At 41.6% G+C, this 72,089-nt stretch overlaps 3 protein-coding genes across 3 annotated transcripts; 2 read left to right on the top strand and 1 right to left on the bottom strand.

The window, feature by feature from the left end:
* Positions 1–12,712: 12,712 nt before the first annotated feature.
* tbx22 (T-box transcription factor 22) lies at positions 12,713–18,514 on the top strand. The gene is made up of 7 exons (XM_061237085.1): positions 12,713–12,813; positions 14,400–14,501; positions 15,543–15,717; positions 15,960–16,124; positions 17,248–17,312; positions 17,741–17,826; positions 17,925–18,514. Exons 1-7 carry the CDS (start codon positions 12,791–12,793, stop codon positions 18,512–18,514), a joined length of 1,206 nt encoding a protein of 401 aa, XP_061093069.1. The 5' UTR covers positions 12,713–12,790.
* Positions 18,515–32,366: 13,852 nt separating this feature from the next.
* Positions 32,367–39,392, bottom strand: LOC133124844 (charged multivesicular body protein 1b). Its single transcript, XM_061236377.1, has 8 exons — positions 39,157–39,392; positions 37,486–37,583; positions 37,237–37,383; positions 36,008–36,076; positions 35,461–35,568; positions 35,020–35,063; positions 34,432–34,504; positions 32,367–34,019 (listed from the first exon to the last, which is right to left on the bottom strand). The coding sequence occupies exons 1-8, from the start codon at positions 39,170–39,172 to the stop codon at positions 33,975–33,977; spliced, it is 600 nt and encodes a 199-aa protein (XP_061092361.1). The 5' UTR covers positions 39,173–39,392; the 3' UTR covers positions 32,367–33,974.
* A 12,947-nt stretch (positions 39,393–52,339) lies between these two features.
* On the top strand, positions 52,340–58,530 carry LOC133123438 (terminal nucleotidyltransferase 5C-like). Its single transcript, XM_061233903.1, has 2 exons — positions 52,340–52,961; positions 55,023–58,530. The coding sequence occupies exons 1-2, from the start codon at positions 52,340–52,342 to the stop codon at positions 55,586–55,588; spliced, it is 1,188 nt and encodes a 395-aa protein (XP_061089887.1). The 3' UTR covers positions 55,589–58,530.
* The last annotated feature ends 13,559 nt before the right edge of the window (positions 58,531–72,089 follow it).

The following is a 72,089-nucleotide window of genomic DNA, read 5'->3' as shown; positions in this document are numbered from 1 at the left end:
GGTACCTCAGCACTAAAGCACTAAAGCCAGGCCACATCAGGCAACCCCATTTAGCAGACAGCCAAGCCTAATAATACCTGAACCCAGGATTACCCCCTTTAACCCAGGAAGTGGTGCGCTACATATTCACTTCACATTCCTTAACCAGGCAAAGTCAAATCCATCTTCAGAAATGTCAGTAAGATACCAGGCCTCGAGAGTCCAGGGAACCCCATCCAACATTTTCATAAATCACACTCCTCCAAATCTTCTCCGATCTCATAATGTCCGCAGTCATAGATCATACTCAACTAATCAGATGATCCAATAATCCACCTCACCCCCCATTGAATCAGACCAAACCAAAATCCCTAAAACCACTTTCATGGTGCCTATGACCTGAGACCACCTTCATGGTGCCTCATCAATCAAACCTGTGTCATTATCAGGACTATTTGTCGGTTGTTGACCCATAAACTCTACCTAAGCACTCTCTATGCTGACACAGTGTGTAACAAACTAACAGTGGTTAATGTAATAAAACATTTATTGTAATAAAAACGTTTAATGAACTTAATCCACTTTAATGTAATAACTGTCGGTTAATGTAATAAAAATCTTCAGCAGTTAACGTAATTACTTTTGCTGGTTAATGTAATAACTTATGCCATTAACTGGTGTTTATCACGTTAACAGGGACTACAACTTTTTTGCTGAATAATGTAGTACTTCTGTTATGTTTTTGCTGTTTTGGAATTCAAATGTGTGAAATACATCAGATTATACAACAGTAATCTGTTACAGCAGAATAATTAATATGTAATGTCTTGAAATTCATAAAAGTCATACAACAGTATGATTCACGTGTTTGTAAAAAGTATGATATTTATTATTTATGAGATGCAAGATACTGCATGTTCACTTATATGCATACTTTGCATGTCACCTGTGGGTCAACTGACATGCCTCAAATACGCATAAATGATGATGAATTGCCATTACCATTATTTTAATACAACAAACATAACAAACCAAACAATTTGTTACTCATGCTCCACTGCTGCTCTAAAAAATGCAATGCAATCCAAGGACCAAGTAGACTTGCCAGATGGCCAGTTTTTGTCCATAATGTGAAATAATTTGAAATAATTTGTACTGGTCCAGTTTGTGGTCCTGGCCAGATAATATAATGTCTGGTCTGCATAATTCATCCTTATCACCCCTCAATGTGGAGGAGGAGAGACTCTACTCTGAGGTCCTCTCAGATGGCTGAGCTCCTCACCCTATCAAGGAGAGGAAGCCCCGCCACCCTGTGGAGAAAGCCAATTTTGGCCGCTTGTATTGCTATCTCACCCTTTCGGTCACTACCTATAGCTTGTGACCATAGGTGAGAGTAGGAATGAAGATAAAATGGAAGAATGTAAAATGGAGAGCACTGCCTTCTGACTCTGCTGTTTCTTCAACACCCGCATTACTGTGGGCTCTGCACCTACAAGGCTGTCAATCTTCTGATCCCTTTTACCCTCAGTCGTGAATAAGACCCTGAGATACTTGAACTTGAAAGGACAGTTACTTCCCCTTCACTTAAAGGGGACAAGCTAACATGAGGACAATGGGCACAGACTTGGAGGTGCTGATCCCAACCTCATCTCAATGCAAACCATTCTTATCCTTTAGTCACAGTATGATTACGCCAAAAGGACAACATCATCTGCTAACAGCAGAGATGCCTCCCATATATCCCTCAACTGGACATACTCTAGACCATGGTGCCTTGAAATCCTGTCCATGGCTACCAGAAACAGGATGGAAGAGAAGTTGCACAATTTGTGGAGTCCTACGCCTATATTGAACAAGCTTGACTTAATGCCAAGAATGAAAACACAGCTCTTACTCAGAGTGTACAGGGACTGAATGGCTTGCAATAGTTGCAATAGAAACCTTGGTACCCAAGACTCCCACAGGACCTCCCACAAGATACCCAGAGGAACACATTCATATGCCTTCTCTAAATCCACAAAGCACATGTAAACAAGATTAGCAAATTCCCATGCCCCCGCAAATATCTGTGGAGGGTGAAAAGTTGGTCTGCTGTTTCATGGCCCAAACTCCTGAATCTGAGGTTTGACTATCAGTTGGATCCTCCTTTCCAGCATTATGGCATAGACTTTCCTAGGGAGGCTAAGGAGTGTGATTCCCCAGTAATACCCAAAAGTCCTTCTCAAAGGCCTCTCCAAATTCCTCCATTGCCATTGCCTTTTTTGCCTGCCGGCACATGTCTGCTGCATCAGGAGTCCTCCACACCAGCCAGACCAGGAAAGTCTTGAGCTTGATGACCATCTCAGCAGCACTCCATCAATCAAGCCTTTATGGGAGAGTGGCAAGATGGCCACTCTTGAGTAAAAGGCATATAGACATATAGATGGCAGTTGACAGACCTTTCCCATCCAATCTGGTGGTGGGCCCACAAGATGATCCCACGATTTAAGATAACTTGGCGCATTCACCATTTTTTGTTCAGTAGGAACCACACTTTTGAGTGGTCTAATAATCTCGTATGAATCATGTAAACAACGCACTCATTTTCTATGGAGAGGCTTGCAGTGCATGTCATTACAGCTCACCTGGGTCACAGAACTCAGATCAAAGTTTCAAACTATCCATTGTAGATAAAATATGAATCAAGATTCATCAACTGCATTGCTCATTTCTCACATGTTTTCAGAAACATATTTTATTGGACTGCTTAGGAGGAAATGGAGAAAGTTTATCCACGGTTCACTATATTCTTATGTTTTGCCAAAACCAAAGAACTGCAGTCTACCCAATCAGGGCGGAACCCACTTACAGTACCGAATGGACATCTTTGATGCCATTTTTATTAATTCATTTTCTGAACATATTTAGCCTTATATGGCATTTTAGCGGGGCCAATTATGCTAATTCACATTTCTCATGCATGTGCACTTATTTAAGAAGTGGTGGGGATTCATTGTGTTTACAAATCATTTGGACTTGTACTCTGCATTTGTTGAATCTGATATAGCACACTTGTACGAGCCCTTCGTACAAAAAATATATATATTTACGATAAGAATATGAAAATGTTCTTGATGCATGATGCCCAATATGTGGCCACAATGTAAGGATGTGGACAACCTCTTTTTCATCAGTGAAATACAACTGCTTCCCAGAAAGCTCCATCATTCCCAACTGAACAACTTAAAAAATATATATTTCCCAGGAACTGTCATCCAAAATATAAAGAACCAGCAAAAAGTGTACATGGAAGGGAATTGTAGAGATAGAACAAGCAACCACAGTGTGAATATCTGTCCTCTCTGTGGCTTTTTGATGGTTTGCACGGAAAGTCTGATTTTCATTATCATTTTCATCTTGTTTTTGTTTCTCCGACCACAGTCATGCACCACCCACTCTCTTTTTCCAGAAAAAAAGGAGTTTGAAAAAAGAAGGGGCGGTAGTAGCATTTCGAAAGAGAAGGTGACAAAAACGAGGGAGCATTGTGATAAATATATTAATCTATGCACAAATAAAATAAGAGGGAACACACAATTTGGAATGTGATGGATGGAGGGAGGGAGGGTGGGAGAAAGGGAAAGAGAGATTGCTTTTCCCCCAACACACATCCTTGGACTTGCAATCCCAGTTCCTGAAGCATTGCCATTGTCCCACTCTTGATCCATCCAGGGGACTTGAGTGAGACTGGTTTTAGGCCTGGAGGTTGGGCCATGATGATGTTTTCTCTTTTAGGTGACATATTTGTGCCACACTGATACAACCAGGCACACGTTTAGCGCCCCTGACCAATAGACATTATATTCCCACTCAGTGCCTTTGCTAGAGCTGCACTCATCTTCTACCCTCCTTTCCTGCCTTGCCCTTCACATACTTCCTGTTGGGTTGGAGACGAGGAAAGAACTAAAGAAGAAAAAATCCTTCTATCAGCACACTACTGTAATAATTTGCATTGATTTGCAAGCTTTCCTTTATGATGTTGAAGGTGAGTGAATGTTACATTTACATGGCTTTTTTTGGTAAAGAATCGGCAGACCTTTTCAGTTTTTTAGACTGAAGTTGTTTGCACTGAAAGATGTTGGAAGATGATGCTGAAGCCCAGAGAGCCTTTTCTAGACCAGAGACTGCCAGTAATTGGTTTACAGCGGGTGTTCGACTGCGATTCTACTGCTAGCAGTAGCCTGGAGCTGTTTGTCTCCATCACAGATGTAGCAAGTAAGTCATTTATTTATTTAATGTTTAAATATTTATTGGACATTAGCTGCTGCCGCTCACCACAATATCTTGTAGCCCTTTGATGACGATAAACAAAACAGCCATTAAGAAACTTTATCATTGCAGTGTACTGATTAATTGTCACAATTAAGGAATTCCAAGCATGCTGTAAGAGTAATGTTATTATTGTATACAAGATTGTAAACTTCACAAAATCTATGTGAACGAAGTTCTTATTTTTTATTTAGACAGTTTATTGTGTGTATTTCTACAGGACTTTCAATTTAATGGGGAACGGCATTCACTTCTCTTAAATAAAGTGATGTATAGAGATTAGCGTCTGAGGTGGTCGGTACACCAGTCATTAGGTACTGGAATGCTAGGTCTTGTTGTGTCTCATCTTTGTGAGAACAATTTGCAATGGTTAGGGATTCCTTTGATGGTTATTTACATAGATCTATCATTTGTTGTTGAATATATTAGATCTGTTTCTGTTATATTTTGTGTTGCTGCCCTAAGAGAAGCTAAATCGAAATGTATTTATCCCTTTGTGTAAATTACAATATCTTTCATATATTCCCTCTAAAGCCTCTCCCCATCTAGGGTCATTTTAATTCCTTGATCTTTTAACTTTGTCCAAGAGAGAATCCATCCTCCCAAGACCAACATCAGGCATCAAGTATGCTAATTGAGACAACATGTTTAAAACATTTTCTTGTTTTTCATTGTTCTATTAACCCTATATAGTGTATTAAGATTGCTGTTAAGTATATGCAGAAACATTGATTTTAATATCTTCCCTTTGTAACTATAGAGATTGGAGGAGAGTACTGGTGAGTGCCTACGTGTGTGAGTCTGTGTGTGTACGGAGCCCCGGCCAGGCAAATGGCCACCAGCCGGCACTGGAAACTGGAATAATCTGCGGTCAGTTGATGCTAACTGGCAAGGGTGCACACAAATGAAAGTTATTGCCATACTGCAATACTGGGGGCATTGTACATGTGCAAAATAATGGTTTCTTAATGCATAGCATAGTATGCTGACACTGCAGATTGAGTCCAGGATATAGTCATAATTGTCGATACATCCAAACAGCTATACCTTTCTTCTCAGAGGCCAAAGGGCCAAGTCCACAGTTACATAGTTGGGATGGCAGTTGAATAGGTCTGCCCTAGATAATCACAAATCAGAATGCAGCCGGACAACATGTCTACAACCTTTGCTAGCATTCTCATGCCACAGTCTCCTTGCCTTATTTAATTTGCTACCTGTTAGCAAATGAGACTACAGCCCAGCATTTGGAATTCCCTTCTATTTTCAGACAAGTTAACACCAAAGGGGCAATAAATCATCTCTGAAGTAGCATTAAAGGCAGATCCAAAAATGCCTGTGGGTTTAAATGCATATATAATTATTTTAAAAGAGGCCACTGGCAAGCCATATGAGCTCATTCACCTCTTAAATTAAATTTTGATTTCATTTTTTCTGTATTTATGTTTTAAAAGTTCAGCTAAAAACAATTTCAAGTCATTTTCTGACTTTTTCTGTATGATTCTATATTCTATTCTATTCTATATATTCCCCATAACACCATACTTTAGGTGCCTGCTGTTAAACAAGACCATAGTCTTGCACTTGGATTCTAGAGATTATACAGAAATTATGCATGGACACAGGCCTGATAACAGGTTCAATACTTAATCAAACTGGTTACACTTACCAGCCCTGAAGTTCCAGCTGAATGGCATGGTCTAATAACTCCAGGACAGAGATGGGATTGACTACACATTAGCACATTTCTTACAGCCTTCAGTTAACCCTTGTGTAGTCTTAACATTCTGGATATTCCCCTTGTCCTAAGGGTAAAAAATTACCCACCTTCACTAAACCCCTCAAATAAAGCAGCTTAATTGAATTTCTATTTTTCAAATCTATTTTGCATGAAGAAACAAACTGTCACTCATCACAAACTTTATCATCAAATTTCAAGTCGAAAAAATATCATTTAGGGGGTTTTCTCTGCTGTTAATAGTGGCGGGCAATTTTTTACCCTAAAGACAACACAAGGGTTAAAAGGGAACAATCCTTTTTAAATTATTTCTCTGCACACTTCTTTCCCACGATGTCGCCTTAAGGAGGCACCATTTAGCATTCAATGTCAAGGTCTTACTTGCACTTAACATATAATCAGTTGCATTCCGTCTATCATATCCGTGGTACGGAGATAATAAGTTACTAAGAGTGGCATGAATCTTGGCATGCTATAATGGCATGCTACAATTTCACTGGGCCAAATCACTGAGTTGAATTGCTGAATCTGCAACTCCCAAACTCCTTTTTTCTCTGTGCCCCCTCGTGGCAGCCATAGGTACACCACATGTTACTTCTCTTCCAGCTCCTCCCCCCCCATGCTCTCTCTTTCTCTTTCTCTCTCTCTCATTCACCCACTCACTCTCTTTCATTTTTTTTCTCTTTTGCTCTCTTGCCCTTTTACTTTCTCTCGCTCTCCCTCTCAGTGGCACCACACACACACACACACACACACACACACACTGACACGGATAAACGCAGATTCACATACATGCACACCCAATAGCTTTTAAAAAAATAATAATAAAAAAAAAAAGAAAAACAAGCGAGAGTCACGATATGTCCAGCTCAAGGCACAGGTCTGCCGCTGCTTTATTGGAATCAGATGGGCTGCTTGGGGCTGATGCCAAGTGCAATGTCAACTGCAATGTCAGCCTCAAAGTCGGCTTTCAGAGGAGGGGCGCATTAATGTCACCACTCCTACCACCCGGATGAAACTTCTCACACGACTGCACATTTTGACAAAGTGAATAAACAGTGAGAGAGACCTGCAAGCACAATCACATCAAATTTAAATGATGTAAAGCCTTCTCAGGTGTCCCTGGCAAACCCTGCCTGCATTTTCAACAAAATGTTGCAAAAAGGGAAGGAGGCCTGGCTTGCCCCAGTGAGCTTGCAAGGCGACAGGCATCCCGTTCCACACGCAAGGTGCCTGGGAAACTCTGCACTCTGTTCTATGTCAGTTTGAAGCAATAAAACAAACTATTGGTGGGAGACGTCATTTCTAATCAGCGAGGAGGCAAAGGCATACACCCCGCTCCCCACCACCATCTTGGGTAGGCTGCTGTGTGCAATTAGCCTCCTCCGAGCGGGCTTGTAGCTGGAGAGCAGCAGAACTGGCTGGTGTTTACAGTGGGAAGGCCCGTGCAGAAACTTTGATTTCAGGCAACACTGTCAAGCAACCATTGCAGCAGACACTAAGGCAAAACACGAAAAACATCTCTGGTTACAGCATCAGAGGAAGAAGTCAGGTTTGTATACCTGCTGCAGATAATGGCAGGTTGTATGAGATAAATACTGTGTGGGCTTAAATGATTATTTAAAATTGCTAATTAAATCATTAGCAAGGCACCAAGGTAATATATTTGACACCCCCCCCCCCCCCCCCCCCCCAAAAAAAAAAAAGAAAAGGTAAATACATAAATAAATATCCAATGTTTACACCCAGGACTGGTCTAATACAGATAGAGGTCTCTGTGAAACCCTCAGATATCAGTCACAGATTCTGATGTTATTCATATAAAAGAGAGATGGATTTTTGGCTAATGCAAACAGTAACATCAGAAACAAGGTGACCAAGCGGAGTGAGTGGTATGTGACTTAACATGGACTTATAGTATATGCCTAACATGAACCTAGCTAAAAATAAAAAAAACAACTGAAGCTAGGTTTTCAACAGCTGGTTGACCCTTTCTGACCAGCTTTGTGCAATATAGTTTGACCAGCTAAAGCTATGTTTTGTAGAGATGGAACAAGCAACCACAGTAGCTGGTCCTTTCATAGCTGGATTTTACAGCGGGGGATAATTATAACAAAAAAATCATCATCATTGGAATAACAATAATCATATGGAAAGTGGGTACACACCTGGGATTAGCAGCTAGACTGCAGTTGTCTAGAATGTATATATATATATATATATATATATATATATTTTTTTTTTTTTTTGCTATCAGTGAATGATGTGTAGCGCTATTGTTCTGTGGGCCTACATACAATTTATTGTGCAGCCTTCTATGGGATTTTTGGTGATTTCAGGTAAGGCAATATCACATTGGTTCAACGATATTCTGCAGGCTGTTAAGACTTCCAGCAAACACACAACAAGGACACACACATGCATGCACACGCTCACACACACACACACACACACACACACACATACACACACACACACACACATACATACACACACACAACCACCGGACAAATGTAGACACAATGGTTGAATCAATTATAAATATACAGTGTCAAAAATATCACAAAAATAAAAATTATATGGCAGTCCTGTGGTGGATTCATAAATTACCTCTTACAATAGAAATGACTAACCTTCCACAATAAACGTGTTAATTAAGTGGTGGGCCCAGAACCCACATCAAAAGAGGGATTTTTACAATACGTTAACGGGCATTCATACAGAGCTATTGGAATTTAGTAAAAGTCAACATAAATTTAAATAGGAATGAACCGCTTAATCCCCGGATATGTGCAAATGCAGACAAATTGGCTTCCACCATAAGGTTATGGAAGCGTTTGGCCGAATTTCGGAAATGATCGGAGTTGTTACCAATTACATCTGATCAAGGCAGACTTCCTTAATGGTAACCGAACCTGGCGCTCAGTTCGATTGGAGTTTCCCATTTCAGCAGGACACAGAGTGCGACTAGGATTATAAGAGGAAACACGTGTTCTCACCATCAAGGAATCAAACAACCCCAGATTTGTTTTCATTTTTAAAGAATAAAATAAGGTATAGGCATTTCCTGACATTTTACAACTTTAATCTAATTAACTTCTACGGATATACTGTCAGTTCAACAATCGGGTCAATTCAATAATCAGACTAATGAATATAAAAATAAACACTACCATGCTGCTAAATAGTATAAATTCTCAACACTACAATTAAAACGACAACTGCGTCATTCATTTCATGTTCTACTTTGTGCAAAAATAAAATAAATAAAAAGTTAATAAAAGTTTGCAGTTTAGCCTAATGCTATTTGTGCGTTGCAGCGATGAGTATGTCCTCAAATTTTTGGCTAGTAAGATACATACAATGTTTATCTAAAATACAATTAGGCTACATTTCTCTCGCTCCACAAATAGTTTTAAGCACACATCTGCATTTTGCAACAAATGACAGTACATGGTAAAATGGCCAGTATTAATTCAACTCTTAACAATTACATGAGTCCAATGAGTCCAAGCACTCTTTAAGAGTTGATTTAACACTTATCATTTACTGCATTGTGGTCTGGTTTTCGGCAAAATTTTAAGTATTTATTTTTGTATTTTTTGTATTTGTCGAGGCGAAATTCTTGCAGGGATATTAATAAGGCATTTTTTTTATATTATCAGTTGAAGAAGATGGATATTCACCAAATACTGATTCTAGGTAGGCCTATGTGTGTTATATTATGCCATGGGCTCGATTACATACAGACAAATTCTATTCCATTATATGTTTGACCGAACGTTTAATGGATCTTTCATATATTGCATTTGTTTATGGACTGCGTAAATGCTAGCGGAAAACAACATAATTGTTGAAAGGTGCAGTTACAAAAAAAAAGTGCAACGAATGAATAAAAAAAGGCTTCTAAACAAGTGCTGATGAAAAGGAACACATGATTTGAGTTCGTCATAGGTCTACATTTCCCTGTGCTTTGTCAGTCCGCTGCGCAAAAAGTTCCATCACCAATGAATCGAACCGTCCCATGTATAAACACAGCTGTAATTTGTTTTTCCTTCTATATAATTATTTTTTGTGATTTTTAAAAACAATTTTAATAAGCCTTGCTAAACTTTATTTGCGTAAAACGGATCTATTTCATGTTGGACAGTAATTTAATAATCCAGACCTGTCATTACGGGCAGTTACACAATGCTCCGAACTTCACATGATACGGCATTATGAAAAGCAGACAGGAACTCCGCAGCACTCCGCCGAAACCTAGGGGAAAAAGAGAAGACGTGATTTAAAATGTCAAATTTGTGCTACGATAAGCCCTATAAATGTGTGTATGCATGTATATATACATTAGAGGAAATACATATATATATATGCATATATAGGAAATGTTAGCATGTTAGCTTTAACCGAGATGGAATGGGTTTCATGGAGATGTTTTAAATACGTGTTCCATATGGTCTCAGTTAGCTGGGCTAAAATATTTGTCCCCGGATTTTCCCCGCCTTTGAATGAATTCCTAAATGTCCAAGATTAAAATAAGATAAAGGCTATATGATTTCTGCACAGCATATCAACTAATAAAACAATCTTTGATAAGTGCCGTTCCAACCAAAATATTGCCAAAATATTGGACAGTCATATTGATTAAGTCAATATTTCCAGAAACTGCATTATTTTCAACCCGCAGAATTATTCTCTATCTCTCTCTCTCTCTCTCTCTCTCTCTCTCTCTCTCTCTCTCTCTCTCTCTCTCTCTCTCTCTCTCTCTCTCTCTCTCTCGCTGCTTGCTTGTGAAATATCTTTCAGAGGGCTTTAATAAAAAGCTAAAGTCGAGAAAAGAGACACTTGCATCTGGATTCAATGACTACTGCAGAAATATTGTGCTAATGTGGGGACAAATTAAATTCTGACATCCAAGGGACCATCAGTGCACGTGAAAAGAACAAATTGTTGCTTCTTAGCTTTGCAATGATAGTGACAGAGCCGACGAATTACAACAACGGCCAATTAGAACGACACAACGGGGTACTTCGCCAGTGGTCGACTCCGTCCCTAATGACCCATATACCAGAGTATATGCAGTAGTCCTTACTACCCGAGAATGTTAAAAGCGGTTTAAGCTCGGAAGTGGCCCGTGATTCGAGGACAAATTGATGGAATTTTTTTTGCTTTATTCAAAAATTATTCAAAGTCTCTCATTTAGCAAAATTAGGAAGGGACGGGGGTCTATTTTGTAGGCCTATGATAAGATAAATGTGCAGATAAATAGAGACTAAAAGAAACCAATATGCCTAATATTAATAACATTCTTTTTGTCCAAAAATGTCCAAAATATTGTAGCATGGAGTTTGAAATGAATGTCTCTTAGTGAGTAAAAAGCACCCGAAGCATCAAACATGTTCAGGACGCATTGTACAATGCCATATGTCATTGAACTGACGTTTATTCATGTCAGTAAAAAAAAACACGGAAGCTGTCGTCAGTTTTATTTGTGTGAGTCCTCAGGTTGCTTAACCCCTCTCGTGCCCTCCAATTGGCGCCTAGCAGTTTGACACCGAGGGCAGGTCTTTTACCCGAAGCGCAAAACATAAGGGAGGGAGAAAGTCTACCACTACGAACCAGCAATTGGGATACATTAGGGGAAATGAATCTGGGATTTAAATGTCTGCGCGCGCCAGCGAGGCATGTCAAGTAAACGATTCCACTGAATTCAACAGAAACGGGACTCCAGTGGAGCGTGTGGGCGGTGGTGCGTGCTCCTAACTTTATAGATGAGAGTGAGAAGTCCCGCGGTGAAGTTAAGCTGAGGACAGTGGATTTTTGACTCGTTACAGTATGCAAGGTTTGAGCTCTCGAGCCCATGCTTTCTCGGTGGAAGCATTAGTGGGTAAGGCAATCTGCAAGAGGCTAAAAGTGGAACACAAAGAGGAAAATCTCAACGACTCTGAGAATCGCAAACAGCAGGATGAATCGGCGTGTACAGTCATCAGTGAAGAAGAGGACTCTGGTTAGTGCACATTGTCGCTTGTCTAGTCCTGCCTGTTGCCTGGTTTTACGCATCAATTTAAGATGATTGTTTGAAGAAAGATTAGACACATCCAGTAGCAACTGTACACAAGCGTATGGCATGCACTTTCCGCCAATATTGTTCAGCGCAGATTTGTATTTAAACTACCTACATTAGCCTGTAGATACTGGAATAATGTGACTGAAAGTACATTCTTTCAGTTTGGCTAAAGCCTATATTATTTACGCAATGGATACATTTCTCGCGTGAAATGCTATTATTCATGAAGTTAACCGATCATTAGAATATTCAGCAAATCTAAACAAAACCAGCATCTTGTCCTATCAGTCCCACCAAAATGAAAAGCCTATATATAGGCCTATATAATCTTGTCTGGTAGAGGCTTTTATGGTGTCGCTACATGTTTCACATTACGATTAGCATTATAAATTGCGATAAACCTATACCGAAATAATTGAAACTATACTCCCTATTGATTCATAATGTAGGCTACTGTGCTAGGTCGCTAATTAGCGACGTTTAAAGCATTGCGTATTTCAATGTTTCAAACGGCATATGGCTTTGAATGATGTCTAATTTACTTTCATAATGTACAATGTGATAATAAAGATAAGCAGACGGAGAAGAAAAGAAAAGGCGGCTTCATACTGAGGAATTCCAAAGAAGGCGAGAGTGAGACTGAGGTGAGAGTGGAGCTTCAAGGGTCAGACCTATGGAACAGATTTCACGAGATCGGCACAGAGATGATAATAACAAAGGCTGGGAGGTAATACTAAACTGTTCAATTTATAAATTATATGTGAATGATATAAAACTGTACATGTCGTTTTATGATCGTACTTCATTCCAAGACTTACCTGCTGCTAATGTAGACAGTAAAAGTACAGATTGGACTCATATGCACTATTGAGTTGAATTAACACTGGGCATTTTACTGAGTGGTGTACATTGCATGCGTAAATAGAGCAACCCAGTTTCAGTTAGAATATTTAACAACACAGTTTGTTAAATATTCCCCTTTGGTGGACTGATAGCCTATATGTCCAGCTTGATGCCCTTGTTTATTGACCAAATTACAGTATAACATTTAAGACACGTTTTTATATATGATCTCAGACTATGCTTTCAGTAATGTAGGTTAATTTATAACTTATAGGTTATATGTCAACTTTTAATTTAATTGGCTTATTTACAACCGCTTAGTTTAAATAATTTCAAACGCTGCGATTTTCAGACGAAATGAAAATTATTTCAGAGAAACTGAAAATAAATAGATGGCACGCGGCAGAACCCCATGGGTTGAAACAATGTTTCTCAGGTGTGACAGCACAAGGAATTCCCCCTCCTGAAATTTATGGCTCCTTGGTTCCAGCAAGTGGTCGTGAAACCCCATCAAAATAAAATACTCAGTGTTAAATCAACTCTTACAGATTAGGCTACACATGGCCCCCCAATTGGACTCATATACTGTATACTCTGAATAGTTGAATTAACACTCGACTTTTTACAGTGTTTAATGGTGGTGTAAATGTTCCCCATAATGGATAATGTGATTTTATTCAATTCCAGCTAGAAAAACGACAAAGTTTAAATCCACATTCTCCATATCTCCAATTTTTTTTTTTTGCTCCCCTGTACAGGGATGCGAGTCTCTGGTTTTAATCCCAATAATCATATTACTAGTATTCCGAAATATGTGTAAAGTAAGTGTAAAGTATTACAATACAAGGGACAATCAATAAATATATATGCATTTGAAAATATTTTCACTGCAACATGATTTTCTCCTAAAAGACAGTTCCACTATGTGAAAAAGCGTAAAAGTGTTTTTGTTTTTTGGGGGTTTTTTTCGTCCTCGGAGGTGTTTGCGCTGCAGACCCAGCTGAGTGATCCAATCGAATTCTGCTAATCATTCTCGGGTGGATAGCAAGATTCTTAGCTATGCACCTTAGCTATCTTCATATGACTAAGAAATTAAGCCCAACATTCTTCAGAGCTGTTTGTTGGACGTGAATTTAGTCACACACAAAGTATTTTGCAGGAATTAAAATCGTTCATGAAAATTGTTTTCGGTGTGTGATTTTACGACAATGTTTCTTTTAATGAAATGTAACGCTTAACTGGCAAACCAACAGACATGACAAAGCCACTGAAAGGAGAATTCGCTGTGATTAAAAAAAAAAGAAAAGAAAGAAAACGTAAAAGTTTCCCGCCTTCCCGAGACTTCAATTCCCCAAGAATAAGTGCAATTCAATGTAATTTAATACAGAAACCTTCCTCGCGTAAAGGAAACATTACGCGATTTATTCAATAAAATACGAATTAAAATATTGGAATGTATTCCCTTGACAGGAGAATGTTCCCCTCAGTACGTGTGAAAGTCAGGAACCTGGATCCATTCAAACAGTACTACATCGCAATGGATATTATGCCCGTGGACTCAAAAAGATACAGGTAAGGCCATAAGGCGAACCACACGATTTAATAACTTAGATAACTTTAAGTTACTGCAGGCTGAATGTGAACAGCTCGGAATAAGAACTATTTTGTATTGTTTATTTATCAGGGACAATACTAGTAGACAGTGTCACAGGTTAAAACATGAAGCAGATGCACTGCATACAGGGTTCTAGCCAAAGCTCATCTGCAACCCCTGTCCCCGAGTTTACACAGCAATACTAAATAAGTATATCACATCTCCAATAGAGATCAGTTCACGAGGCCTATACGGCCTATTTCACGAGTAGGCTAGTACCCTGCTGTATTTCTGCAGAGATTCGGAAGGACTTTTCCGCAATGGCAATGGCTTTGTATAGACATCTGATTTAAATCGCTTAAAACGGTTTAAATCAGATTTCGAAACTAAATATGACTTTAAACAAGTCCCTGTCTTGGGGTACAGCGATAACACGGCTGTGCGCGCCTGAACTCAGACACTTGATATGCGATGCGACTTTCAGGGGAACTATAAAAGTCTGCCCGTGCTCACATTCTTTCACATCAGTAAAATATGGACACAGTGAGGGCGGGATTTTGTTTTTGTCTATACATATAGACAAGGATCAGAATACACGACAATAGTAAAATGTAACATTCTGTGAAACGCTGAAATCTTGCAAAATACACGGACAGAACTTGGATTTCACAATGGTTTCTGCAAATATGTGAAAACAAAATAAAATAAAATAAAAGTTACCTCAGAAAGAATTAGACGTGTGTGTTTGCGCGTGTGCATAGCCTAATATTATTATCATTATTATTAATATTAATAATAATAAGATGACTATTAATTGTATTCTTATTACAGTTGTTATTATTATTATTATTATTATTATTATTATTATTATTATTATTATTATTATTTTCCAGGAATAACTAACTTGCAAACGTCATTACATATGAGCTTAAGTTTAGAATCGACTGAATAGACAACACATTGATATTTACAATGTTTCTGGTGTCTGAAGTCTGAGGTGTGCACTATTCGACTTGCAGGTACGTGTACCACAGCTCGCAGTGGATGGTAGCGGGCAACACCGACCATTCATGCATTGCGCCCAGGCTCTACGTACACCCCGACTCGCCCTGTTCTGGGGAGACGTGGATGCGTCAGGTCATTAGCTTCGACCGTGTCAAACTCACTAACAACGAAATGGATGACAAAGGACACGTGAGTTATAGCATTAATACTTTCATTTAAGTATTGATAACGTTTTTAACGATGCTTTTTTTTAGAAGTAGGTCCAAAACTTCCTGAAAAAATATTTGACATTTAAAATACCAAATGTGTTAGATGAGATGGCGTGCTGTCCATGTTGTAGAACATTTATTGACTTTTCTGATTTCTAAGTAAGGACGTGCTGGTAATCGGCACAATATAATCTCAACAACGGCTTACCTCTCTCAATTTAGATAATACTACAATCAATGCACAAGTACAAGCCGCGAGTTCACGTGATCTTGCACGACCAGCGACTGGACCTCTCACAGATCCCATCGCTCCCCGCCGAAGGTGTGCACAGCTTCTCGTTCTCAGAGACCCAGTTCACCACTGTCACGGCTTACCAGAACCAGCAGGTAGGACAACTGTTACTGTGCTTGAAATTAAGTTGAAATAAATGGTCAACGAATTATGGACATTTCAACAGACACACGATAAAGGATTTCTTACTTCCTGTAGACCTCCACATTATTAGGATATACACTCAGGGAGCACTTTATTAGGTATTTATTAGACTTCTTTTTTTTTAAATTATTGGTCTTCTGCTGCTGTAGCCTATCCACTTAGAGGTTTGACATGTTGTGTATTCAGAGATGCTCTTCTGCATACCACTGTTGTAATGCATGGTTATTTACGTTACTGTCATTTTCCGATTGACCAGTCTGGCCCTTCTCCCCTGACCTCTCATTAACGTGTTTTTGGCCACAGAACTGCCGCTCACTGCATGTTTTTTATTTATTGCACCATTCTCTGCAAACTCAAGAAACTGTTGTGAGTGAAAATCCTAGCAATTTCTGAGATAGTCAAACCACCCTGTCTGACACCAAAAATTATTCCACGGTCAAAGTCACTTAGGTCACATTTCTTCCCTATTCTGCCATTTGGTCTGAAAAACAGATTACATATTTGCATTAACAAGCTGGTGTACAGGTTTACCTAATAAAGTGATCACTGAGTATAGTTTTTAACACCATATTCTAGAGTAAGAACTATACAGTGTTGCTGCCTGGGTTATGCTTATAAGTCATCAAATCACACCATCACAGGATTGGTAAACCTGAACACGTATGGCCCGGTTTTGGGTGCTGATAAGCAGGGAGGGGTTCAAGAGGTTGAAAAAACTGGATTCATAGCCTAGAGCCCCAACTTCCAGACTGCCAACTCTTTCTACGAATGCCCACTTTTATTACAAGTGATCATTATATTATTGGAGATTAAGTAACTGTTTTTAACTGGGCCAGCTTGTCGGGGCTTGGCCATAAAAAGTACTGTAAAATCATGTGTAACAAGTCCCAGGCCATTGGTGTGGTGTGTTGTGCTGTGTTTGACATGGTCAGTGGCCCTGTGCGATGTTGTAAATTACACAGCCGGATGGAGAGGCAGCACACTGCTCTACATAAAGTTGTTTTTTAAAATTCAATGTCTTAAAGTGTTACTGCAAATTAAAGTTCTTAGTCACATCCTTTTTGTCAACCTAAGATCACGAAATTGAAGATTGACAGGAATCCATTTGCTAAAGGCTTCAGGGACCCTGGGAGGAACAGGTGAAGGATAGCGCACGCACATGCACTAGTGCGTACATGCACACACACACACACACACACACACAGACGCAGGAGCGCGTACACACACTAACACACACTCACATATATTATACTGTATTTTTTTTATTAACAACATGCACAGGAAATTCATAAATGAAATAATAAATGAACCGTGCATGCTGGTTAGCATCACAATGCAGCCATACACTACATCTTTAAAAAATACAAATAAAAGAATAATACATTTGGTTTATTTTACCCATCCATACCAGAAGCAGTTGTGAACTGCAGTTTAAATGAATGGCACAGAATTTATATAATTACTTGGGTCAGCATTCCTGCTTATAACAATCCCACAGACAGCAATAAGCCATTCCCACTTACTGGATGTATCACGCTCAACCCTCTTCTCCCTCTTTTTTTTGAAGGGGGGTTTTGGATGGGATTCTGGAATCGTACCCGTGGCGAAGCCCTCTCAGCCTCGACTTCAAACCCTTTTCTCTGGAGCCACAAGGTTGGTTGCTTCGAGCGTATTCCCCCCCAACAGACAGGCACACATCATAGGTACAACACACATCTCTCACTGTCCTGTTCTGTCTCTCTTTATTCCAGGTGGACACTCGAGGTCTCTGTCCAGCTGCAGTGGCATTTCCCCCCTGAAAGACCTTCTGTCGACGTCTTGCTCGCCTACGTCCTTCCCCTTCACTATACCCTACGCAGACGCCGGGGCCTTACACAACATGAGCTTCCCGCTCTGCTACAAGATCCCCCCCTCGGCCGCTGCGCTCGGAGGCCGACCCTACAGCCTGCCAGCGCCAGACCGGCTACTCCGCCAGACAGGCTACTCCGGGATGCGACCAATGGTGGACTTCCCCCTTCTGTGTCCCCTGCATGGGAAGAAAGGGCCCAACTGCAGGGGCCCGTGCCTCCAGGGGGCCCCAACCAGCTCCCCCAGCAAGTTCTCACTGCCAGGTCTCCATGGGACCGGAGGCTCCAGAATTCACCAGTCCACAATGCATCACGAAACTCTGCCACCCCCCCTGCCGTCCGCCTACAGTGTCTGTGGCTACAGCATTCCCGTAGGTCACCGCTTCTCTGGCGTCGCACGCCACCTAAAGCTGGCTGACGCCGTGAGGCTGACGGCCAGCGAAAGCCTGCTGTCCCCGACACCCTGGCACCCTGCCATCAACCACTGCCTCTGACCCCCCCGCCCCCATCACCCCTGTCAAAACCCCATATACAAACACACCAGAGAAGAAGAAATCGGCAGGAAATACCATTATGCGGCGAAACACCGCAATTAATACAAACTGAAGGTTAACCTGTTGAACCCTGGCTGGAGTGGAACAGCTGGCAGAAAGAGGAATGTGGGGGAGGGGCACTGGGGGTGAGGAGGGCAGGGAGACGTGCAAATGAACAGATAAAAACCTTGGATTTTTAAGGGAGCAGGTAAGTTCTAGAGAACTAGGTACTTATTAAATATTTACCTTTTAATACACTTTCATTTTTTAATACACTTTTTGTATTTACTGATAGGTAGTATGATAACATATAGGCAAGGAAAGTCCTCAACGACCAACTTTTTATTTATGTACGATATTGTATTTTGTATAAAATGTAAATAAGACAAGACAATGCTCCAATTTCTGTATATTTTAAATATACTGTACATAAAAAGACAAAAAAACTAAATAATAAATGTTGTTTTAGCCTGTAACTTTATTAGAATTTGTGCTTCAATGATTGAGGATGCAACAAAAATTATGTTAAAACTGTTTTACTATCATTTTGTTTCAGAATGGAGCTTTCATATGAATACACATACAGCAGGCCTACATACATGCTCATATTTTATTATATGAAATTTGGATATATAGCCGGATGATTATATGTAGCTTGAACCAGTCTGGCCATTCTCCACTGTTTATTGCCCATAGAACTGCCGCTCACTGGATGCTTTTTGTTTGTGTTTGTTTACCACTTTCTGTAAACTCTAGAGATCAGCAATTTCTGAGATACTCAAATCACCCCATCTTGCACCAACAATCATTCTACAGTCACAGTCACTGGGTGGACATATATATTGAAATCGTATTGACCATTCCCCCCCACCCTACATTTTCAACTTCCCATTGTTATAAGAAAATGTTATAGTCGATTGCCTCCTTCAGAATTGACAAAACTGGCGTTGCTTTTGCAAAACATCAATATATTCCTTTTGCTCCAATATTCAATGTTGTACTGTTCGTTGTGTTTGTAATAATATATTTATTTTTATTATAATCTCAGATAGAAATTTACTCGAGCCGTTTTTGATCGAATTTTAATTTCTTTTCAAACATCACTAATTTACACCAGTAATAAAACATGTATAAAACTAAATAAACCATACACTACTTGAAGGAATAAATGTGTGGATCGTAGGAACAAAGGCGGCACCGACTATGATATAGGTTTTATGAGCGAGTCATAACAAAACAGTGTTAAACTGATAGAGTAGGCTTAATTTGGATGTTTGGATTTGTTAGCAATTGTTAGCCAATTGTTGTCAACGTCACATACCTCATCAATGGAGCATACAGCCGCCTGCAATGTCAGCGTCACTAAGTTTCTAAAATTAGTTACACATGCAAGCTAATCGTGCAAGTGTCAATTCATTCTGGCGCTTTCAACACTTTTTTTCCTTAGGGGGAACATGGAGAAATCAATGGCACAACTGTGCTGGTCTCCTGTGGCTAACTACGTTTCTTCAGTCGCGTCAATTATGTAATTTGTTCAGTGCAGTTAGGCTGCAGGGGAAGGACATATCAAACCGACATCGGTTCAAACATTTTAGTCTGAGCGCTTAAATAGCTGGAAAGTTGTTTTTATGTGGGTATGGTTTTGGACAAACTGAACGACAGAGAGTTGACAGTTGGTAATGGAATTTCTTTAAGGGATAAAGAAAGAAAACCAAACGACTGCAACACAGCGAGGAATGGACAATGCAAGTGGAACAAGATTTTACGCATATACAGGCCTGATCCCAGCTCCAGCTTTTCCTGTTTTTTTCCATCCATGTTCGAAAACGTTTATTGGCAGCACGTGGTTCATAACGGGATTTATGAAAGCCTTATATTCCCGCGTCACTGTAAAACCGCAAAATGCGCTAGGATCGGATACGTATCCGAAAGGCCTAGTCTACGTCCAAATCATGAATACTCACACGACTCTCTCTCCAAATTGTGTAGGCCTAAACAGGCCGTGGCATGTAAGTATATAACATGCGTGTAAAGCTTTAGTTTCCTTGTGCTTCAACTACATCGCCAAAAATTTCCGACATAATGTCGCGCCTCCTCTATGTTTTGATGTGATAATTGGAGCCCTTCCTCTGAAAGAACTGTGGTAATTTCTCCCTACTCCTAACGTCAGGGGATGGGGATTATCTAAAGCGGAGGGTGGGGGTGGCCGATCCCGATTGAAGGTGAGAACCGAATAGCAATTTAGCTGCCAGGAACGCATGACATGCCAACGAGGTAACGTCTGTGCGCTTTGAAAATAGCAGGAAGGAGGATAATGATTCTAGCCTGGCGAAGCCGTGGAAGGTTCTCGTTTCAGATAGTTCAGGTGCATCGTTACTAACACAGCCCACCGCGCATTAGAGGACTCTAATCAGTAAAGCCAATGTTGACTGCCGCTCGTCTGCAGGTAACTGACCCTGACATTCCCAGGCACCAAATCCCGCATTTGTCAAAAGCTTGTAAATTCAATCTCAATATAATTGGTTGTGTTTTGATAACCATGTGTCAACAATAGGCACCCGTCTAATCAATTAAATCCTGTCCCTCAGTCTAACCGCCCCATTCTACACATGACTCCCAATTTATATTGCGCCAAACCAGACCCACCTGTCGTCGTGGGCGCAAGTCCTGCAGACAGCCTCCAAATGTCGTTCCACTATACTTCCTGCCATTTACGAAGACGTTTTTGAGTAACAATCTGTGGTGATTATTCGGTCTGGGTTTCATTATGGCTTTCCGCCTTGTAGAGCACGAGAGGGAATGGTCATTAATTTGCGAGGATTTTATGGGGATGTACCGAAAGCAAGTTGGAATTTCTTGCTAGAGTTTGCCACATATGTTATTGTTAATAGGCTACTCGTAAACATGATATTGGCTTTGAGGATGGCAACATTTCGTTTTATCCATTCGGGAAAACAAAAAACAAAAGGTGAATTCAACAGCATATCATTTCAATCAGCTTTCCGTTATTTGAAACATTCTCGCCAGCGCAGCTCGTTATAACCAAACAGAAGAAAGTAAATATAAAAGATGAAAATCATGATTCTGTGCAACTGCAACGTTTTCTATTTCTCAGTGTAGGCTATGTGAAGTGATTCCAGGCTACCAGTCCCCCGACTAAAATAACACACAGAGAACAAATAAAAGGAGCTTGTCATTGGCAAGCTTGAAGGAAAAATAATGCAATGTAATTTCACATATTTGACAGGACAAAATTACTGAGGTCACATTAAACACACACACACACACACACACACACACACACACACACACACACACACACACACACACACACACATGAGCGCACACACACGTGCACATGCACACATACACACACATCTGGTTTTACTAATGTGAAGCTGTCTCCTCTCTCTTTGGAGGCTATGTATGATAAAATTGGACTGAAACCTGGACATAAAGATTCCCACACAAAATACACAAAAACAGAGCCATCTGACTGAAGCACCCAGAAAGGGTATACATTAATATAAACAACTTTATGTTTAGTCAGCTCATCTGGGCAAAAAGCAATACATGCCATCATGCAGAAAAGTGGAAGACCAAAATTCAATCTAACCACGGGGCATTTTCTTCTTATTTTTTAATCCTCTTTGTCTGGGCCTTATAAGGCTGCAATGCACTGATGGATAGCACTATTTTAGGCTATATTTTCGTACATTTCAGCCACGAATAAATAAAAGTGTAATGGGAGAAACAGGCTTTAAGATCAATACGAAAGGCAAACAATATATTAACACTTTTTTAACATTTACTTCTCATATTTAACTGATTGTGATGAATCCTTTCCGCTTCGAGCGAGAAAATACTTTACCGAGGTGAAATGTACAAGTACAAACTCTACACCTGCAATGGTGGTGACACAGAAGAACCAAGAGAAATCAGAGCTTTTGATCAGATTTTAGCCTTGCAGAGAAGCCAAGAACAAGAGATGGTTAGACCTGGGTGGGTCTCATTGCCTCAGAGTGATTGACTGCCCAAACATGGAAGAACGTGAAATCCAATCACTGAATCAATGAAAGACTTGGCAGAGAGCCACCAAAAACTACCCTTTACAGAGATTCACTATCCATCTGACAGAAGGCAGTGACAGTACAATTGTATTTTGGCTAGCAACATGTATGCACAACATTTGCAAAGAGACAAAGTCATGCTGACATGTTACTTTTTGTCGTGCAATTAGTGTCGTGGAAGATTGTTGTCTGTGCCGTGTAATCCATGGCCTTGGAGTCCACTACACCTCAACCACATTGCAGTGCAGCTGCCCCCGGGCACTACCAGTGTTTGGGTTCGATTAGTCTGCTCAGGAAAGGTTTACGTTGGACTGTATTTTCTCTGCAAACTCAATAAAAGAGGATTATTTATCGGGTCAGCTTATGGGATGTGACTGAACGGTGTTGTAAAGCAGAAAGTGGAACCAGCTGCTGGTGAAATTGAATTACGCCCAGCGGATAATGTGAAAAGCAGGGGTAGTTTAACAGCTTATTAAAGAGGGCTCTCCTCTATCCCTCTTTCCCTCTCTCTTCCTGAAAAAAAAAGAATAAGACCCATTCAGGCCAGGCCAAACACATTCTCCAAATGTACAAGCTGTGCAGGGGTCCTCAGCAGCAATGCAAACGTCTTACCTGCTATATGGTCAGAGTTCTTACCTGCTATATGGTCAGAGTTCTTACCTGCTATATGGTCAGAGTTCTTACCTGCTATATGGTCAGAGTTCTTACCTGCTATATGGTCAAAGTTCTTACCTGCTATATGGTTAGAGTTCTTACCTGCTATATGGTCAGAGTTCTTACTGGTCCACACCCATCTCCTTCTACTTCATATGAGCAGTTTGAGTAGGTATGAGAAAACTTTGAGAATGTAATAAGGAATAGTTTTCAACTATACGCAGAGTGAAATAAAATTGTAATAATAATATCCATTTATATCCATTTAATTATAACCACCAAAAACACAGACACAGAATATGTCATAAGAGGCATAGTCACAAGTGCATCTGCTAGGTTTGCATTCGACAGTATGCTTTAAATGAAGGCAGTATGTATCACAATTTAAGTCAATAATAGTAATCGAATAATATTACTAATAATAATAATACTAGAGTTAAACCAAAAAAAAAAAAAAAAATACCATACCATACCAGTTGTAAATCTGTGATGCAATACTTTTAACAAATGAAAATGAAGAAATTCAAATAAAACACATGAATGAATGCCAGATCTGTGTGGGCGAATTTACTGCAACTCTGTGAACAAATGTGCACCTCGCGGGGTCAAGTGGGTGTCTGTCAGGCATGTGTCGGCCGGCTGCCCCGGTTTAAAGGGGGGCGTCGGGGTCAGGCGACCCTGGAAGAAACGGCTTAAACATGTGGCCTCCCAGCCAGACTCGCGGCAGGCTTTCGGCCCGGGCCGTGTCTGCACGGGCCGTGTTTTTCCGTCTTCAGTGGAGCCTCTTCTGGGGCCTCCTGCTCTGATGTCATCCATCACATCACTTCCCCCCAAGGGGCACGGCAAGCGTTAATGAACCAAACAGCGCTCACACCTCCACACAGCTAACCCAAACACGCGGCGCTTGAACCTGAGCGGTCGTAAGACAAACGGCGGTCCTGCAAGACCTTCCAGCTGTCTAGAAACATTACCCAGTGCTCAGCTACACAGTTAGACTGAATTGCTGACTGACCTCCTAGCACTTTCCGTCATACCCAGCCATCACCGTTCAACAAAAGGATAAAAATCCTTGCTTCATGACTGTAAACTAAAAAAGTAGTCCCTTCCCTCTCAGGCCTACTGACTCCGCACACCCATGTAAACTCAGCCGCCCCAGGTTCAGCCTCAGTGCCGAAGCAGGCCCTTGCTGGTGTGAAAGGGAAGTGAACTGTAGAGAGAGCTGTCAGCAAGTCTCAGGGACTCAACCAGGACCAACAAATGCTTTCCACATTCTGACCCTGGCTGTCTGTCACCATTGGGGAGAGTTCTGCCCCCCTACCCCCCACACCTCCAGCTCCTGTGCGGGGCTCTGATCACTTCTCCAGGCCAGCAGCCTCTGCGGTTTGGGGGGGGGGGGGGGGGGTTGGTGTCGACCCCACACCCAGCGGAGGGACAAATCTGTTGAGCACTAGGAGGGGGGTTCCCTGTTGACAGAAGTTGACGGTAGCGCGGAGAGCATTACTCTCATCACTCCTGTCCATAAGGACATCCCAGTTCCCCAAACATTCAGCCCTCCCTGCTCTGGACCCATAGTGAGGATGGAAAAGTGGGTCAGCCCTGTACGCTCAGAGCAACAGTGAAACCCTTGCTTTCTTAGAAACAGAAAACCAGAAAACTAGCTAACCTGCCCCAGAGGTGAGCTCTACACTGCGTGTGTGCATGTACGCGCGTGTGCGTGCTGAACGTTTGATTCTTTAACCTACATCGGCCTGGCCGTCGGCTGTCGCGCGGGTCAAAGGGTTTGAAGGGAGAGGCGAACAGCCCTGCGTGTTCCGCCGGTCCTGTTGAGGACGAGCCAGACGGGAGGACCTGCCTTTCCTTTTGAAGTGCCGCGCCGCTCTAAAATAATCACCCGCGTCCTGACAGGTCCGGAGCGGCGGGATTGATGCCCGGCGCATCTGCCCGCTTCCTGTGTGTGACAGGTTATTTATTCTGGGCAGAGAGGGGAGCGTTCTCTGGCCGGTGGAGGATGGGTATCGGGTGGCGAGGGAGGGCGTGTGATTTAGTGCTGCCCTGTGCCCGCTCTCCCCACGGGGCCCTGGTGCTGGGCCTTTTAAGTGCTGCCCAGGGTCAGGGCAGCGGGCTGGCCGCAGATGCTGCTGTCAGTCTGGGCTGTGCGGTTCTGAGCTGCAGGATGTGCAGGCCCGGCCCTCGCCCCCACCCCACCCTTCCCCTGTCCTGGTAATTGATTTCAGGGAGAGTCCCGCACTCCCAGGCACGCTCACACCCCACCCCCAGGGCTACTGCGGATCCCCCACACTGCCCACTGTGTGCTGTCAACGGTAATTCAATTAGAGACGCAGGAGTGTGACTAACTACTCAGCAGCAAGCGCTTTCCCATCTGCCTGTAGCACTGCTCCTCGCATTCCATACACACACACACATACACGCATGTGCACACACACACAGGGACAGGGACACGCACTCATCTCATGCACACAAACACACAGGTCTATGCAAATGCACATATGCCATGACGCACACACACACACACACCCACACACACACACAGGGACAGTTACGTGCACTCATCTTACTTCACGTCACTCATAAAAAACACAAGCATAGACACACGGTGTGCTGTCATTTAGCAGCACGGTCTAACGAGAGAACCATCAAACGTCCTTACAAGACCGTGAAAGGCACCCATTACGGGAAGCCTGGGGACGAGGCCCTCCTTCTCCTCACTCAACTGGCCTCCACGGGACCTTTCCCACTCCTCTGTCCCAGCCTCCCCTCCCCTCCGCCCGCCAGCCGCCTGTCCGGCCCGCCGCTCTCCCGCCCGTCACCTGACCCCTTCTCCAGGGTCAGCATCATGTAATCCTGTCACCAGCCGCGCAGGGGATGATGTCTCATTAACCTCCCGCAACCCCGCGCCTCTGCTCCAATAAAACGCCACCGTGGGGAGGGAGCCGGGGTGGCGCACATAAAAGGATGCTATGACACCACCCGCCCTTTCTCTGTCACTGATCTCCGCTCTTCCTGGGATCATGTCATATCGGTTCCTGACAGTAAAACGCTCATTCAGGCCCACGACTGACAGCTCCGCCAGGAGACAGAAATGAAGTGATGGATTATTGGTGTGGGGGGTGACGGTTTTTCTGTGATAGGGTTGTAATGAGATAGTGTGAGGGTGAAGGGGCGGTAGTGAGTTAAACTGAACTGGGGGGGGGGGTTGTTTGGACTGCGGGGGAACGGGAATGACGGTGCCAGGTGGGACGGGTGAAAAAAAGGCAATAAAAACAAATTAAAGGCGGCGTTAACACATCCGTGAGGAAGCGGCGTGGCGAGGGGCCGACGGGCAGATGCCCCCTGTGTAATGGAAGCTGGGGGAAGCCCCGTGGCCGAGCGATTGGCCACGCTCCGCTCTGACATACCGAGCAGAACCAATGGAAGGAGCTTCCGGTGTCAGCAGGGCCTCTCGCACAGCCGCCGGCTGCAGGGAAAATTGAATATTTCAAACGAGGTGGACGGGCGGGGTGGGGGCGAGGGGAACGGAGGCCAGCCGACCTCACCTCGCCCCAGCCGGTACAGAGCCGGGCCCGGCGGAGCGCATGGGCCGGGTTCGGTTTCGCACCCTGGGACGGCGGACAGGGGGCAGGGGAAGTGCCACGTTAGCCCCCGTGTCCCGTATCGGCCTCCCGCTGCGCTCACTTAGCCTAAATCACTTGTTTCCCATTTCTCCTACAAGCCCGAGAGGAGCAGCTCAGAGGGGCAAAGGCGAAAAGGGGGAAGAGGTGGAGTGAACTTCAGGGCTGTGTGTCTGGGTGGGGTGGTAATTGAATGGAATACACACTCACTGCATACACTCCAACCCTGTTCCTGGAGATGTACCGTCTCCAACTCCTACCCATTTACGTCCATGGTGATTAATGTAGGAATTACAGCCCTTTTTAAACATAGACCCATTTTATGGGACCAAAAGTAATTGGACAGTTGGCTTCTCGGCTGTTTCTGATTAGTCAGGTGTATGCAATCATGTATTCCGTAACTAGTCTTGATTCTAGGCTTTTGTTATTGCCGTTTGTCAACATGAGGATCAGAGTGCCAACGAAAGTGAAGGAAGCCATTATGAGGCTCAGAAATAATTAAAAACAGTCAGAGACATAGGCCAAACAATTGGTTTACCGAAACAAACAGTTTTGAACATCACTGAGAAGAAAGAGGATTGCTGTATGTTTGAGATCACTGCCTTGCTGTGAGATGAAGCACTCTACTCAGTCCCATGAGTTTGGAGGCATTAAATTGAACTTGAGCAGATAAGATGCTTCTGTAGACTTCAGAATTCATTATTCTGCTGCTATCAGCAGTTACATTATCAAGAAAGGCAAGTGAGCCAGTGAGCCTTTTAGCCTTCACGCTTTGCTTTTGCCATCACACTAATACACTGACATTCATTTTACTGTCCTCGGCCCACAATACGTTTTTCCAGAACTCAGTAAGGTATTTTAGGTATGTTTTTGCAGCTAACTAGTGGATTGCATCTTGTAGTGTAGCCACTGTAGTTCTGTTCATGAAGTATTTTGCAGACAGTAGTCACTGACACATCGACGCCTGCCTCCTGAAGAATATTTCTGATCTGTCGGACAGGCATTTGGGATTTTCTACATCGTGATGAGAATTATTCGGTCATCAACTGTAGAGGTCTGCCTTGGCCTGCCAGCCTCTTTGCAATTACTGAGGGTGTGACGTCTTTCTTCCTTCTTAATGATGTTCCAAACAGTTTATTTTGGTAAGCCTATTGTTTGGCCTATGTCTCTGACTCTTTTTTAAATTATTTTTCAGCCTTCAGCTGTCCTCATGTTGACAAATGCCAATAACAGCAAAAGGCAGAATCAAGACTAGATACTGAAAGCTTTCTTATACCTGCACTAAGGACACGATTAAATACACCGGAGTAATCAGAAACAGAACAGCTGAGAAGCAAACTGTCCAATTACTTTTGGTCCCCAATTCCAACACCGCCCAATATATGCACCATTTCAAGAGAACAGACTCAAAACATTTATTTGTATCACGCTTTTCATACACTGGGCAACTCAATGTGTCTCACAGTAGGCAAAGAAATAAAAGCATAATAACAGAAATACAGTACAAAACAATCTATGGAATAAAAGAAAAGGTAAAAGCGTCATGGGTGGAGTATATAAAAAGAACAAGAAAATTCAATTGATAAGAAAATAAAAAGCATAACACAAGATCCACTTACTCCCACTGATACTACTGTCAGGGGTATGGGGAGTGATAGGAAACTTGAGTTGAGCAACCACATAAGTAAAAGAACTGCAAAAACTGTGTAAATGGGGACAGGTAAAATCATTCACATCCACAATTACAACACAATCAGTATAATCCAAACTAAGAGCCACAGCAAAAAATGCACTACGGCTCTGGCTAATGGATTCAGCCTTCCCTGATCTTAATTTGCTGAGGAAACCGCTCTGCTTTAATCTGCTTTGTAAGTACAGATATTTGCTGAAAGATCTATTGTTGCTGAAATTAAAGCAAGACACCCATAACCCTGGTTATGAAGTACCTCGGCATATGCTGGTTTTCATTCCAACCATAATTGCTATAATTGAATTATAACTACCTGTTGGTTGTTTTTAATTTGACACTAATGTCTAATGAGGGCTAATTTACCTCTTAATGGTGCCTTATGTCAGAAAAGGATATTCACACTATAAAGACTACAGATTGGTTCTCAGAGACCGCTCATTTTCTGTAATGCGCTTTTCTTTCAAAGACATTTTAATGTATAACTAACTATAGTTCAAATCAACTCAATAAATGCTGAAATGTGAATACAGGGTCAAAGGAACAAAAGCACAGGAAATGAAGACCTGAAAGAGAAAGCAGTAATGTGCCAACCCTGCACTTCAAATATGTTTAAGCAGGTAACCTAACACCAAACAACGGAACATCTGGAACACGAACCAGCATATACTGGATATATTATAATGTAGTGTAATGTCAGATGTGGGTCAGTTACAGTTAATTAGTTTTAGGTACTGAAATGGACTAGAGTTGGGAACTGGAAGTATATATCTTTATAATCAGGACAGGAAAGGGAGAGGTAAAATTGTCGACTACGTATCTGTGCATCAAAACTAAATGACGGAATTGTAGATGCCTAATACCTATGTACGTACCTGTTTCCATTTTGTGCTCATTTCTTTTTTGTTTTCCAATTTGGTTTTGCTTTTAATGTTTTTGAGCAAAAAAATATGACATAAGCAAAAAATAAATAAAAATAGATACAACGGGTCGCAAATTAATTCATTTGAAAAGCTTTCGGGCATCAATGATTTTTGGCATGTGGCATAATCCACATTTCCAAATATTCTATACGATAGTTGTTTGTTAATTGTAATTTTGTGGATATAATTTGTGCTTGGGTTTCCACAAGATTAAATATATAATTTGACAAGATTTAATACGTTATTATTCCATCCCAAATCTTCCCTATGTCTAATTGTACATTTTGTGTGGATGCCTTATGTCATTTTTTAAATACAGTCCAATGCATTAAATAATTGCTTACCTTACAAACAAAGCCTTTTACTGCTGCTTTGGTTTGACAGCCATTGGCTAATTTGAGTTATTTTTTTTACCCACATGAGCAGTGCTGAAGATTAAGGCCTCCCCCCATGACTGCCACCCCTACCCCTGTTGCCTCCTAGTTACTCCTGGCCTGCCATCAGCAGTGATGGGAGAGAATTAGGGTACGTACGTGGCTTTGGAGAGAATTACACACGGCTAATGGCATAACAACAGGCAATGAAATTGTCTGCGGCAATGATTGTAATGGGGGCTTCTGCCCAGCTGGTGGGGCGGTCGGGGGCTCTTGATTATAATTGGGCGAGGCAGAGGTCAGGCGGAGCCGGGGTTGCAGGGATCCGCTCGGAGGTGGCACGCTCGCGGTCCTGAAAGCCGGCACCTGAAATTGTTTGCAGCTGGGGACAGATACAGCGCTCCCTTCATCGCCATGGTAATGACGGCTTGGCATGCGAGTGACTGAGGGCCGCTTCCGACACAGGTGAGACTTTTGACCCCTCATCTGTTTCCTGTTGGGCCGCGGAGCGGATGGAAGGAGAAAGGACAAGCGGGCTGGTATCAAAGCTGACCATTTAGAACTGGAGGGGTGGGAGGGAACGGGGAATGGGGGGGGGGGGGGGGACTATCGACTTTCCGTTTCGGCTTGTGACGATGGAGATGGAGAGGGGGTTGAGTGAAAGGGGGGGGGGGCTCATTCAGCCAGAGACTACCTCGTTAAACCCTAAGACGAGGGTTTTCTAGTTCAAGTGTAACACGGCTTTCAAGTGGCAGCCCACTAAACCCATACTGACTGAGACAGTGAGTCTGTCCTCAGCAGCCACCCTGCTGTCTTTCAGACCCACGGGCTGTTTTACCGCTGGCCGTAAACAACGCTAGCAGCCTCTTAAACCCAGGTGAGCAAACAAACTGCGTTTCTCTGGCAAACTTGAACTTGTCCGCGAGCTGGACTTTGTTTTCGGAAGATCCCCGAATGCACTGTCGGTTTGCGCATTAGAGACTCGGTACCAAAAGGGCGCTTGAAAAAGAATGTGCGTTTTTCTTTTAATAGAACCCTGGAGCCATGAGTCAGAAGTGTGGTCACGCTGCCACAAGTACAGAGAAGAGAAGGAACAAATACAATACTGATAGGTTATTCAGTATTCATTTTCCATTCAGGGCAGGAATGAATCACTTCTGCCCTCTGATGTGCAGTCTACACCGAAGGTGTTCTGATCCATTACCCAAAGATAGACTCAGCCTCATTTATCAGACCTGAGGGATAGAAATTACAGCCAAGCAAAAAAAAAAATTCTTTTTTTCTTCCATGCCACACCACCCTGTGGCATGTGAGGGGGAAAAGAATGAGTAAACAGAAAAAGATACAGCCTGGTACCATATGATGAAGGGGGGGGGGGATATCATCTGATATCAAAGCGACAACATTACTCAAAGCCTACAGCGTGGTAAGCTCCTAACACACAATACAGGCATTCATTCACAGGCACGCTCTAAGCAACGCATCGACATTAACAGGAACAAAATGAGGCAAAAACCCCATGATAATCTGCCAGGTCATCCCTCTGAACGAGTCAATGCTGCAGAAAGCATCTGATGGAAATATGACTGACTGCCATTATAGAATTTAAACTGTGCAAGTGTCCACCAGCTCATAAAGAGCTCATAACAGACATATGGTTACCCATACCCCAACCAGCGTGTGGGAGTTCAGGTGGATAGGTTTTTAATCCATTTGACTTGCTGTGATAGAATACTTGCCCACACGTGACAATAAGGGTACATGAATTGGCAAGTAATGTAATTAACATGAATTGATGTAAAAATACATTAAGCATGAAATTAACTTTTGATTAGTTCACGAACTACAAACTAATGTACTGTATTAGTCACATGAATAATTATACATTAGCGTACCATAGGAAAAATGTAGTTAACCATTAACAAGTACAGTAACGGTTTTTGTTTTTCATTGCAATATGAATTGGCATTAACTAACATATAGTCAACATGCATTAATGATATGCAAATACATAAACTAAACTGTACAGATTAAGCTTTCACCTATGTTAATGCCCATTCATGTAACCTTATTTCTGTTACATCCATTCCACCTTTACACCATGCCTGCCAGTGGACGATGGGCTCCCCTTCTAGAGCAGGATTTCTTCCCATCGGAAAGTTTATTCACACCGTCGTTTCTGCCTCATGTGCTTGATATTGGAAGGGCTCAGGTCTTGTGTTTGCCCTTTTTGCACTTCTGTTACTCTGTGAAGCATCTTTGTGAAGGTTTGAAAAAGTGCTGTACAAATAAAACTGACTTGGCTTTCAGTTTGGAAAAACAGAGGTGCTAAACACGCGTAAGGGATTGTAACCACACACGTAAACAGCACCTGGATGCAGAGACATTTTGCTCAACACAGCCCTGGTTTACCCAACGTCAATCATCAGACACACGCTTTCATAAAGATACAGTAAACATGAATAAGCTTGGCATCTAGGTTAAAAATATGTTTATTGATTCACACCCTAATGTCACCAAACATATAGAAGAATGAGACAGTGATAAATAGTAAGGATCATGGAGTCATTTTTATATTTTTTCACAATGCAATCTGAACGGTCATGCACAGAGAACAGCAAATCAGGAACACATCTTAACTAAATAAGCAAGACAGGATCTGAACACCTACTGTATTTATTTGGTACATGTTAAAGGGCTTGAGGTTACTGCATTTTTTGGCCAGAGTCAGCAATCAAAATGCAAATCAACTGGCCTACAATGAAATAAATGTATGTTAACCTTAAAGTAAAGGTGGGTCTAGAATTTAGCACTTAAGTCACCTTTACTTTAAAGTCTATCACAGTCAAATGAAGGTATAAAAGGTGAATTTGGACACAATGTTTGACAATAAAGGCTAGGGGGGAGGTACTCAGAGCAAAGATATATTCTTCTTTCAGGTTTGTTCTGGCATTTATATTATATCAAACAAAATGCCTTATCTCCTGATACTTCTGCATATAAATATCTGCTTAGTCTTCACATACAATTTCAGTCTCCCTTTAGTGTACTACCAGGGCAGTACTTGCAGTCTTGATGGACTGTGATATTGAAACCTTCAGGTGAAAATGTTCTTACCAGACCACGTAGCATTACTGGGTCTGACCTTAGTCCCAGGATTAAGATATGGGGGGAAATGTACATTTGATTCTAAATATATATATATATATATGTATACGTATATGTATTTTCCACAGTAATTATCTACGTACAAAGAGGTATTATACTTTGAGTGTTGTCTGAAGTGAAGTAAAAACAGATTCAATTGCTGCATAATTAAAATGTGGTTTCACACTCCTCCCAGCAAATCTCAGTCAAGCAAACTGGCAGGAGAAAAAAAACAGAACAGAATAAAACAGAAATCAGCCATTTTAGACACTCATACACAAACACACACGCATATACACTCACTGAGCACATTATTAGGAACACCAGTACACCTACTTATGCATGCGATTATCTAATCAGCCAATCATGTGGTAGCAGTGCAATGCATAAAATCATGCAGATACGGGTCAGGAGCTTCAATTGATGTTCAGCAGTTTCTGAGATACTCAAACCACCAACAATCATTCCACAATCAATGTCACTTAGATCACATTTCTTCCCCTTTCAGACATTTAGTCTGAACAACAGCTGAATCTCTGAGTCTGCATGCTTTTATGCATTTAGTTGCTACCAAGATTGCCTGACTAAATATTTTAATTAGCAAGCTGATGTACAGGTCTACCAAATAAATTGCTCACTGAGTGTACTATATATATATATATATGCACATGTATGCATTAATACATGTCGCACCCTTGACTCTCCGTTTTCAAGGTTCCGACCCTTGCAGCACAGATGTGGAGTGTGAATATATCCAAAATCAAAATGGCTGCCACTTTGGAGTCAACAGTGAGAAGGCTGCGAACGCCCTGTGAAATGGAGGACCTATGAGGCAGAGAGGCGTGGGGACAGGCCCTGAAGGATGCTACAGCTTTAGGTCCAGGGTGATCACACGGTCCAAACCATCACTTCAGTCGTACTGCGCTTTGGAGCTCCTCTACACCTGGTCCCGCAGTTTGGCCAGCCTCTGGGACAGCTCATCCTGGGGACGAACACAGAGAGGCGCTTACTGAGGACGAACACAGAGAGGCGCTTACTGAGGACGAACACAGAGAGGGCGCTTACTGAGGACGAACACAGAGAGGCGCTTACTGAGGACGAACACAGAGAGGCGCTTACTGAGGACGAACACAGAGAGGCGCTTACTGAGGACGAACACAGAGAGGCGCTTACTGAGGACGAACACAGAGAGGGCGCTTACTGAGGACGAACACAGAGAGGGCGCTTACTGAGGACGAACACAGAGAGGGTGCTTACTGAGGACGCCACTGTTGTGCCACTATCCCTGATCACAGCAATCATCGAAAGGCATGATATTCACATGGGTGCAAAGTGAGTGTGTGGAAGTAAGTTGTGCGTGAAGTTGTGTGTGCACGTGTGTGACGTTTTCGTACCTGCTCTGCTGATGCCACGCTGGTCCCCACAGATCCCATCTGTCCCTGGGGCAGCTCCATGTTCAGATCCAGGCTGCAGTAACACGCAGGACATGCAGGGTGTGTCATTACCTCCCGCTTCAGCACATTCAAGATCGGGCTACATCGTAACCTGCTGCCTATGCATTCCTGTACACAGCACTAGTGGGGAATTCAGGAAAACCAGAGGCTGTGTGCAGACTGTTCATTTACATACGGACCATGGCCACTGTCTGTGACCCTGGACTGCCAAGTGGACACATGCTCTCGCGCTCTCACACACACACACACACACACACACACACACACACAGTATTTGCCTCTCATACACACCACACTCTCCCCATCTGCTCATTCAGGCACCGAGCACTCATGTTTACATTTGCACATCCTTCTGAAAGCACCACAGCTCAGACAGCAGTGTCTGTGTACAGCATCACCACCTCAGTCACCAGGCCTGCAAACCGGTCCCCTTGCCAGTCCCATTGCTGGGTTAACAGGCACAGGTTTGCAGTAAAGACAGTAGACCACGCAGGAATCATTCACACAATAAAACACGCTCCAGCTTACCCCGCCTCATCTGCCATTTCATGCATCAGAGAATCCACTTCATTCTGGAAAACACACATGAACACAAATAAATAAATCCAATATCTACACCCCTCCCAATCTCCAAATGATAAACAAATAAAGAAAGAAAAATCATTGTTACATTTCTGTTGTTTGTTATTGTCAGAACGAACAGAACGGAGAGAAAGATTTGGAATAGGATTCAACTGGCTGCTGTTCATATTAGTCACCACAAGAGGGCGCTACTGCATAGCCTGCAGTCTTTGTATCCACTTACACATAAGTGCTCCCTAGTCAGGCCTAAAGCTGAATTGAGCTCATATACCGAGTGGCAGCATGTGCCAGGTCCATCGAGACACCGGGCAGCTGCGCCCATGATGCCGGCGGTGGAAAGGAGAAAGGGTGCGTGTCCAAATGACGGCATTCTGGCTCTGTTTGTACCTGTGGCGTCGTGAGCGTGGTCGTGCTGCTCATCGTGTCCTCCATCTGTGCCGTCTGGACGTCCAGCGTCTCAAACTGCCGCTCAAACTTGTCCATTAGGGCTGAGATCTGGAGCAGAAACGTGGAGAAACGGGTTCATCCAAAATATATCCATTAACAAATTACAAATTACATTAAGTGCATTAATCTGGGCATTTTGTCATTTTCAGAAGTATGCTTGAGTGTTTTGTAATGTAAACTCACCGTGTTTCGAACACCAAGTTAGCTCACCATGTTCCGAACAGAGCAACGTTCATGACAAATAACAAAAACAAAAAAAAAAACTTTCAAATCAGCTTTGTTTTTTTTTTTTTGTTGTGTGTAAAGTACAATTCCTTCCGTTTTTATGAAAAACTTGATACGAGTCACATACGCGATCAAAGCAACAGACCTGCACACAAAAGAATACATTCAAAATAATTTTGTCTCTGCCTGACAACAGAAGTGGAATGAAGATCACTGCTATACACCAACAAATGCACACATACTGCTCATGCACACTCCATACCTTCTCCAAGTTCATGCTTTTCAGTGTGGCATCCATGGACTTCACTACTCCAGCCATTGACTTGGTGACCTGCGGGAAAGGATACACACTCAGTTTGCATTGTCACCATCAAAAAGCCAGGGGCAATTGACCAATTGACACAGGAAAACAATGCTGCAAAACCATTTCTGTCCAGAAGTGGCGCTTCAATTCACAACCTAAACAAGCAACAATATAAATAAACAAAAACAACAACAAAAATTAAAAATTAAATAATCATCGACTACATCTTTGAATTATGAAGCTGTCTGAACATGCTAGTATATAAACAATACATAAATTATACTGTACAATCATATGTAATCACAGGGAAGATACACCGTCAACATGCATGAGCGTGGGCCTGCCCAATTTATATAGCAGTTTGACGACAGGGTAGTCGGAACAGCTTGCTCAAGGGAACGACAGCTGTGCCGCACACAAGTTTCCAGAACAAAAGCACCGAAAATGCAATGAAGTATGAACACAAGCAAAAACCCTGATTCGTTAGTCGCTTTACAACATTTTAAAAAATGAATACAAAAAAAAAAAAGAATTAATTCAACGGTTGGTAAGAGCATAATCATCCAAAAGCACTGCGAGCACGAAAAAATATATAATTTAAAAATTATTTATTTGCAGGCGCAGAAGCATGTGTGACAGTAGCCGATTTACATGTTCTGTCCCCAGATATAAATAAGAACACGTAATGCCTTGGGGACACAATACAATCTTGTCGTGTTCAAGACCTTTGGAAATCCTAAAAAGATCGCCAGTCGTTGCATGATGCGCCCACCTCCGACGGCCATTTAACGCGAGACCATCAGAGACTCAATCGCAGCAAGCTAGTCTGCGACTCTTGTATAAAACTGATTTAATTTTATCACAGGTCTTTAGGCATGGCCCTTATATAGAGCTTGCTTGCTTTTCCTGTGACATACGTGTGTAATGTGAGCATTCCTAAATGGATACACGTTTTTATTAGAGATGGTCATTAAATATGAGATACTCTCCATTTTTTGAGTCACATTAGCAATACTTCCTGGAAATATGTTCATATACATATTCCCACAGGTTAGCACACCCAGTCAACGCACTGGTTCTTGGCCCATTGACAGTGAAAACAGTGGTACAAAGAAAATGAATACGGGAAAAAAACAAAAAAACAAAGGCTGTGTGGTTGTAAGCACCACTGTCTGTCTTTATTTCACCTTATTCATGGTGACAGCGGTTTGGACCCTGGCAGCAACTGCGTCCACACGAGCACTCATCCTCAGGAAGTTGATGGACTGGTTCTTCTGTCTGATGGCATTTTCCGCATGTATCCTGGCAACTTCCATGTTTCCTTTCTGAATGGCCTGAGTGAGTAGGTTCATTTGATAAGTGGCAAAATATTCAAAGCACACACTGGTGTCTGGTTCTGAGACATCGCAAATGGGTCATTTTCAGAGCTAGCCTACCTTCTTCACTTTGGCTTTCTCTGCCTTTTCCTCTTTGTCGCATTTCTTGGAGTTCCGTTGGAGCTCTTTGGCAGCGAACTTTAAGTTGAAAAGGTGTTCTGTGGTTGGATGTTAAGGCCTTTACTCTGCGCTTTGTCTTCAATTAAATAAAGTAAGCAAGTAACCAATATACAAGCAAATAAAATAACAGTGCACCCCAATCTTTGTCAAAAAGGCGGAAACTACTCTGTAAATATGCGGTCACTGGAGTAGGCTACATGGATCAAAATTTCTGATTTCTGATTGATTTTAAGCCTGGAAATGCCAATTTTGTTAAACCATTGACAGACTCACCACAGCATAATGAACCAATGCTAATTAATGACTCAGACGTAATGCGATGTTTCCTGATTGAACTAGCTGCATCGAGAACATATATTGATCACTAACATGCAGTCTGACGACAGCCAGTACTTCCGAATGGAATTAGCCAAATATTATTAGATATGTAACAACGTCGCAGTATCAAAGGGAAAGCGTTGAAACATAGCAGCCAACAGCGAGTCATTCTTAAAATAAACCTAGCGGGGGAGCCTTCACGTGGTCAGTGTAAACAACCAATCAATCCAAAATGGGGTTCTTTTGGCTCTTTTCACTACAACTAACGAAATTAACTACTGCAAATTACGTCGAATTATCTTCCAGAAACACAAACGAATGAAGGCATTAAATCACGGCACATTGTTAACACAATGAGGTAAAGCAACTCAATGCCAATGCAGGTCTTGATGAACGCCCATCATTAATGGGGCGCATTCGTGGGGTCCGTAACGTTAGCTAATTTAGAATAGTGGCAACGCGTTGATGGGATTAGGACAAACGTTGGCAACATCAACTGTACGGACAGCTAGCTAGTCAGTAAAACGCACGACAAATAACCCTTCCAAGCAGGTCTGCATCATGCAAACATTGTACTGCATGGTTATATTATTATCAAACCTAACGCATTATTCAAATATACTACTATACTAGCTAGCAAGACAGATCATAATACCGTTAACTTAACTTACTATGTGGTTAACGTTAGTTGCTTGCTCGCAATGTGAACTGTATCGCCAATTTAATTATCTTGCACATATGGGCAAACACGCAAACTAGATGGTGTTACTGGGCTTGTCAGGTTATTGTTAAGTGGGTAGCTGGTTACCTTAAAGTAAACGTTAATATAACTACACGAACATTATCGTGGCCAGGTATGTTCATACAAAACTAGAGACTAGCTAAGCAGGCTAACTGCACAACGTCCTAGCTAACTCCTAGCATAGCGTTCAGTGTCGTTCGTAAAGTGTAACGAAACCATAGCTCCAACTCCAAATCTAACAGGTTTGCAGGAGTGATACATATGGCTAACAACTATCTAAAGGATGAAAGATTATCTGTACTAGCCTTGTAACTTACTAGCGTTAACAGTTAGCTAGTGAACATCAAACGGTTTTTCTTCACCACATAGCTAGCTAGCTAGTTAACGTTACCATGAATCTTATTTAACCGAGCAGATAGTAAGACTCTGCTAACTACCTATAGTTCGCATGTAAATAAAACATATTTGGGTGATATTAACTTGCTCGCCACCTATAACACAAACACACAACTCCAAACAGGCCATTTTGCTCTTTTTTTGAATAAGGATACTTTCCATACTCGACATGATTGTAGTCTCTAACGTTACAGTTAGCCAGCGGTCTTGAACTCCAGCTAGTGTATGTGAAGTAGCTTATTAGCTACCTTGCTGAAGTTACAGTTATCCCGTTTGATTAAGCGTTGATTATATTTTGACTAGCAAAATTAGGTGGCGACTGTTTTAGGTTACCCACTTCCTCTGTTTTATTTCGATTCTCCCAGTTACTTCCGGCTACAAGCAACAACTGGAATGATGACATCACCATCACGCCTTCGAAATCGTGCCCTGTGTACGTCACAAGCGTTCGGGAACACGGTGGTGAACTGGGTGCGCGCGCAATTCATGCATTTTTTCTAGGGCTGTGTAGAATAACTTTAATGACGTCAATTTTTTTATTTTTGGAAACGAGTTGATTGACCTTTTTCATGAAGCGCATTTGCTTAAAGGGTTTGTGGTTTTCATCTTTTGACACCAACTCACTTTATCCGGCAGGAAGCAATTTCCGCATGTTATTTCAAAATAAGAATAGATAGGATATCTTGATTTGACTGTTTGTTGTACCAGAGTAGCTTGCAGCCATGCGTCTGAATGCAACTAAAAAACGTATTTCTATATTTTAAAAAAATCTTTAGTAGGTTATTTAGATTATACACTGAATCAGGCTAAATTACAAAATAGAATGTTCTGGGGCACAACGAATGTATGGGCACAACGAACTGCTTAACGTCAAAAAGATGGAAAATATGTGATATGTATGATTTGTTTTAATGTAAAACTAATCAAACGGGACACATATCATAAACATATCAGTTTGATCGGACGGCTGCATCTCCCCAATTCATGTTCTTGTCCGAGCGCGTGCACACGAGCACATTTGTCTGGTGTATTTGTATGGTCTATATGCGGAGTCTGTCTGGTTAGGAAGGTGTCTGGAGGCTGAGCCTATGCGAGCATGGGCAAGCAGGCGAGTGTGAGATGTGACGGTGGCGCATGAAAGCCCTGGTTGACTGTGAGGGGGCGGGGGAACGGGCTTGATTGATGATTAGGTTTGCGTCTCTACATCACGGGAGCATAGACGGATGAGTCACCATCCGCTTCATATAATATTCAGTGTGATCGCGCTGCTGCAGCGCGTGTGCAGCATCTTCTTGGCTTCCCCCTCCCCCCGGCCTGCCGTGCACGCTCGCCCCCTCAGCAGGACAGGCTCTACAAACCAGCTTAAGGCTGCTGCATTTTCACATTCATGTTTACATAAGGAGCTTGAACCCTTCTAGCAGCTTTTCCTATGTAAAGCTTACTATAATACAACAGTGTGATATATAGGCCTACTGCTCATTTTACCTTTGATAACACAGTGCCTGGTGTCGTGTTGCTTTGGATTTGAATAATTATGTGATGTTTCTGGATTTGAATACAACACCACATTGTACATCCATTTCCTTTGTTATTGGCTTTTTCCCCTTAACAGTGGAAAAGGTCAGCTAATTACCTTTTATACCTGCAACATATGGCTCCCAAGCTCACAGAGTCCATCTTGAAAATGTCATATTTACCCTCTTTTTAGCAGTAGTCCATGAAAGCTGTCATTTCTGAGCAAACACTTAAATAACACAAGCCTGTGCTTTCAGTCAGCAGGAGATCACATTTGTTGAGTTCTTGTGAATAGCTTAGTATTTCTACTGAGCTCATGGGCTCTAGTTCTTTATATTTCAAATGGATTTTTCCTTTCAACAATCATGCGCTAAACCTGTGTTAAACAAGATAATGTGAGTCCAATAGAATGAGTGGAGTCGACAGTATGAAAGTCAATATGAAGACAGAGCACCACAATTTCTCGATTTCAGTAAGGTTTTCTGTGCCTTGTGGTCTCCTAGATCATGGAAGTTAGTTGATGGACTGTTTTCTGACTGTCCAGGACATTTTGCTGTGGACTGGCTGTGAATGCTGTAGACACAAATCCTTTTTTAAAATATTTATCTGGCTTGAAATTCAGAAGTTTAGAGATGATACCTTTTGTCCAATCCTTATGTTGAATCGTCAAACCCTGCTAAACTATAGCTAGCTATGAATGATGATAAACTGACACCAAACAGCTTAATCAAAAATCTAAACCCGTAAACATTTCTCTACAAATATAGCTGTCAGTATACTATATTGGTATACTTCTTATGGTGTTTACTGTATATTATTCTGACTGGTACTGTTCTCTAGTCAAGATTCCTTCACAAAGGTTTAAAATAGAACAAGTTTGGGAGTGATAATATCTATCAAATGAAGCTGTATATGTAGCCATCAGATTTGCATATGAAAGCTTTGAGTGTACTATATTCAAAGGGTTTGGTTCAAACAAGGATTGAGAAATACATTCTCAGAGGATTCAGAGGCAGGCACAATTCTGTTTGTCTGAGTCAGAGACAGTTTGATACTTTAAAGAGTACAGTTATGAGAGGATGTTTTGCTGTAATGTAATGTCATTTGAGTTTCTCATTGGTCTTGTATCCACATCTGCCAATGTCCTTCAAGGACCCATCATGGGTCATGTGGTTTGTTATCAGGATGGAAAGGAAATGTGTAAACATATGGTGTCCCAGTCAATGCAGAAGCAGGTTTTTAAAATGGGATGTATGATTCTGTAAAACAATAAATAAAAATAATGCCTCCATAAAGATCCATAAAGCATGAGCCCCATCTCAACACTCTTCCCACGTTAATATGTAAACCGTTTTCCTGTTTGCCCTTTACTCCCCTGCGACACTGATGTGTACTCAGCAGTGTTCTGCCACAGCTTTTCCACTGTATGTCTCTGATGGTAATGGATGATATGACAATGGCTGATAAGCATGCATTTCACTGTCACAGTTGGTGGGATCCATGCATGTCCTCAAAACCTACTTTCAAACAGAAAGTGCAATAATAATTACAAATAAAAACAATAATCATAGTCATAATTGTATGTTTGCACAAGGTACCATATTTTTTTACACCGTTGTTACCACTGTTGTTACCCTGCAGAAAAGTGTCTTAAGAAGCATACTTAAAAGCAGAAAATATAAAAACAAATGGTCTTCAAAAAGGTTTGATTACAAAGTCCAAGTGGTTGTGATGATGTTGCTGGCCTTTGTGCACATGGGTCCTCCGGAGATTTGCTGTTTTAGTGAACCCAATAAACTGGTGATGTAGCTTAGCCAAACTCAGCAGTATGACACAACACTATCAATCCTCACCTGTGGGGCGGCATTGGACACCCTCAGTCCTAAGCCCTGCTGCAGCAATGTCTCCTGAGATCCAGTGGGGGTGGACTTAGAAAACCAAGAGTCAACTCAAGGGTTTCAGAACATTCTTATTGTGTGCAGGAATTTTACTGTGTTCTGTATGATCTTCACAAAGTGGTGTAAGTAGAGCCTGCCGTGATTACATATGTAATTTTATTACGGTGATGATTATTATTATGACGTACGAATGAAACTATCCTTCGGACAGAGTAGCCTACAAGTACTTTCATGGAATACGTTTATTAGTCCGTATCTTACGGTATATTATAGATCGATTTGTGTACTTTAGAAATGAGCAAAACATTTGTTTTAGAGTGTTATAATAGTTTTTTCAGTCACTGAAATAATTATATCGGTGTTGGTATGCAATGCTGAATGGTGCATGGATAGACAGACTTCCACCACCTGTTAAAGATCGCCTAATCCCCATTGTTGTGGTTTGTCTACCGTGCGGACTACCTTAAAAATGTGACGCCAGGTTTCCATGGAAACTGGTTTACGCTACAGGGTCTAAGAGAGAAAACAGTGCGAGATATTCCGGAGTTCCATTTCAGAACCACGCTCAGCCTGGACAGCGACCACACACGAAACTCCGGCTTCATGATTCCCATTTTCATGTAAATGCTTCCAGAAAAAGACATCTACTGACCATAGAAGGATCTTACCCGTTGACAACCAACGGTGCCGTGATATTTCAATTTATTTTCTATTTAGGTGAGTTACTTTCTCCCTGACACTTTTCTTCTATTGCTGTCGTGTTCTATGGTTGTTGCTAGGTGTGTGACGGCATTCAGGTGAAAACATGACTGACCCGGTGGGGACCAACAAGTTTGCGTCATGGGTTTCAGAACATTGTGAAATTTAAAACAATGAACTGGAACAACAGAAAGTTATTGATTATCGATGCCAATATAGTTACAGATGCAAATTCGGTGCTTTGGAAGGAACGAGTGTTCGAATGTGCAGAGTGGAGCAGTTAATCGAAAGAACTTCAGACTGATCATTGTAGCTATTTTGATTAGTCCGCGTTGTTATTATGGAAATATGAATTGCCAAGACTGATAAGTACATAATTATTTGCATGTCAGGTTTTGAAATGGCATTAACAGGGATTATAGGAGCAGTAGTCTATTCAGACAAATCTGTAGCCTAGCCAGTCTATAGGTTACATTAACGCTATTATTTTTAGTTGTTCATCTTCATGACAATATACCACATGCGGTTGCTGTTTTGTTCTCACATAATGCAAGTAGCCTACTGTTGCTCGTTATGCTTATTAGCTAACATAGAACTGTTGACATTAGTAATTCTGGGACATATTGTTCTAAATGATATCGAAATATCAACATAATCAGTCATATATCTTCTTTTTGTAATTAGACGCACAAAAAACACCCTGTTCCCAACTACTATATCGATAACAGCGTCCCTGCAACATCACGATGTGTTCTCGGTTCCGGAAAACAAGGGCTTGACACTTTTATGACGACTGAGCTTGACTGCAGTTTCCACGCTTTTGGTTGCATTTTGCGTCTGCTGTTTTCTTTTATTTTTTACACTATTTACCTAAATTGTAAGTGACACAATAGCCTACGTCACCAAAGGTGTTTAGCATGTCTGATTCCGAGCGTGTAAACTGTCATTTATTTATTTATTTATTTATTGAGCACAGTTTTTGGATACGCCATTTGTTAACGATGCCCTTTAAGTTGACTAAGTTGGAGCAGCCTTTGGTATCTTGGTGAAGTTTGTCAAAGACTGTAGCCTCTTGGCTTCAGCTAACTACAGATTATCGGCAGGTTTTCAGCACTCTTCTTGTCTGAAAGCGATCCGTTGTATTCATCAATAAAGAGCGTCAAGACTTTCTCCTTTTCTTCCGCACTGGATTTATATAGATCATGGTATAAATCAGGTGGAGAAGCGCATCTGGGTGCAGTTTTTTTATCCAGCTATGACTCACACAGGCTTATTTGAGAGAGAGAGAGAGAGAGAGAGAGAGAGAGAGAGAGAGAGAGAGAGAGAGAGAGAGAGAGAGAGAGAGAGAGGGGTGGGGGGGATGAGGGCATGGGAGACGAAATCCCGCAGCATTTGCAACATTTCCGACCCAAAGTTCATTTTCTACACAGAGAGAGATCCCAGGCATTCTCTTTGTAACAGTGATGGCGAACCGTGACGCACAAACAGTGGCGTATACAACTAAAGCTCATGTTTGTGTTTGGCATATATCCCTAGCGCCACGTGCAAACATGCAGACAGGATAGGCTGCGATTTTAGCACATCTACCCCTTGGCACCAATGTGGCAGTTGGCTGGATCTTGCGCATAATAAATGTGTGAATTAATTATTTTTCTTTCAGTTTTTCAAGGCCTTATATCATTTCAACTCCATCGCTTAGGACCACTAAACTGCTCTGGGGCTCTGTCTTTCGCATTATGCATCCTATTTGCCGTGCTGTCTGCTACACTTTGATTAGTATCGACTTTATCTCCACACGTGGTTGTGATAGAATATGATGGCCATCCACATTGGTACAAAACTCTATTAGATATGAGTTAGAATATGATTATATTTATAAGTTAGGCTATGCCAAGTATAGGATATGGCAAAAAACAAACAAACTAACAAGAACAACATTATGCACCTTGCACTGCAATTGTAGAACTAGAAAAACAGCTTTACTCGATGGGAATAAAGCAGAATTGAAGAGAACTGACTTTAAACCTCGATCACTAAACAAATGAGAGCAATAAAGATAGTGAAAAAAAAAAAACTTGCAAAACTGCCATGGCTTGTAAATGGGCAACATAATAAAGGTGAACATTGCTTTTAGAGAGGGCCCTTGGCGGTGTGTCGGCAACACTGCCAGCTCTGGAAGCTATTACTTGCATTTATCATTACATTGAATTATTTACTTGCTTAGCAGACAAGCTTATCCAGACCCACTCTACTTACACTACTGTACATCACACCCATTAATATGGCTGGATGTTTACCTGGAACCTTCTGTTAACCAGTTCCTTAATCACTCTACCGCACCACTGCCCACAGTTCAGCCTCGCATCATTTTCCTGGCCAGCCTGGTAAATTATCATACTCCATAATTGTGAAACAGAAATCCACACCTCATGCGATCCCATTTTGTCTTGTCTGAATGCTGTGGGGAGGGTTGTGTTCAGTTTCCCCAATGCATTTACATACTTGTGAAGTATTTATTATAACCAGGTAGGTGAAATGACAACTGACTTCTCTTTTGCAATGGCAACCTAGGGAATTGGTTTGGGTGGGGATTGGAAGGGGTTGTATTCAATCTGATGGAGGGGGTGATTAGGTGGTCCAATACAGAGAGTTTTTGTGGAAATTTGCCAGGACACTGGGGTTAGCATCCCTCCTCTAGCAAAGTGGCAATTACAATTACAATGAATGTCTGGGATTGGTGAGGGTGGAGTGGGGTTGTTTGGGGGACAGGAGAAATACATGATTGGTTTATTTTTCAAGTTAATGAACGGTGACAGGAAACTGATCCTGGGAAACACACAGGTAGACATATTGATGAGCTGATTTTATATCAATGGTATGCTCTATTAAAAATGAGTACTTGCTTAAAAACTCTTAATTAAGTCAGTCACACTTCAGTGCAAATACCCTATGTAGTCTTGTACACAGACAATGTCCTTTTTATTGCTATTATTATTTATGAGTAGGATAATTAATAAGTTTTTAAGCAAATTCCTACTAAAATTCATCGATCATTGTTTGAAGACTTTCTCTGAGAGAATGTTTTCTTTTTTTCATTTGTATCGATTATGAAATTGATATTTGTGATACAGTTATGATCAGTAGTCTACCACCATGGCCTATTACCCAAATGACTGTTTTCCAGTGACTGTGGCATAACAGTCGTAGGCATAAATGGACTCAGTGGATTAGTCACCTACTTATAAGTAAAGAGAGAGGTGTGGCCAGGACAATAGATATGCATTAGATACTGAAATATTCTCAGCGCACAGTGCTCTCCGATGGAGTCTGTTCCTCAAAAACCGAGTCCTAGTAATTCAGTATTCCTATATTCAGCTATGCCCCCCAATACTCATGAAGGGTATAATACACGTATTGGTCGGATGGTAAAACTGTTAACCTTATGTTTATGTTTTGGTCCATAATTTTCAGACCACAAGGCCAAGTGACACTAAAGTTTATACACACATTTGGGTGTCCAGATCAATAACTTTTTTTGGTCTAACCATGTCTACCATCTTGATTTACCACCATTTAACTGCAAAACATTTTGCCATAAGGCTTTTTTATTATTGGCCATATTTGCATCAAAGTTGTAATATAGCTTCAAGAGACTGAGATACACAAAGAGCCTATGTACAACTGAATCGCACAAAGCTTTTGTGAACTAAAAAATGCATTTTCAAAATGTGGCAAACTATATAATTCCTATAGAATTCCTTGGCAGTTAGTGCAATCATTGTGAAACACGATAGATATATTAACATAAGTGAAGTGGCTTAACTTATGAAGTGACATTTGAATTAATATGGTCAAATATGGTCATCACTGTTTTCTTTTTTTTTTTATTTTTATTTTTTTTAAGTTCAACCAACAACCATGACGCAATACCAAGACCATGACCAAGACCATGACTGGTCAAAAGGTGGTCCTATAATCACCTTTCAAACTCAAAATTGAAAAAGAAAAAAAAAGAAGAAAAATAAGTAATAAATGGGGATAAAACCATATTACATTGGCCAAGAGAGCTGAATTTAGGACATGTTGGCTGAAGTGACACTAGTCATACACTAGTACCTACCACTGATTCTGACTCACTCTTAACTGCAGGCCTTTGAAAAGTAATGTTTTTGGTTGAAATTGCAAAGACACGAGTGGTCAGCTAACAAAAAGGTATAATTATGATTATTCTTATGGTGCCACACATAAAAATGTAGTTGTCACACTAAATTATGATCCTACAGCCATGTTGCTGATATTTGATTGATTCAAGAACTTGTTGAGGTCAAAGCCAAACACAAAATTATCAATTTCCTGCCAACTGCCTGTTCAATCCTCAGGAAACCTTTGCTTGTTTGTTTGTCCATTTAGTTTGTATTCCCAGCCAGCTTTTGCAATGTGTGCTTGGAACTCTATAATTTCTGCTTTCAGGTATACTTTAATGTTTCAATCATTATTCAGAACTGCTGGAAATACACATTTGAAATATGTATTTTGGGGAAATTGGGAATATTTTGCCATAAGCCCCCAATAAGTTAGTAAATTAATAAATATATAAATAAATCAATACAATTCACAAATGCTCATTTCAAATGAAAATACATTACAACTCAATAAGTCTTAATAACCCTGTCAGTATGGTTTGAGTTGGTGAGTACAACGAGTTCCTATTATCGTCATGGGTGCTGTGTACTCTAGCACTCTCACAGTGTTTAGATCAATGATAAAAATCCAGAAAGTAATTGAAAATGAGCAGAGTATTCACTGGAGTACCATATAAAATGTACAATGAAATAAAGCAGTCAATGGTCAGATAATTGTTCTGTTGGAGGTCTGGCAATTTTATAGGCACATAAGAAAATAAAGGCAGAAACAGAATCCCGGGTAAACCCCAAGATAAAGGATTTCATACTCTAAAAACTGTAGGCGAGCTATAGACAATAAAACCAAAGTAAGGACAGTACACTGCATGCAACACATAAAATAAACAAATAAATAAGCAGGCAGATGATTAAAAACTATTAAGGAAATATGCTCAGAAAAATGTCCCATATCCCCAAACTGATATGAAATTCAGAGGAATTGTGCAGCATTACTTATTGCAGTGACTGACAACACTTTGAATTGTGAAGGAGAGATACTTGACCCTTCTAATCCCGGTGTAGCCACAATAAGATCCGCACAGGGGAGGATTGTCTAATAAACTGTACGTTACATTACATTTCATTACATTACATGATTGGCATTTGGCAGACGCTCTTATCCAGAGCGACGTACAGTTGATTAGACTAAGCAGGAGACAATCCTCCCCTGGAGCAATGCAGGGTTAAGGGCCTTGCTCAAGGGCCCAACAGCTGTGCGGATCTTATTGTGGCTACACCGGGATTAGAACCACGGACCTTGCATGTCCCAGTCATTTACCTTAACCACTACGCTGGATAAGAGCATCTGCCAAATGCCAATAATATAATGTAACCAATTTGAGTCACTCTTATGTTGGGTATGTGAGGAACCAAATATAGCTACAAATAAAATATGTTTCAACATTTTAATAATGCATTTAACATTTTTATGTATGGCTTGCCCAACATACAGAAACAAGCAGAAAATAGTTTGTTCAATTATTTGTGTTAGGTATTTGATCAGGCGGCACGGATGGTGCAGTGGGTAGCACTGCCGCCTCACAGCAAGGAGGTCCTGGGTTCGAATCCCCGTCGGCCGGGGCCTCTCTGTGCGGAGTTTGCATGTTCTCCCCGTGTCTGCGTGGGTTTCCTCCGGGTACTCCGGTTTCCTCCCACAGTCCAAAGACATGCACGTTAGGCTGATTGGAGAGTCTAAATTGCCTGTAGGTATGAGTGTGTGAGTGAATGGTGTGTGCGCCCTGCGATAGACTGGCGACCTGTCCAGGGTGTATTCCTGCCTTTCGCCCAATGTATGCTGGGATAGGCTCCAGCCCCCCTGCGACCCTGATCAGGATAAGCGGGTTCAGATAATGGATGGATGGATGGTATTTGATCATCTAGAAAGATTTATAATTCATTATTCGTTAAAAAAATAAGAAATAAATAAATAAAGATAATCACAAACATCAAACTGGTGAGGGTTCAGAAAGTATTACTCTAGGAATACATTTAATTTAAGATGATCAAATGCATTACTTGAGAATACATTGAAAAACAAATCTGAGTAAAATAGTTAGTGCATCTGAGGGTTAAAAAATAACAATTACACCATTTTGTGTGTGATTGTGTGTGTTCCTTATGTGAAGAATTATGTTATTATGTTCAGTAATAGATGTGCAGTTGAGAGACATAGTTTAGTTTCTTTCCTTTCCAAAAAGGCTTCTCAGAAGTGCTGTCGCAGTTTTGCTGGGCCTTTCATTCTGCAGATGTTTGTGACAGTTTAGGCCAGAAGCATTACAGAAGCTAGTTTTTGGGCAACTTCATCAGTGCTGCACAATGAGATAATGGGGAGCGTTTTTTTCCATTTGCTCCTTCCTTTACTTGGAGGGAATGAATGCATGCCATAATGGATTTGCCGCCAAGGGAGCTAAGTCCCTAGTCAGAAAACAGACCTTAGTTCTGACTCACTTCTGAGGCAGACATGTCCAACCATTCAGCACCATCCCAAGTGGAAAAAATAGGCAGATGAGCAATATTGTCATGGATACTGCTTCTGTCTGTCCGGTGCATCATATTTTTAACCAGAGTGAATGATTGTGTGAGTTGCACAGATTAGAAGACTCTAATTTTTATTTATGTAGAGAGGATTTTATGGTATTTATCTAATAATTAATATGATGACCCCACCCACATTTCCCTCTCTGTCGCTTCTCTTCCAGTTTATATAAATGTGTGTGCTTGGGTGTGTGTGTCCGTGTGTGTGTGTGTCTCTCTGTGTGTGTGTGTGTGTGTGTGTGTGTGAGTGTTTGAGCGTGTGTATGTGCCCGTGTGTACATGATGTTTTTTACATCAATGACTAGGATGATTAATGCATCAAGCTAGCAATGAGTCATTCATTTTAACCATGTTTGTTCCAGAGCAAGAAGACAATCAATACAAGCTGTTTTGGGATAGTCTGTTTCATTCTTTTTTGAATGGACTTCTAATTCAGTTGAATAATTAAATGCATCATACTATCAGTCTCCTCCTTTGAATCAATCGTGTCTCATTCAGCTCAGTATCAAGCAAAGAAAATGTCAGCAAGACTCTCATATTTGAAATGCAAGACAACATAGGGAATTGACAGTGGGTCCATATGTTTCCCACACCTTAATGGTGTGAACCTCAGACCTTGTTGAATTTGATTACATTTGTTCCATGACAAGGCTATTATCTGGAAAAGACGCCAAGTTTAATGACAAATTATTTTGTACAGCAATACATTCCAAGTAAACGAAAACAAGAAAATGTGCATCACAACTTTCTTTTCCTTTACATTATGGCTAATGGAATGGTAAAGAACCTTATCAGTGCTGGCATATAATCAAATACTTATTTGATTATTATGAACAAAACAGAGAATGTCATGAAGATAGAAAGACCTTTTCTCAAATATCACTGTTGTCAGTCCATTTGAAACAAAACTCTACATGTTTCATGGCTCCCAGAAAAAAATATAATTAGTTTCATGTTCAGCATATGGATATTTTCACCTGCAGTTCCCTCTGGATATTTTCTACCACAATCTCTGGTATCGGGTAAGGTTATGTTTCTGTTTTCTGGAAGGGAAAAACAATAACAGTAGCATATTAGCAATATTGTCAACGAAAATGTGAAGTTCATGACAACTCATAGTCACAGAGTACTGCCCATTAATTCTGTGGGATAATATGTGCTTTTACAGCCCAGCGCCTAAGGGAAGCTGCTGACATCTCTGTAAAGGAAATGCATTTGTTGTGTGCTTTGAAAGTTTGATTAGCTGCAATATTCATTTTCAACTCACCAGAGTGCCTTAACAAACTGTTTTCATTATATTTTAAACCCTCCTCAGCAGCCTGGCAACATTTTTCTCCAAAAAAAAAAAAAAGTCAAAACATTTTCCTCTTAAATATATTGCTTAAGTAATTTAATCATTAAGGATTATTGTGGAATGGGAAACTATATTTATGAAACTGCATCTGAAAAGTGTCCATGATAAAGCTGGCAACCTGGCTCTAACATCACATATCCTGGACGACTTCTTATTTTTGTTCTTCTCTGTGCTCTTAATAAGTGCCACTTTGAATTTGGAGACTCGGATTATAATGGTGACAGAACTTTAACATGGGAAAAAAGAGTATTATTCACACAACCAAGAAAAATTAATTGCAAAAACCCAACGACTAAAGTTACTGTTGAAAGAACATGACTTGCAATCATGATTGTTCAGTGAGCAGAGCATATAACTTTCTTTGTAAATCAGTACATGAACCTTAGATCATATGTACAGTAACATATACTACAGTATTGTGTATGTGTTCTTTCTTTCAATCAGATAGATATTGAAGGTACTTTTAGATATCTATTTTCCTGCATATACTGTATAAGAATAAGATTAGGCAGATGTTTTTTTGGTGGTGTAATGGCACAGAGCCGTTGCTGGGGAAAAGTGGTTCCTGTCTCATGCCACTTATAAAACAAATAATACTGTGTTTATTTGTACAATGGAAAGCTTTTCCGCCCACATTTAAGAGCTACTTAGCAACGATGGGTTTAGTACCCTCCTCCTGCTTACACAGGTAAAGCTAATGAGGGCTAAATGATCACCTCTTATAAGAGCTATATGATATTTCTGGGATAGTAGTTTGGTGGACTTTGTCTATGGTCTTATTCATAAATGTATACGTTTCTGCCGAACTCCCTTGGAACCCAAAAATGGAAAATGGAACCCACAAACTAATAAAACATGTTTAAATCATAAACATTTTGGCCGCAAGTTTGGTTTTGTAATTTCTCTCATGGGGACAACAAAGTGTCAGACATGTTTCAGCCTAAACAATCTTCACGTTTCTCAAAATGCCCTAAAAACACAAAGTTTTAAAAAGGCGAATGATGGCAACTCAAATTATATCATGAATGTCAATTAAATCAGAATACAGATTATGGCAGTTGGATAAGTATATGATTAACAAAATAGTATTTTTTAAAGTTTTTTCACAAAAAAAGCAATGTGTTTGTTTTTCTCTTTGCAGAAAAATCGGGTGAGGATGACAGAACTCAGCACGGACCGCAGGTTTCACAGTCTGACCCGGGAGCAAGTGCAGACCTTGGACCAGGTCCTGACTGAGGTCATTCCTATTCATGGGCGGGGTAACTTTCCGACCCTGGAGGTGAAGCCCAAAGACATCATCCACATGGTGAGAGACAAGCTGATGGAGAAGGGTATCAAGGTACGCGACGTGCGTCTCAATGGTTCTACTGCCAGTCATGTGCTTGTCAAGGAGAATGGCACCAGCTACAAAGATCTGGACATTATATTTGGGGTTGAGCTGCCTAAGCAGGAGGACTTTCAGATAATCAAGGAGGTTGTGCTACACTGCCTCCTGGACTTCTTGCCCAGAGGCGTCAACAAAGACAAGATCACTGCCCTCACTATGAAGGAGGCCTACGTTCAGAAGATGGTCAAGGTCTTCACTGAACATGACCGCTGGAGCCTCATCTCCCTGTCCAACAACAGTGGCAAGAACGTGGAGCTTAAGTTTGTCAACTCCTTGCGGCGGCAGTTTGAGTTCAGTGTGGACTCCTTCCAGATCATCCTGGACCGCATGCTGGAGTCCTACCTGGAGGCTGAGAGGAGACAGGGGTCTCAACATAAGAGGCTGGGGGACGGAGCTTCTGTTCACCAGACCACCAACCAACTACCTGCAGCTCCAGTGGAGCTGCCCCCCACCTCCCTGGAACTGGACAAACCCCAGAGTCCAGATAAGGACCTGGTAAGCAGGACAGATGGTGCATCAAGCCCAGGTGGCAGTTCTTACTGCTTTGAGGATGTAGAGATGAGAGAGGTGGAGACATCACATATGAGTGAAGAGCCAGTCGCACAGATGGCAGATATAGGGAAAGTCACAGAAACAAAACATATGGAGGAAGTCACAAAGACAACAAATATGGAGGAAGTCACAGAGACAAAAGATACAGAGGAAGTCATGGAGATGGAGCAAGTTACAGAAATTAGTGCTCAGCTTCCAGACCCAGAATCCGAGTCACAAGAGGAGGCAGAGTTGGTGGCAAAAAAGACACAGGCAGAGGGGAAAGAGGTGTCTGATACTGAGAAGAATGTAGAGACTTCAGTCCTTAAGGAACTGGTACAAAATGAGGAATCAATAGTAGCAGCAATTTCATTGAACACAGTAGCTCAGGTTCACATGGAAAATTCTACAGACATGGAGTCAACAGACAGTAACTCAGTGCCCCCCATTAAGGAAACAAAAGTTGAAAGACGAGTCACTCTTAAGGTACTGTGTGTATCGCCATGCCAGTCATGTGCACGCCTTTCAGAGGAAACACAGGACACAGAATATCCCTTGCCTCCTCCTGCAAAGAAAACCTACAAAAACTCTCAGATGGTTGTCCTTAAGCATTCTTCTCCAAAACCTCCTAGGAAAATGTCAAAGAAAGTAACAAATGTGGCGTCATCTCCTGGAAAAACAAATTCCCCAGATGAACCATCTGTTGTTAGTCAAATATTAAACCTTGCTAAAGCAACCTCTGTTGAATCAGTTCCAATGGTAGTTGATGTAACAGGCCCTGATACAAATCACTGCAAATCTCCAACTAGCACACCTCAGCATGACGATTGTCAAGTCGAACTGTTAAACGTAGTCAACACAATTAACACTGCTGAACTCCATGACAATATCGCACAATCAAAAGTTGAGGTCACATGCTCACAAAGTCAAACTTGTGAATTTGTCACTCCAAACTTTGAGGTAGCATCCAACAGCAATGAACTTGGGGTCACAAAAGTCAGTGACAAAGGTCAACACAAGGGGATTCCTGCTGTGGAAGTACTCCCTCCTTCTCCCCAGGCACTGGAGCTTGCTGTTGAGATACCAGAGTCTCCAGAGCTGGTACCAAATCTTACTACACTGATACCGGAGCCTGTTGCTGAAGTACCACACAGAGTCACAGATGTTCCAGAACATAAACAAGAATATGCTCCTCAGGCAGCAGATTTAACAAAAAATAGACTAGAATCTACTCCTGAAGTTCGAGAGGTGACGGAACATATACTAGAATCTGCTCCTGAAGTTCGAGAGTTTACGGAAGATATAACAGAATCTGCTCCTCAGGCTCCAAATATTACTGAAAATACTCTAGAATCTGCTTCTCAGGTTCCAGAGTTTACTGAACATATACTAGAACCTGCTCCTGAGATTCCAGAGTTTACAGAACATATACTAGAATCTACTCCTGAAGTTCGAGAATTTACGGAACATATACTAGAATCTGTTCCTGAAGTTCCAGAGTTTACAGAACATATATTAGAACCTGCTCCTGAGGTTCCAGGGTTTACTGTTCAGGTAACAGTAGCTTCTTCGCCAGAAGCAGAGCTATCTGATCATGTATGCAAGTCTACTGTCCAGACTTCCAATGCACTAGAACTTGATACCCAGTCATTGGAGTCAAATGTTGATGTACTAGAACCTGTCCAGGTCCTTGAATCTGATGTACAGGAACCCAAAACTAAGGTTAAGTTACCACAGTCTATTGTCCAGGAACACAAATCCAAAGTCCAGGTACTTGAGTCTGATGTCCAGGGACAGATTTTACTGTCAGAATTCCAAGTAGCAGAGCCTGTGGCCCAGGATGAGAAGCTACAGATGGAATCAACACCATATAATCCAGAGACAGAGGCTACAGTGCCAACAAGGGACCTGACAACCATCACAGTGGTGGCAGAGAGCATGTACGGAGATTTTGAGCAGGCTATGGACCACCTACGGTACCGGCTGATCGCCACACGCAACCCAGAGGAGATTAGAGGAGGGGGGTTGCTCAAGTACAGCAACCTTCTTGTACGGGAGTTCAAGCCAGCCAGCGAGACAGAGATAAAGACGCTGGAGCGCTACATGTGCTCACGGTTCTTCATCGACTTCCCCGACGTCAATGAGCAGCAGCGCAAGATTGAGTCCTACCTGCGCAACCACTTCATTGGCGAGGAGAAAAGCAAGTATGACTACCTGATGACTCTCAGGAGGGTCGTTAATGAGAGCACAGTCTGCCTGATGGGACACGAGCGCAGGCAGACCCTCAACATGATCACTGTCCTGGCCCTCAAGGTGCTGGGTGAACAGAACATAATCCCCAACACCACCAATGTTACCTGCTACTACCAGCCAGCTCCCTATATGGCCGACCACAGCTTCAACAACTATTACATTGCCCATGGGCAGCCTCCACTCTTTTACCAGCCTTACCCTCTGCACATCCACATGCAGACTGGTCTGGTGTAGTACAGGGTGAAAGCAGGAGGCCACTGCGAGGATTAGCAATGCCGATCTGTGACAAAACAGCCACCGTGACCATAATAATTAAACCAATGAGCAAACAAAATAACATCTAATTAATCAGCGTGAGAAAAGAAAATAAAACATCAGTCCAAATACCAAACAAAAGAATCGCTCACATAATGTGCACAAGCGCTGAAGTCATTTGGGGCTGATCATCGGGGCTTTTACTGCCAAAAGGATTAAATGTCACCATCTCAGAATAATGGAAGCAGCGGCTGAAAGTGCCGGTTTATGCCGCACACAAAAGCGAAGCTGTTGATAATTTGGAATCACAATAGAGTTAACAGGTTAAACTAAAAAACAAAGCAGTTCTGCCAATTACTGTCAGCTGTAGGCAGCATGCGCACTTGACCAAGTGGCGGTGAGCCCCAGTAGCCTGCGGACCGAGCCGAAAGCTGAGAGCCGCTATGATAAATGAGGTCTAGAGTGAACTTTCCTCATAGGGTAACTCCAGCAACACTGGGGCAAGACCTTTGGTGTAACAGAAGGTCCACTGAATTTAAAACAATTATTATTTGCATTTAATCACCTCAGATCCTTAGAGAAACTGTAGGGGAATTGGGGGAAAGGAGCTGTGGCAATTTTAATTCATGTTTGCTTTAGTCAGTTGTTCCTTGAAGTGTCAAGTCCAAATGACAGCATTTTTTAAAAGATCAGGTTGTTCCAAATGTCAAGAGACCGTTATTTCTGTCAGGGTTTTTGTTTAAATTCTGCCAGATAATTTAATGTAAAGAAAGCTATAGAAAATATGATGACATACCAATTACTATTCCATCAGACATTTTGTGCAAGGATATACAAAGCAACATCAAACATAGGTCTATTTCAAACAAAGGAAGAGTTGGACCCACACATTGTTGTGCAGTGGCATGTCTGATCTATATCTATCTTGCAGAAGTCCAGGAACATACAAATGAAATAATGAAATCATGACAACAGGTCTTTCTGTGGTAAGGACGTTAATAAAGGAAGTTAGTAAATTGTTGAAATCTGTTGAATAGGATTTGTTAATTTCTTAGGAATTACATATAATTACTGAGAAAATATGTGAAAGAACAAAGAACTTATATTAACAAATTATGTTTTAGTCTTGGGAGAAATGACCCATAAGTAACTTACACACTTGATCTTTTCCATTATCCTGTCTGTGGACACACTGTGCTAGATATGGAAGACTGGCTATTAGGCTGAAACTTGAAGTAAGTAGGCATCTCAGATTGGAGCACCTGGGCCAGGTTCATTTTTAAATCTTCCTAATATATGTCAGTTAATTGTTATATTTAACATGTCTTAAATTAAAGAAGTGATGGTTTTAAATGTAATACTTGTCCAGTATGCCCACTATACATTGGGATGCATCTGCTTGACAGTCATTACCCTTTACAATTTTTTGAAGAAAAATGTTTACTGCCAAATTCTTTTTGCTTTCTTTCTGAAGGACTGTAGGCAGACATGTGATGAACTTGCAAAAAAAATTAATAATTGTGAAAATGAATTTAATGAATTGTGTAGGTGTCTTTTGTGTATCTATGATGCACAGTGTCGGGATTATATAATAACAAGTAATAACCAGCCAGGAATTAATATAACCTATGACGCATTTTTCAGCCTCAAAGGACACCAACTGATGTCAGTAAGAAGAAAGGTCTAAAGAAATATGTACTCCCCATCAGGGATGATAGGAGAAAATAAGGAATGCCCATACTGCCCACCCCTATATAAAAGGATAATACTTTACTTTCACACAACAAGCTGTGCCAAACACACGCACACACATAAGCACACACACACGCATACCTGTCTGCACAAACACACATGCATGCACACACTCACGTTTACACAAACAAACACAATGCTGGAAAAAGAGGGAGACAGATACTTTGTTAAGTGCAATACAGAAAATTATACGAAATGTGTATATCTTATATGTTCGATCCTGCAGTTGTGTTGATTTTTTCAGGGGATTGTCCCGAGTTGCTGCTGTAGAGACTGGTTATAAAAAAAATCTGATTTCCCTTGGTTGTTGTAACACTGTCAGTACTTTGTTATGTGAAGTATTTGCTTTTGACATTATTTTGTAGGCTTATCTTCAAGTCTCTCTGTTCATGTACTGTTTGTTTAGTTCATTGAAGCTATTAGACTGGCCTCATTGCCAGAAGACTGATTGGCGCTGTGCTGTGGGTCCAGGATTTCCTGGGCCTGCGTCTGACATGACCTGTCAGAATGAACACTTTGGAAAGAGAGCTACCACCAGTATCACCCTGTCACAGCAGCTCTCGTCACATATATTATAGCAGGGCTGTCAAATTACACTTCCTGGCTGGCCTTGAGTGTAATTGTTTTACCTCTCAGTTCTGCTGACGTAACTGGGCATTAGTTAATTAGCCGTATACCTATTCATCTGTGCATTTCCCAAAATGCATTGCTGTAGAATGAGTCTTAAGCCACAGAGGCACAGATGTGAAGTATTTTTTACACATTAAAATGAAGAATTTATTAAACTGTTAGCCGAGCGAGCATACCTAAGGCCTTCCAGGAACTGTTTGACACCCTTGAACTGGACTGGAAAAAAGTGAATCTGACCCTGTCTAGGACAGGCAACAGAATTACTGAACACTGCAATCACCCCAAACACAGCCAAAGATGGGGTTTTGCAGGAACACTCACACAAGTGCCTATAAATGATACTACAGCAGCATGTCTGGGAAATATACACAGTTTATCCATGTATTGAATATATGGATATTTACTTGGGGTTACTTGTTTTTCACCTGTGTGTTATATGGTTGCCCTTCATTAGTGCTGCTTGTTTTGATGTTGATTGTGTAATATTTTTTCAGTCTGTGCTTGGTTATGGAAATATTAAAATAAAAAACAACACTCCACTTTTGTAAAATGGGTTTTCTTTGCTCAGACACACTGATAAAATAAATAAATATGTTTTTTCAGCCCCGGAAAAATCCCTGCCAAGATAAGATAAACTAATCTCTGTCCACAATAAAGAGTTTCCATAAATAAATTAATTCTGTAAAGTAAAAAAAAAACGAGTTTACTTGAGATAACACCTATAGTTCCATTCAAACTGTTTGCCCTTTTCTGTAGAAAGCTTCTGAACAAAATCTAATCTACCTTTTGTGATCATGAGAAGACTCATATGTTGAATCTTGGGTATGAATTTCACTGTACTGGAGAGTATCAGAGGAAGGATAGCGTGGACGTAGGTAATGCCTGTATCACTGCTCTTTGCAAAATGATTGCTTGGACACACACGGTCATGGTCGCATTTCCTGCTTGATGTTTAGCTGAAATACGTTGTTTTTCCCAGCAGAGGGAGCTCTTTAGAGACGCTTTAACAGAATGGGAACAGGCCTGAGACAAGCATCGCCTAGCTCGGTTCTTCACTCTCATGCTACACTCTCGGAATGATCAATTTCATTATTTAACAATGATATACATTTTGGAAGTTGCTTCATTTGTCATTGTTATATATTTGCTGTTTCCACTTCCAGTAATCGGAAATTAAGTTATGGACTCAGATCTCTGATCTGCTGCTTTTCCTAATATTTCTTTCAGATTGAGCACATTCTAATATTGTTCCTCCCATAAAGTAGTTATACCTTAATTTTTTTATTTATTTCCCAAATGCAAAACCTTTAGCTATAGTAAATTTAATTTGTCTGATTTCCACTCACTCTGGATTCTGGATTCTGTTAAAATATTTTCTTATAAAGGGGAGCATAATATGAAGCAACTTCAAGTAGTTCATGTTTTTATACCAACCAACCACCAAAAAAATTAATAAAAATAAAAATAAAATACTTAACAGTATTTTAAGTCACATATTTCCTGGACAAAAAAACGTTTTTGTCAGTTTTTGTTTTTACAGTTTCTATTTTATGGGATATTTTATGTAAAAAAAAAAAAGAAATCCTAAAGATCAAGTGTGTAAAAAAATAATCATCATATAAAAAATGTGTCTACGTTCAAAATCTAAATCTGAAATGTCATTTTGTTTGGAGGTTTTTTATTCACTTGTGTAAAGCAAATTCCAAACTTTTATCCGAACCCAAGTTTTTGAATGATGTACAAGACCGTTCATTTTTGGTTAGTCTATTGTTTGGCCTGTGTCTCCACCTGTTTTCATCTCATTTCTCAGCCTCATAATGGCTTGCTTGCCTGGCATTGGCACAACTCTGGTCCAATGTTGACAAAGGCCAATAACAGACTTCAAAGGCAATAAAAAGCCTAGAATCAAGACTACTGTTGATAGAGAAAGCTTTCTTATACATGAAGAAGCAATGAATACATCCGACTAATCAAAAATAGTTGAGAAGCCAACTGTCCAATTACTTTTGGTCACCTAAAATGGAGGGACTATGTATAGAAAGGGCATAAAATTCCTACACAGATGACCCAATATGTATGTAAATATGTTCAGATTAAAGGATTAAGTTGGCATTTAAGCTCACTATCCATTTCTTCATTTCAAATCCAGTGTGCATAAGTGCAGAGCCAAAGGAACAGAAATTGTACCACTGTCCAAATACTTACGGTCTGCACTATAAGTATACTCTTAGAAAGGATGCTCCAATTCTTACACACAAATGTGCCTGTTCTGGGACAGCACATACTGTGGCAGCTTGTCAATAGTGTTTACACAGGAATTGTGTCAAATGGATTAACACAAAAATGCAAAACATGGAATATTAGCACATTACATATTAACAGACTACATAAATTGTATTCCTATAAAGACTGTGTCATCTGGATTGACACATTATAGTGTGTAAATCAGCTCTAACTGTTCCAACACAATATGCGTCAATATCGACTCAGAATTTATAAAAATGGGCAGTGCACATAAACTGTGTCAATTTTTAACACATTCCTTTTGAGGGTGTATATTCCTCAACCAGAGTTCTTGTATTATTCAGCATCTTAGAGGATATGAAATTCCCTTTTGAGTGATAGTGCAGTGTATCACTATGACTCTATCCCTCTATCAACTATCCCTGCTTTTCACACAGGATCAATAGCTCTATTTTTCCCCTACTATTATTTATCAAGGGATCGTGCCACTTTCATGGCTGGGGCCTCAGCTGCTGGGTTTTCAGTTGGATGTTATACAAGTTGATGGTCCTCCACAGGGAGTGTCAGAGAGAATCAAGCTGCCATTGTTAATATTCAGGAAAGAGTATCCACAGAGTTTGCATGGGCACTTGAAAAGGGCAGGGGCAGAACGCTTAAGGTAACGCAGGGAGACAAATGACAGGCGCACAAGTTTCCATTGTGATACATGAGAAAAATGTCAACAGGCACGAGATGATGCCTCTGTTTTCATCTGACAGGAATGTACCTTAAGGACAATTATTCATAGTGGCGTATGCATGTCACTGGTTTTCAGGACTTGCACAAACTCTTCCATTTAGAGGTATACTCTAGGGAAAGGTAGAGGTGAGGACAGTATTGATTTATCAGTGTTCTGGTCCCTCAGTGTTCCTCCCTGTCCTCCCAAAGGTAAGTTGGAGTGAGATAACAAAAGATGCTATAGCACACAAACTTTTTTTAAATCAAAAACTTCATAAACAAACGCAGGGGAATTTTTATTCGGTCAAAGAAATGACAAAAGTCCCGGTGGTTTTCAAAGGATGATTTGAGGTTCTGTTCTTTCTTTTTCTTTGTATGACCTGAGCTGCCTATTGAAATGTGATACTAGGAGAGCAATTCATATGTGTACATTTTGTCCCTAAAACAGGTATTAGTGCAGTGACATGTCAGAAATACACTCAGTGAGCACTTTATTAGGCAGACCCATACATCAGCTTGTTAATGTACATATTTAATCAGCCAATCATGTGACAGCAACTACAGTAAATGCAAAAAAGCATGCAGGCATGGTTATGCGGTTCAGCTGTTGTTCAGACCAAATGTCAGAATAGGGAAGGAACGTGAGCTAAGTGATTTTGCCGTGGAATGATTGTTGGTGCCAGACAGGGTGGTTTGTGTATATCAGAAACTGCTGATCTCCTGTGATTTTCACGCACAACAGTCTCTAGAAGAATGGTGTGAAAAACAAAAAACATCCAGTGAGCAGCAGTTCTGTGGGCAAAAACGCTTTGTTAATGAGAGGGCAGAGGACAAAGACCAGACTGGTCAGAGCTGACAGGAAGGTGACAGTAACGCAAATAACCACATATTACAACTGTGACTTGCAGAAGACCATCTCTGAACACACAAGGCATCAAACCTCTACGTAGATAGGCTACAGCAGCAGAAGGTCAATAAGTTGAAAAAATAAGACTAATGAATACCTAATAAACTGCTCACTGAGTGTATACTGGATTAATGTGTGTCATTTGGTTAACCTTGAGGATGTGTATGACAGCTGGCAGTACAATTTCCCCTCAGGCACAGAATATATTCCACAATCTGAGCGAACAAAGGGCTACTGTGTCTTTTTACACAAAGCAAGCTAGGTTTGTCTGCCGAACACATTTAATTATCTCCATGGGGGTGCATAATTTCAGCTTAAAGCAACAGTTCACTTTTTGTGTCTTCTGGGTATTCTTTCAGTTTTTGTGTATGTTTTGATTGGCCCAGACAGTTTTTTTTTTTTGCTTCAAGTATATTAAAGGTAGTGTATGCAGTGATTTCCTCTAAAAGCTGTACTTATGGATACATTCGCAATTTTAAACATAAATATCAGTTTTATGTCACGCTAGGATACATTCTTTCTTGAGCGGAGTGGTATATGTGCATATTGTATCAAGTCAGTTCTGCACTGCTTGGAATAAAATGTATCATACATTATGACTGTAAGCACGCCAGAAAATACACACAAGAATTCAACTTTTACGACATTCTTTTGAGTGATATTAGTGGAGTTGACTGACATTTACGAAAACATCTGTAAGCCAGTCATAAGTAACATTTGGTCTCATGCGCTGGTCAGCTTGCTGACTTCCCTCTCCTGGAGTATACATTGTTAGCCCCCACCGTTGGCACGCATGCCTGTGGGGGAGAGCTAGAGAAGGATTCTTAGAGGCGCCTTCTTGGGCCCTGGAGGCCCCCCTTTTCTCACATTCCTACAGGATTTGAGTACAGGAGTACTGGAGAGGGGATAAAGATGTTTCATGATAATCCCAGGTCAGAATATAGTGATGTTTGGTGTTATTCTGATTGGTTCAGTGCGACTGGTGTAATGGTCTAGTTTTTGTAACAGTCTACCTTTGATATTACAACCATTCAGGAGCCGAGGGGAAACTGGGCAAAAGCTGTCTCTGTAGAAGCCATGTGTTTTAGCCCCCTGCCTGGTGGGCCTGGCTGTAAATTATAGATGGGTGACTCACTTTTACGGTCAAGAACTAAGGCCTGGATTTCGGAGATAAGGAGAAGAAACCAAACAGTCTGGAATGTCTCCTTTCCTTTCATTCACCCAAATCAGGTTTATCCAAAAGGTATATTACCATGAGAGGCACAAAAACATATTTACAGCATAATGCAGTTATCATGAAAACTCCCAACTACAGCATTCATAGATATGATGGGGCGGCCTGTAGCATGGTGGTTAAGGTCAGGAAGGGCTGCCATGTGTGAGGGGCCTGAGAGCTGGGGTTCCAATGTTGTTTAGACTACCTGTTGGGGAGTTAAGATGTATGAGTGGTCCAAGGCCAGTTGGGTCATGGGAAAAGAATCCTCCCGAACATTGGTGACCTCCCTGTGACCCCATACCTGGTCACTTCCAAGGGGGAAGACTCCGGACAATGCCACAGTGCCCTCATTTGGGCACTGCTGTCATTACACCGGTGACTGCTCTCTTAGATTAAATATTCAGAACTGCTATTAAGATAGTAAATAGACCCGGTAACACCTTGAAAACATTGCCCATGTGATCCTTGTATTATTGCATTAAGTCTTATGTAATGGTAACAGGAATTGCATGTAAAATGGATAATCAGGAGGGAAGTTTCATGATAACTGCAACATAATAAAACATAAGGGTAATCTGTTTGGTATGGATGTGATCTGATAAAATCAAGGAATCGGATGAGATACATTTCATACCAAATGGAATTTAATAAACTATAGTTTCAGTATCCCAAGGGAAAACCTACACGTCCTCTCCTGGTAATCATCTCATTTTCCCTACTCAACAACCCCCAACGGTGGGGGTCTAAATTCCAGATTTGACCACCCCTCCAGGTTGATTTATGGCACTGCCGCCTGGTTCCAAACGTATGATTTGGCATAAAAGCAAGGGAGACAGACCAATCTGGGAAGATCGTATTCGACTTCCCACACAACATGTCTTGTGTATGTATGTATGTATGTATGTATGTATGTGTAGCAGTGGAAGATCGTATTCGACTTCCCACACAGCATATTGCACGTGCATGTAAGTATCAGGAAGATCGTATTCGACTTTCCATACGGCATATTCTATACTCTGTGTTTGTGTGTAGTCCAAGCAGGCTAGGTATGATTATTTACTCTATTTCTATTCTTAATTTGTGTATTTTATACTTGATTGTGATATTCTAAAGCTAATAACCTACCTGTCTGCGAATAAACTATTTTGTTTGGAACTTGCATGACTCTAATTCATCTTGTACCTTTTCAGCCTAAGTTACAACTGAAATACTCAGGGGGAAATGGTGGCCAAAGACCGACCGATCGGCGGGGCGGTACACCTGTGGTAGTTCTAAGCTGTGCGGCCAGCAATTTCTGTCCCTTAAGGGTCGGGGGACGCACGGCTCTTGTAATCTGGTGCGAAGGAAACCCATGGGCGTTACGGCTGGTTCCTGCCAAATTAGCTCTAAGGAGCCCAGTTAATGCTACGCCGACCTGGGCTCGCAACTATCATGGCAGGTTTGCATGTATTGTGTTGACTGGACCCTCAGCCTCTGAGTTCTCCACCGAACTGAGATTTCAGCAGTAATGCTAATCCCGGGAGCATCTATTGAGTAATGGTGGCGCAGGTACAAGTCGAATGTAATCACTCCCGAGGTCCGCGTAAGTTGCAAACCCAAATTTCTAAATTATATTTTAAATGGAGTCAGATAAACGAGTAAAACTATAGTAACCACTAAGCGTACAATACGGCCCCGTTTGAGAACGGAGAATATTAAGAATTGTACTGATCCGTTTCTGGCCAGCTATAAGCGGGATATGGGGCAGGTCAATCCATATCCGACCCATGGCAACGGACCCAGTATATTCTTAAACATAATTGTGCTCTGTTCTTGTACGGAGGATAATAATTAACCCAACTAATGTTCTCCCAGCAACGCCAGAAGGACAAGCACGCAAAACCCCCTTCGGCCCCCGCTAAATTCCGTCATTGGGTTAGCTGTGGGTTTTACACATCACTGCTAAATGTAAATAATTGCAGTAGTGTTTTTTTTGTGTAAACACCATTGCTTACCCCTGTAGCCACACTACTGAAAACTCAGGCAGAAAATATCTTCAAACAGATGAAATGGCGCAGGTTGACAGGTGTGGTGTTTCCTGAAACAGGATGGTAGAGTGCAATATTGCAATGTTTCAGCGCTGAGTCATAGCATATGTGCCAAGTGAACTAATCCAATTACACTTTCCTTTACCCAGCCAGTTGTATTGATTACGGCCTTCCTTGTCATTTTCCTTTTTTAAATTATTTCTTTCTCATTAATTTGAAACGGAATGACAGGGTCCACAGAAAAACCTAGAGCCACTTTGAATCTGCCAAACGACATGCCACTGAAAACATTTTTATCACATTTCAACGTTCACTTATGACAAGTCTCATATTTCCACAAAAGCGATAAAGCCGAATTGAGCGAGTGCGGTGGCATCGTTCCAATTCCACTCGATTCATCCTCGCGGCTCAGGTTGACGATGATTAAAGGACAACAGAAAATTACTTTATTAAAAAAACGAAACACAGATAATATTTCATGCTTTAAATGAAGCCGAGCAATTGTAATTGTCTCTGTTGGGTTCGGTTACACATAAAGAGCACTTAGAGAAGAAGAAAATAAATATCTTCATTTGTTTGTGCTCAGCTGAAAGGCTCAGTGAGTCACTGCACGACTGACACGGCGTCAGTCAGCGACGGCTTTCAGCACCGTCACTCCCCCAGCTCTCCCACCCTGCGTGACTTCAGCCACTGGCGTAATAAAGCGCAGATTATTATTGATTTCAATAACAGCAAATAAGATTACAGCCTAGCGAGTTACTTTGTAACCATTCAATCCATTTCAGAGCTGACAGAGAGCCAGCCCAATCATAAATCCCAAGAGGGATTACCACCAACCCACCCACCTACCCCCCCCCCAACAACACCGCCATACATACACCTCACCCGCCCCTCCCCCCATCTTCTCCGTGGCCACAGTGCTGTTTGTGTGTTGCTCGGTGTGAAGTACAGACTGGGAGAGCTGTAGTCAGGGAGGGGAGAGGGTGAAGGGGCCTTTGTCTCTGGGGTCCACAGGTTCTCAGCTCTCCAGCGCATGACTCGAGTGACTACACACAACAACGCATGTGCGCACGTTCAGAGCTGCATGTCAATAACCCCGTCTCGTTTTAGCCCACCCAGAGTTCCCCAGCATCGCCTGCAGCCACACAGGGGAATGTAAATGGTAAATGGTTGGCATTTATACAGCGCCTTTATCCAAAGCGCTGTACAGTTGATGCTTCTCATTTATCCACTCATACACACACTCACACACCAACGGCGATCGGCTGCCATGCAAGGCACCAACCAGCTTGTCAGGAGCATTTGGGGGTTAGGTGTCTTGCTCAGGGACACTTCGACACACCCAGGGTGAGTTCGAACTGGCAGCCCTCCGACTGCCAGACGACTGCTCATACCGCCCGACCAATGTCGCCCAATGTGTGGCACAGTAGAGCAGTAAACGATCAGGAAGAATTTCTGCTAGCTCATTGGTCACAGACATGCCAGCGACAACGCAACTGATCTCATCAGTGTTTTTGAAACATTGTCTTTTTTTAGGACTTTTTTCTCCCCCCATCTATCCTGCCCATCTTGCCTTTCCTATCACTCCTATTGGCCCTCTCTCTCTCATTCGCTGCACACGCATCTCTTTGCGTCTGTCCTCGCTTCTTTCTTGAACAGGGCTCGTTTTGGAATGGCCCCCTCGCACTCGCCGCCACCTTTTCCCTGGAGGTAGAGAGAGGCTCTCCGAGCACTGCTTCCTGCCCTTCAAAGGCTCCCCCATTTCAGTGTTTACTCCCCTGCCCACGCGCAGGCTGGCTGATTTCACACAGGTCGAGGGGTCGAGGATTAATCAGCCCGTGTTCCGGGTAAAAAAGGCGAAGGTCTGACCCGTCAGGCGCGGTAATAGGTTGCTGCTGTATGGGAATGGAGTGGAGTAATTGTCCAGAATGGTACTCGGAGGAGAAGGGTATGTAGAGCGCCTGGGCACTCCTTCACTCTGCTGGAGTACGGTGAGGAATGGAGGTGAATGGGAAGCAGGAGCCAACGTCTCCCTTCCTTAGCGCTTGGCTATGGCGTGCAGTCACTACAGAGAGCCAGCCGCATCTGTCTTTACCCTACACTGAAGGGGGGTGATCATGTGTGAAGCTCATGGTATATGATTGGTGGCACTGTTTCTCCTGTACTTCCTAAGTTGTAGACCCAGGTCCTGGGGCCAGTAATTGGCACTGGGAGATAAATAATTGGGTGACATGCTACCACAGGAGCGCTGTGTTCACAGTTATGGACCTTCCAACAGAAAGACTGCAGACGTGTCAAAGGTGTGTGTCTCCCTCCGGAGTTGGTTCTAAAGAGAAGGCATTCACAGGTCCTATTTACAGACATAATAACTAACAAGGAGTGAATGGAGATTGATTATTATATTGTCTCATATTTGTACTTATATTGTTAAGATTAATCTGCACTCAGACAGTCAAAGCTTTGAAAAATATTTACTTATGCAACAACTACAAATGCGCCGTTACAAATTTTCACAACTATGACATCCGTCTACATACAGTACTAAATAATTTTACTTTCAATTTAATAATCACACTAATGCACTGTAGTATACATTCTTCATATTGAATTCTGAATTTAAACAACACAGTCAATTCTGTAATTTGTTCCACATAGAATGAAATAAATAACAGATTTCTCTCAGTACCTACACGGTAAACGCCCGTGTAGTACGCTGTTGCTGACACAAAAAAAAAGCAAGTTGTGGCTTAAAGTTCATTTTGTGGTTTCCTAGCAACAGAGGAGGCTCAGGACAGTGCTTTCCTCTGTGAGGTAGCAGGGAGTGGGAGCAAATCAGGGGAGGCTTTGAACATGCATGTTGGATGACTTCTGTACACAATGCATGCAGGAAAGCCTTCACCCGGTTTTTGGAACAAACGCAATCCTGAATGCCTTTGAACTCCATTTGGAAATCTAATTCATTTTATCCACCACATCATATGCTGTGAGCAGCTTAACCATCCCAGTGTGAAGGCACACATTATGAGAATAGCAGTGCGTAGTAACGGTGAGAATGTACAAAAAATTGCTTATTTGAGCTGCATCTAGCTGAGGCATTAGATCTGAGAGAAGTGCTGCACCCCACGGTTCAGACTGACTGTTGCCAGCTAAGGCGGAGAGTCATGTCGGCAGTCATGGGATTGCCTAGGGGGAGAGCCTTTCAGGGGCGGAGTGCTCAATATCAGCTCCTCTGGTTAGGCTGGGACCTGCTGCAGCAGTGGCTGTGCTGTGGAGCATAAAATAAAAAGATGAACATGCATGTTAAAATTCAGGTGCTTCCTAATACTCAAAACAATGTCTCCTTCCTTCCCTTACTTGTCTCTCCTCCTATAGAAGTATTGGGACGCACCCCCTGACAATATTATAACCCTACACTTCAATGTGTTGGCTACTCTTATACCAGGTGGTGTTTATCATATGAAACTTAACACCAGAACCATAACACTTTCACTCAAAAACCGCCAAAGCCAGGGTTTTAATGCCAGTAAATGTGTGTATGTTTTTCTTTTCTAATGCTACATTATTGTATCAGAGCAAGAGACATTAGTGTGCAATACCAAAGATAATGTCAGGCATTGTGCACTCGCAGAACATCACGATTAACTGAAAAATAACATCAAAATGGCAAGTTGACCATCGGCGTATCAGCTTTTCCGATCGATGCGAACAGGAAACGGCCGCCGCACACTATCAAACAGCAGACATTAGCGCTGTGCGTTCTGCACTTTCATCTCACGGGCAGGGAAAAACCTGTGATCTCATCCCCGACCACCTGTCTTCCCTGATGGCTGGGATCAATACTGGCTCACTGGGCGTAATGTCAGCTCTCATCGATGTACTGTAGGCACAAATATGAACCACTGTAGGCACAGCGTTTACAAATCAGTGCAAAGATCGCATCACAAAAAATAAGAAATTGCATTAGCGAGGACGTTCGAAGCAAAGTGCAATTGGGATTGTGTTGGGAGAGTTACATGAAAACTCTCTATACAGATGTAGATGCCTTACCGTCAACCCACCTGGAAGAACTTTCTGTGAAAGGAAAGCTGTTGGCACAAAAAACACTCGATCAGACCAGGGCCCTGTTTCCCAAAGCAGAATTACTCAGTTAGCTGGATAAGTGCACTAATTTAAACCGGCAACCCTCATAAAGCCGGAACAAGCTGGGACTGAATCCTTAATCCTCAACCCCTTTTTAGTTATCCAGCTAACTCAGTAATCCTGCTTTGTGAAACAGGCCCCTGGTGAGTTGAATTGATTGTGCAATTATTTGCTGTAATGTATCAGTTAGGTGCTGAAAACTAGCAGACTCTGTGGCACTCGAGGGCTAGGCCAATGTCCATTTTTAACAGTGCAATTTTAAATCACTATGGTAACAGGATATACTGTTTGAAAGTGTTAAAACTCATGGTTCTATCTGTATAAACTATTTTCCATCTCTATTACTTATTTATTTTTATTTATTTTCTTTCCATTTGATGTCATCCATTATAAAAATGCCCAGGCCATGTGGGCTTATAAGAGACCAGTATTGCATAAGTTAATTACAGGTATACAATGCATGTGAAATTTTGTTTCTTCTGGAACAGTTTGGGAAGTTAAATGCATATTATGCAGGATTTTTTTCCCTACTTCACTCCTGTTGCTGTGTTGAGTATGCATGTTGTGTGCAACTATAATAAAAATGGACTATAATCACTCCCCCCGCTTTCATAATTTTCATAATAAAACCGCATGTTTCTCCTCCTTTTATTTTCTCCCCAGGTTCACCATCCTTCCCTCACTGCCATCCGCAGAATATAGACCAGCTAAGCTTCATGACACACTCACACACACCATTCACCCCAAGTTAAAAAGAACGTTCCACAATCATTTCTCCCGAAATACTCCCGCTAATAGCCAATTAGGCCAAACACACATACTATGTGTGCATGTTCCCCCTTTGACAGGATTAGTCACAGAGCGTGGGGTGTCCTACACTGTGCCTTGGCAGTGATGGTGACATTAGCATGTTTATTATGAGCTGACTGAGGCACAAGCAGGGTCAGTGAGCCATTCAGCTGACTGGATGTGAGAATAGGCTTTTGTTGTCACCTGCTTTCCAGAGGGTGTGTTACAGAGGGTCTCCCACATTTCTCTCCACTCATAGCTCACGCTGTTCGAGTGCATTCATATCTCATATAAAGAGATGAATACCCAAGGACAGCACATACTGTCCTCTGGGCTCTGAAGCCTCCCCAAACCTCTCATCTCTTTCAGGAACGATTCTGTTACAAGGCAGAGGAAGGAGTTATGGCTTAGTGGGGGATACTATAAGGCTGGGCATTATTCCAATTACTCCAAAAGGGCCTGAGGGTCAATAACTAGGCCTACCTATTTCTTTGAGACCTGTGAGTGCCTGTGCGTTTACCCAGGTCCTGCTTCTTTTCTCAGATTGGTCCCTCAATGATATGTAATTTACCGCATTACATTACATTACATTATAGTAATTTAGTAGATGCTCTTATCCAGAGCGATGTACAATAAAGTGCAAATCAGAACCGGGGACAAGTGCATTGAAAACCCTAGAGGAAAGTACAGTTTCAAGTCCTAGAGCGATCACATAGATAAAACTTTCCATGTAGCATACCATGGTTGGCAGCTAGAATGCCCCGAATACTAAAACAATTATACACAAGTGCAATTATAACCTATAGCATACACATAGCTTACATGGCTAATTGTAGCAGTGAGGTAGGGAGGGAAAGGTGCAGCCTGAAGAGGTGAATTTTCCGTCTGTGCTTGAAAGCTTTCAAAGGCATTCTGACATCCACAGGAAGGTTATTCCACCACCGTGGGGCCAGAACAGACAGCAGTCGTGACCGGGAAGTGCCGGTGCGATGAGGGGGAGGCGCCAGGCATTCAGAGGTAGCGGAACGGAGAGGTCTGGCAGGTGTGTAGGGTCTGATTAGCTTTTGGATGTATGCTGGGGCTGATCCCTGAACAGCCTGGTATGCAAGCACCAATGTTTAAATTTGATGCGAGCCATAACAGATCGCCAGTGGTGGTTGGTGAGCAGGGGGTTAACGTGAGAGTGTCTAGGGACGTTGAGTACCAGACAAGCCGTGGTGTTCTGCATGAGTTGTACCGCAAATTTACTGGTGTTCCAATCCTGCTGTTGAGGAGTTGTGGAGTGTTATGGTTCTGGTGTCAAATGTTATATGATAAACACCAACTGGACTAAGTAGCCTACAAAGTAAAGTGTTATGATAAAGGTGTTGACTGAATCTAACAACCTGCTAGTGTGGTTTAGTCAATCTGGGATATTTGCAAGCTGTATGTGCACAGCAAAATTGCTGCCCAAACACGACCAGGTCATTAGATTCAGGGTGCCTCCTAAAACTCTAAATAATATCTTCCCCCTTCCTTTACTTGCCTCTCCTCCTATTCATAAGTATGGGGGGAAGAGATGAATGGAGGAAAGGAAGATGCATTTCTGAAGTATGAGAGAAAGAGAGAGTGAGAAATAAAAAGCGAGAGAGAGATGGATGACGCACACAATGAAACAGATGCAAATGAGCTCCCTTTCATAAAACATTAAACTCCAACATAAGCATCAGTACAAGCGAGGCTTGTTCTGGGCAGTTGAAATGGACTGTATTACATATGGACCCAGAATGCTAGGATGGAGAGCTTTTATTAATATACAGTTGACTTTGACTGTACAACTATAGTATTTTTCCACACAACTGGCCTCCTTTATGCTACAGAAAAAGAACTGGGAGAATAGTATCAGTTTAATCCTGTTATGCTTCACAAGGTTAAGGAACACATTTGAAGGGATTTTGGACCATTTCTCTATGCAGATCCTTGCAAGATCCTTCACATTCTTGCATTTGAGCTTATAAACTGCCCTCTTCAGCTCAGCTCACAGGTTTTCGATTGGATTCAGGTCTGGTGCCTAAGTAG

Source organism: Conger conger, chromosome 3, assembly GCF_963514075.1.
Source record: "Conger conger chromosome 3, fConCon1.1, whole genome shotgun sequence".
NCBI classification, from domain to species: domain Eukaryota; kingdom Metazoa; phylum Chordata; class Actinopteri; order Anguilliformes; family Congridae; genus Conger; species Conger conger.
The sequence above is the reverse complement of the archived record's forward strand: the minus strand, read 5'-3'. Positions and strand labels throughout refer to the sequence as shown.

Excerpts from the sequence above, each read along its gene's own strand:
- tbx22 (XM_061237085.1), top strand. The coding sequence starts at position 12,791 with ATGATAATAACAAAGGCTGGGAG. Across the intron at positions 15,718-15,959 it reads AAATGGATGACAAAGGACAC|ATAATACTACAATCAATGCA; the intron begins GTGAGTTATAGC and ends CTCTCAATTTAG. Across the intron at positions 16,125-17,247 it reads CGGCTTACCAGAACCAGCAG|ATCACGAAATTGAAGATTGA; the intron begins GTAGGACAACTG and ends TGTCAACCTAAG.
- LOC133124844 (XM_061236377.1), bottom strand. Across the intron at positions 36,077-37,236 it reads CCGCTGTCACCATGAATAAG|GTCACCAAGTCAATGGCTGG; the intron begins GTGAAATAAAGA and ends CCTTTCCCGCAG. Across the intron at positions 34,505-35,019 it reads GAAATGGCAGATGAGGCGGG|CCTGGATCTGAACATGGAGC; the intron begins GTAAGCTGGAGC and ends GTGTTACTGCAG.
- LOC133123438 (XM_061233903.1), top strand. The coding sequence starts at position 52,340 with ATGACAGAACTCAGCACGGACCGCAGGTTTCACAGTCTGACCCGGGAG. Across the intron at positions 52,962-55,022 it reads ACATAAGAGGCTGGGGGACG|CAGTGGTGGCAGAGAGCATG; the intron begins GAGCTTCTGTTC and ends TGACAACCATCA.